The sequence below is a fragment of the Glycine soja genome, chromosome 5, assembly GCF_004193775.1.
Source record: "Glycine soja cultivar W05 chromosome 5, ASM419377v2, whole genome shotgun sequence".
NCBI lineage: Eukaryota > Viridiplantae > Streptophyta > Magnoliopsida > Fabales > Fabaceae > Glycine > Glycine soja.
The window spans coordinates 8,835,232-8,907,320 of NC_041006.1; the positions used below are offsets into that span (position 1 = coordinate 8,835,232).

At 35.0% G+C, this 72,089-nt stretch overlaps 4 protein-coding genes, 1 non-coding gene and 1 pseudogene across 8 annotated transcripts; 3 read left to right on the forward strand and 3 right to left on the reverse strand.

Annotated features, from left to right (window-relative positions):
* Window positions 1-4,783: 4,783 nt before the first annotated feature.
* LOC114411110 lies at window positions 4,784-5,263 on the forward strand. The gene has a single exon (XM_028374870.1). It carries the CDS (start codon window positions 4,784-4,786, stop codon window positions 5,261-5,263), a length of 480 nt encoding a protein of 159 aa, XP_028230671.1.
* Window positions 5,264-11,232: 5,969 nt separating this feature from the next.
* Window positions 11,233-12,075, reverse strand: LOC114411111 (annotated as a pseudogene).
* A 1,476-nt stretch (window positions 12,076-13,551) lies between these two features.
* On the reverse strand, window positions 13,552-14,277 carry LOC114412284. The gene has a single exon (XM_028376113.1). The coding sequence runs from the start codon at window positions 14,233-14,235 to the stop codon at window positions 13,669-13,671; it is 567 nt and encodes a 188-aa protein (XP_028231914.1). The 5' UTR covers window positions 14,236-14,277; the 3' UTR covers window positions 13,552-13,668.
* A 3,350-nt stretch (window positions 14,278-17,627) lies between these two features.
* Window positions 17,628-26,606, forward strand: LOC114411112. Its single transcript, XM_028374872.1, has 4 exons — window positions 17,628-17,836; window positions 24,105-25,598; window positions 25,700-26,099; window positions 26,277-26,606. The coding sequence occupies exons 1-4, from the start codon at window positions 17,628-17,630 to the stop codon at window positions 26,604-26,606; spliced, it is 2,433 nt and encodes an 810-aa protein (XP_028230673.1).
* Window positions 26,607-31,633: 5,027 nt separating this feature from the next.
* On the forward strand, window positions 31,634-31,740 carry LOC114413861. The gene has a single exon (XR_003667006.1). It is a non-coding gene; the product is annotated as a small nucleolar RNA R71 (small nucleolar RNA).
* Window positions 31,741-47,172: 15,432 nt separating this feature from the next.
* On the reverse strand, window positions 47,173-53,093 carry LOC114412286 (ribulose-1,5 bisphosphate carboxylase/oxygenase large subunit N-methyltransferase, chloroplastic-like). 4 transcript variants are annotated; one of them, XR_003666636.1, is made up of 13 exons: window positions 52,521-53,093; window positions 52,160-52,235; window positions 51,415-51,620; window positions 51,196-51,282; window positions 51,017-51,109; window positions 49,576-49,730; window positions 49,376-49,460; window positions 49,206-49,292; window positions 48,978-49,097; window positions 48,606-48,707; window positions 48,349-48,522; window positions 48,166-48,218; window positions 47,173-47,603 (listed from the first exon to the last, which is right to left on the reverse strand). XR_003666636.1 is itself a non-coding variant. In XM_028376114.1 (12 exons), the coding sequence occupies exons 1-11, from the start codon at window positions 52,848-52,850 to the stop codon at window positions 48,352-48,354; spliced, it is 1,512 nt and encodes a 503-aa protein (XP_028231915.1). In that variant the 5' UTR covers window positions 52,851-53,093; the 3' UTR covers window positions 47,173-47,603; window positions 48,349-48,351. The 4 variants fall into 4 exon arrangements, 1 of the variants encoding a protein (XP_028231915.1); XR_003666638.1 differs by having other exon boundaries at window positions 47,173-47,640; XR_003666637.1 differs by having other exon boundaries at window positions 48,110-48,218.
* Between the last annotated feature and the right edge of the window lie 18,996 nt (window positions 53,094-72,089).

The window sequence follows — 72,089 nt, forward strand, 5'->3', positions numbered from 1 at the left end:
TAAATGAAAAAGGTGTATTTTGTTTTTGGGGTGGGGGAAATTTTTATTGAACTTGACCCGTATGCAAGAAAACCATGTTTTATTGTAACAGAGATAAAAAAAGATAGCTCTTGGAAAAGAGAGAAAAATTATACATTAAAAGTGTAAAAAATTTCACATCACCGATTAATTATAACTTATCATTAAATAATAATATAAAAGTGTTTTATACTGTCAAAGAATAATCATTATATATATATATATATATTCAATTAAGTATTTATTATTTTATTAACTGTATTGACATATAATCAAGCGTGAAGATAATACAATCTATGTTATATAAAATTGTTAATTTATTGCGTACTTGTCATTAGTCTGTAAGAAAAAAATATTTTTATATTAATTGCAAATTATTAATTATATATTTTATATTTTATCATTTGTAATTAAAATTTAAATTTCTTTAAATGATAGTAGTAGTACTGTACATTAGACTAATTATAATTTTGATTCCTTATAATTTTTAATCTGTAATTTTAATTTTTTTATTTTTCATGTCTCGGTAAAAATTGAACCCATGACTTATACTACCATAGCAACACAATAAACCACTATACCAATTGCTTTGTTTAGTTAAGTGATGCACGAAATAGAACTACAAAAGGACAAGTGTATCTTACATAATAGTATCGAGGACTAAAAATTCAGATATCAAACACACAGGACCAATTGTGTTCCCAAATAAATATTTTAAGCTAGCAAAGTAATTGAAGAAAGAATTAAAATTAAGATGTGATTGATTTGTCAATTATCTATTACGAGAAAGAAATCAAACAAGTAAGATAACTCTAAAGATAAGCTAAAGTGAATATCGAGGGATTATGATTTCACGAGTATCGATCCCCCAATTCTAATTCTAACAAGATTCTTACGATTGTTAACTTTTGGTTTCCCAATGTCAATTATTAGTCATTGACGATGGTCTAATAATGTTTTTTGCCTTAAAGAATACTTAGTTGACGATTGAGGTATTAATTTAAACCAAAGGATGAAGATTGATGACAAGGGTGATTAATTAGTTTCCTAATCAACCTACCATAGATTATCCAACTAGTTTAGTCATGAAGTTTGGTATAAAAACACTCTCTTTCTATATCTACCAATTACATGCATATGATCATGCAATCGATTAAGTATTAGAACGATCGTTTCCAAATAGAAATTAAAAGTAAAGAAGAGAATCAATTATCTGGAATACATATAGAATCTTATTAAAATCAAAAAAAGGAGAATCCCCATAATAGGGAGAATATAGCCATGAATAAACTAGAAATCCTATAAAGAAACATAAACATACCAAGAGGATTGGAATTTGGGCGAGAAACCTTTCCAATGGTGATCTTCACGCTTCATTGGGGTTAAGGACTCTTGGTTTTTGGAACTCTCAAAACACAAAAAAAGTAAGAGCCAAAGAAAGAAAGACCCTCAATCCCTAATTATAATATTCTAAAACAGGTTTAATTCTGGAAATCTTTCCTTAATTAGTCTTTACCAGTTGTGATTTTAACCAGTGACAAATCTATGTAGGAGCAGGGGGCAACCCCCGAATTTTCGTAAAAAAATTTTATACCCTAATAAATATTAATATAAGATTCCCCCCCCCCCCCCCTAATTATTTTAATATAAGAATATACATGTTGAGGTTGTGTATCTCTTGCATTAAGCACAAAGTGAAACGCTCATTCGGTCACTAGTCACCACAATTTCATTGCATTACAGTAAAAACGGAGTAATCCAAACAAATTACCATTAGAAAAGTAAAAAAAAAAGTGAATAAGCCTTTGTGTAGGTTACGTAATTGTGGAGCTAGACAGGAGCAAATTACAAAGTGTAGAGGAGAAGCAACTTGTTCCACGCACACACCATTCTTTATTTTCCCTCTATGTTCCTGAGAAGAAAAAAAATTGAACTTCACAACACACGTCAACACTCATCTTTTGTTGTTACACAATGCTTTTGGCTCCTATCAATTTCTCTTGCGAAGTTGCAATTGTTGTTTGTTCCCTTCTTTATCTATAATTTATTTTTTAATTTTTTCTTATCAATATTTTTGCTAATATTTTTTTTGTTTTCAAGGTTTTTTACTGCATTATTGAAACCTCTTCTTTGTTGTTAGCCAGTCACCTAGAGACATGAATTTCATATTTGAATGATTGAGAACATGAGGTGTGTGAAAAATGTTATCTTTTATTAGGTTTTTAGACTTCTATAATTAGAAAAAAAATATATATATTTATTAAATTTCGTATGTCTTGTTAGATGCCCGTAGCTTTGGTTTTCATAGTTTGGTTCTTGTTATTTTTTTTCCTTTATTTTATAATAGAATTAATTAGATTATATAGTAGTTTTTTTATTGCATTGAACTCTAATTTTTGTAGCTTTTTATGGCTTGTTATATTATTTGGATTTATACTTGTATCATTTTTTTTATACTTTGAGTTATATTATATCATAAATGTCACATTAATTCAGGAGTAATATTTTTAATAGATATAACAATGAAGCATAAAAGAATAGATACAATTTTGAAGAGGATAACAACCGATGGAGATGAGAACATGGATTCAACATCTTCACCTCTTCAAAGGCATGATTCTAATAACCCTCTTCCAAGATTCAAAGAGTTACAACTGATGAATTTGATGATAATTCTTTAGAACATGACTCGGGAAAACACCTTTAAATATATGAATATCTGGTGAATCAAAGATGAAATTCAAAGAGCTTGTATAAAATGGGGTCCATATCAAATAGAACTTCAAAATTATCCTTTTTCTAAAGAGAAACATCCAAGGTGTTCCCAATCTACTTGGTTTAAAATCTTTCCTTCTTGGCTAGAATATTCCTCAACTAGTGATGGAGCTTATTGTTTGTCATGCTATCTATTCAGTATAAAGTCAAGTGATCGTCCTAGGTCAGATGCCTTTACTAGACAAGGATTTAGATCATGGAGAAAGGTTAATGCCACAAAGAATTGTGCATTTCTTAATCACATTGGAGATAGTTGTTGCTCACCGCATAACAATGCAATTAAAGCTTATGAAGACTTGTTGAATTAGTCTAAGCACATCAAGAACATCATGAATGTGCAAAGTTCAAAACAAGTTGCCAAGAATCGCTTATGTCTCAAGACCTCTATTGATACAATTCGTTGGCTAACATTTCAAGCTCGTGCTTTTAAAGGTCATTATGAAACACCAAATTCAAATAATAGAGGTAAATTTCTTGAGATAATTAAAATTCTAGCATCATACAATGATAAAGTGGCATAAGTTGTGTTAGAGAATGCTCCATATAATTCAAAATATATTTCTCATTAAATTCAAAAATAAATCTTGCATATTTTTTCTAGAAAAGTGAGAAGTGTTAAGTCTGGCTGTGCCGAAGTCACATCGAACTGTACTAAACAATTAAGTCCCTAAGGTTATGATGTTAACAAAGTATAAATTTCATGTGTTAACCTTTCTTGCTTAAGCTATAGGTTCATTTATCTCTATCAGATACAAGCAGAAACCATGAGTAGAAAGGCTCTGGACGATAGCTGAAGTATCAATCATTGGATGATACTGTTTCAGCATTCAATCCCAAAAACACAAGTGCTTTATCACTTGGATCATAGTCCAAAGGCAATGGAACAGTTACTCGATCCTGAAGAACTGAGAAGATGTCACCAGAAAGTAATGTCTATGGTTCAATAAGCAATACCTGCCTTAGCACGCAAAAGAGAAGTTTTAAATTGTCTTGTCTTGACATTCTTTATTCCTTTTGTCCTCTATTGTTAATGTTGTATTTGAATAGTACACTGAAAGTCAACTCTAAGCACAAGGTGACATTGGCAAGTCGTACTTCTCTGAAGATACGCTACAGAAGATGTTTGTGGTCCCCACACTCTTTCTTTGCATAGTAACATGTCACATGTAAAGCGCCCAAGCAATTAGACAACAGCTAATTGGGATCTCTCAAAGAATCAAAGCTCTGAAGTCTATATAAAGCTTGAAGATGTTCATGATGAAGTTGTTGAATCTCTAGAGAATCATCTAAGTCAAAACGAACAAAGTGTTATAACGCTATCAGTTTAGTTGGACAAAAGAAACTTGAGTGAATTGAGTGAACCTTAGCTTTGCTAAGTTAGCAAGTTTCCACTGTATTTGAACTTACTATGAAAACACTCTTTGAGTGATTAGAATACATATTCTATCAAACATCTATTATTTGTGAAAGCCAGGAGTGGCTTTGTGACAAAAAATACTTTGGTCTTAATCTCAGAGGGAGATTAAGGATAGCACCAGAAGTGGCCTAGAGAGTACTTATTATAGTCAGAAGTGGCATATAGAATACTTGGTTGTAATCAAAGTTTTCATTAGTGGAATCCTTCAAGTTTTAAAGGAGAACTAGACAAAGCCCAAGAGTCAGGGTGAACCAGTATAAAACCTCTGTGTTTTCTTTACTGCTTCTATATAACTAGTTCTTTTCTATAATTTACTTCTACATTATTGCATCCAAATTTTGTGAATTAGTTTTTTAAGCACAAAGTGATTTCGAACCCCTTGGATGAAACCCATCGTCCATTAATATCTGCTTGAGAAAAGCTTCCAAAGTTTTGAAAGACAAAATTTTTGTCCATCACCCTAGTCAACTCCCCCCACCCCTCCTAGTGTGTTTCAAGTACTTCAATTGGTATTAGAGCTTGGCCTCTAGGTTAAGCTCTAGATAGAGCAGAGGAAAGAAATTTCTTAAAACGATGAAAGAAGAATTTGTTGCGAACAAGCCTCCCATGTTCAAGGGAGCCAATTATGACTATTGGAAGAAAATGATGATTGCCTTCTTTGAGTCCACTCACATTGATATGTGGGATGTTGTAGAAAAGGGCAATGACATTCCTTTAGATGCTCACAAGAACGAGATCCATAGGGATAAATGGAAAAATGATAATAAATCTAGATTTCTTCTCAACTCATCCATGAGAAATGCCCTATTGTGCGCTCTATCACAAGAAGAATATTCCAAGGTTCACGACTTCAGAAGTGCCAAACAAATATGGGACACCTTAGCCATTACCTACGAAGGGTCCTCTAAGGTTAAACATAACAAGTTGAGCCTTCTAACATGTAAGTATGAACTCTTTAGTATGGAAGAGGGAGAAGATATCCAAACCATGTTTGGATGCTTCCAAACCATTCTGAGCGAGCTTTGTTCTTTAGGTAGACATTATGATAATTAGGATCATATTGATAAAATCTTACGAAGTTTATCTAGAAAGTGGAGACCATAGGTTACAACCTTAAGAGCCATCAAGAATCTTGATTCAATGACTCTTGAAGAACTCGTTGGGATTCTTAAAGTTCATGAACAAGAGCTTGCTCAAGATGAAGGAATAAAGAAAGGGAAGTTGCTAGCCCTTATAGCTCAAAGACCAAAATGCAACTTTGTGTCCAAAGAGTCATCATCCGTAGCTCTTGTTGTTGATGATACTTCAAAGGAAGAATCAAATGATGATGACTCTGATGAAGAAGATGAGGAGCTAAGTCTGATCACTAGAAAGATAAAAAAGATGTGGAAAAACAAGAACTCCTCTAGGTTCAAAAGTTCATCCAAGAGATCCGTCCATAAAAAGGAGAAAAGTCCAGACATATGCTATGAGTGCAAAAAGCTAGGATACTTCAAATCAGAATGTTCTGACCTTGAAAAGTTGGAGGATAAGAAGAAGAAATTCTTCAAGTCCAAAAAGAAGAGCCTCATGAGCACTTGGGAGGACCTGGACGATTCATCGTGTAATGAGGACAATGAGGAAGAAGCCAACCTGTGTCTGATGGCTGATGTGTTCACTAGTAAAATAGAACCAGCTCTGGACGCAAGCTTAGATGATGAAGATCCTCAAATTAATTACTCTGTCAACTTTGATAGTGATGAGGTAATATTCGAATCTAGAGAAGATTTAATTAAAGGGTACAATCAACTTCTTTTTGCCTTTGCTTATGTCTCTAAAGCTTATAGAAAACTAAATAAATGCTTTCAAAATCTTGAAAGACAACATGGGGACCTCAAGAAAATTCATCAAGCTCATTTAGTTGATTTTGTCCTGGAAACCACTTCACCTGGTGATGTTCTGTTTGTGAGGAGGTTAAGGCATTATTGGATGAAAAGGTATCTAGTGGATGAAAGATTCTTCTTAAGGATTTTCAAGACTTGGAAGAAAGGGTGAAATCCTTAACCACAACTCTTAAAGATTCAAAAGAAGAAAGCAAGGAAACACTTAAACAAAAGTTTTTACTACAAAAAGAATGCACCCTTGCCAACAATGAGTTCGATAAGTTGAAAAAGAAGAACTTAGATCTCTAGATGGAATGTCAACAAACAGTTAAGTCCCTAAGGTTTTGATGTTAACAAAATTTATATTATTTATCTTCATCAAAAAGGGAGAGATTGTTAAGTATGGTTGCATCCAAGTCAAATTGGATTGTACCAAGCAGTTAAGTTCCTAAGGTTTTGATGTTAATAGAGTAAATCATATGTGTTAACCTTTCATGCTTAAGCATAGGTTCATTTATCTCTATGAGATACAAGCAGAAAGCATGAGTAGAAAGGCTCTGGATGATAGTTGAAGTATCAATCATTGGATGATACTGTCTCAATGTCCAACCCCAAGAAGACAAGTGCTTTAGCACTTGGCTTATAGTCCAAAGGCAATGGAGCAATTACTCAATCCTCAAGAACTAAGAAGTTATCACAGAAAGTAACGTCCATGATTTAGTAACCAATTCGTGCCTTGGTGCACAAAAATGAAGTTTTAAATTGTCTTGTCTTGACATTCTTTATTTCTTTTGTCTCGTGATATTAACATTGTATTTCAATCATACACTGAAAGTCAGCTCTGAGCACAAGGCAACACTGACAAGTTGTACTTCTCTGAAGATACGTTGCAGAAGATGTTTGTGGTCCCCACACTCTCTCTCTGCACTGTAACGTGCCACACGTAAAGTGCCCAAGCTATTAGACAACAACTAGTTAGGATCTCTCAACGGATCGAAGCTTTTAAGTTGATATAAAGCTTGAAGATGTTCGTGATGAAGTTGCCAAATCAATAGAGAATCATTTGAGTCAAAACAAAAAAAGTGTTGTAACACAGTCAGTTTAGTTGGACGACAAAAAACTTGAGTGGATTAAGTGAATCTTAGCTCTGCTAAGTTAGCAAGTTTCCATTGTATTTTAACTTCCCATGTAAACACTCTTTGAGTGATTAGAATGCATATTCTATCAAACATTTATTGTTTATGAAAGCCAGGAGTGACTTCGTTACAAAAAATACTTGGGTATTAATCTCAGGGGGAGATTAAGGGTAGTGCCAGAAGTGGCTTAGAAAGTACTTGTTGTAGCTAGAACTGATATAGAGAATACTTGGTTGTAATCAAAGTTTTGATTAGTGGAATCCTTCAAGTTTTAAAGGAGAACTGGACATAACCCAAGAGTTGGGGTGAACCAGTATAAAACCTCTGTTTTCTTTACTGCTTCTATATAACTATTCCCTTTCTATAGTTTACTTATACACTATTGCATCCAAGTTTTGTGAACTAGTTTTTTAAACACAAAGTGATTTCGAACCCCTTGGACGAAACTGATCATCCATTGATATCTGTTTAAGAAAAGCTTTCAAAGTTTTTGAAAGACAAAATTTGTATCCATCACACTATTCGACCTCCCCCCCCCCCCCCTCCCCCTCTTCTAGTGTTTTTCAGGTACTTCAAGAAGTCATATCTATGAAGAAATTGGAGATTCTAAATTTTGCATAATTGTTGATAAAGCACACGATGAATCAAGAAGAGTGCAAATGGCTATTGTTTTGAGGTTTGTATATAAAACTGGTCATGTAAAAAAAATATTTTTTGATCTTATGCATGTAAAGGACACTATGGGTGTCACTCTTAAAAGGGAAATATGTGATGTTCTTTCTAGACATGATCTTGACGTTTCCAATATTCGCGGTCAAGGAATTCTTTCTAATCAAGCCTCTCGATTTGTCATTATAGCTCTAGAAGTTGAAAGAATTACAATCACGATGCCCCCTAAAATTTGAGGGATTTGTTGATAATTAGAATATATTCATAGACCGGGTGCACTGATTCGTTTTAAATTTAAAATTTTTATATTATCCTTTTCTATTTCTTCTATATTGTAGAGTTAAAACTAAAAAATATTTGTTGTTTTCTCTATGTTTTCTGATGTTTTCTAGTAATATGAAAAGGGAATGGAATGGATTACTAGCACTATTTTTTAATGAGAATCCTTATGCTTATTATTTGCATTGTTTTGCTCATAGATTACAACTTGCTTGGGTTGCTACTTCAGGAAAAGTTATTCTCATTCATCAATTTTTTTTCAAATTTGGCTTTCATTCTGATCACTACTAAAAATTGTGTTTTAACATCATTGTATCTAGGACGATTTTCAAAAAAGTGATGTAAAAAAAGCAATGGCATTTTTTAAATTAAGTCCAACTTTTATACAGCAGTTTTCAAAAAAACGTCTTTGATAGAAGGTGTTAACAGTTTTTAAAAAATCGTGTTTGATTTGAACCTTAGCATGACAGTTTTTACAAAACCGTCTTTGATTGAAGCTAACAACGACAATTTCATCAAAACCGTCATTAAGTTTACAACAACGCACTAAAATTTTCACTCTTTACACGAACCCTCACTCTCGTGCCCTTCACTCTGTCGCGACCTTAGAACTCTGCCGCAACCACTATTCCGCTTCACTCTACCTCACTCTCCTCCCACCGTGACAACACTTCCCTATATTGCTTCCAACCTCTGGCGTGCAGTAAGTCTAAACCCACATCATCTCTTTCTTGTTCCTGCTTCCTCATTTCTTATAGGTTTCATTTATATCTGCTTCCTCATTTCTTATAGGTTTCATTTATATGTGCCTGGTGTTGGCAACATGCTTATTAATTTGTTGACATTGCCCGTTTGTGTTTGTTTAAATCCTAGATATAATGAGTTTTAAGTAGAAATTCCTTTTGCATTATAGTCTTGGCTGGTTGAAGCGAGAAGTATATATGTCTGCTGGTTTTATAATTCTTGTGAATTTATTTCTCGATTTGGAAAAACAGAGTGAACTGGGCCAACTTGTCGAAACGTATATGAAATGAAAACATATTCATTTAATGCCATAATTAGTTTTTGGTAAGTTATAATTTATTTTGTTCCTTGTGATTTGGCCTTGTTTAGTTTACCCTGCATGATTTAAGTTGTGAGGAACAACTATATACCTCCTAGTAGCTTTAATAAGTTATCCTCAAATCTCAGTTTCTTAGGGCCCTCATTCTCCCAAAAACTCTAGCTATTGTGTGCTTTAACTTCCTCTGTTACTCCTTTTATAATCGTGGTATGAAATCCTGTGAGATTATTGACCCTACAAGAAGCCGATGGATTCCATGGATTCCTTATTGGAACAAAATATTTAAAAAACTTATGTCGGTTCATTCCGAAATTATTTTTAAACTATTATTTAATAATATATTATCATAAAGTATTTTGAGATTTTAAATTCTTCAATCATTGTTATCATAGTTCAACTCTTCTAATAATTGGATATAAATTATTTAATGAAATTATATTAAAAAAAACAATTAACACATTGTTTATAATGGTACAAGTTTCACTTTGCTTAATGAATTTTATTCATAATTTTGCCAGTCGTAATATATTAGAAATAAGATTGCTTCTTCCCCAAAAGAAAAGAAAAGAAAGAAGCTAATATTGTCAATATTTCTTTGTATTAAGTCATCGAAATCCAAAACGAAAAGTAAAGCAACTTACATTCCCTTGCCTTCTCCACTTTTGGAATTTGATTCATCGTTCTCCACTTCCAGCCTCCTCATCCTGTTTTCTTTAATCTTATTTGTTAACGGAATTGAGGCTGCTAAAAGTAATGTTCAAAAACGAAAGAATATCAAGTGTAATACGACTATGTTCGATAAGGCATATTCAATGTTTGAATTGTTTATTTTGTGTTTTGCAGTTGTCTTAAGTGAATCTGTCTAGGAATATATTATTAGCGTATCGAAGCTTTAATTTATCATTTTATTGAATTGAATTTCTTTCTTCTTTGTTTGGTTCTGAAATGCAATATTTAATCTATCATTATATTATGCTGATGTAACTTTATTTTCTAGTTTAAATACTTTTTTCTTGTAGAAAGGTTATAAGAACTGTGTGACTGTGATTTGGGTATGATGCTTGTGTCATCAGGTGGAACATTCGCTCTTTATTCGCTGCTCTGTAGGCATGCCAAGTTTAATTCTTGTGTAGTTTTGAGGCTATCATTAAACCAGTGAGTTAGTTCTTGCATATTGTCTATCTCAGTGATTTTCCCTTCTGAAGCCACAAATTGCTACCCACACCCCTCACTGCTTCTCCTTTCCCCCACACCTATCGTTGTTGGTAACTACTATTTCTCTGTCTCTCTGTGGATTCTACATGTATAGCTAGCTAGTTACAATTTATATGATTTTTGTTGATAGAATGTTTTTTTTTTTTTAATTATCCATGGTAATATCAAATTCTTCACAGTTCTAAAAGTATTGATTAAAAAAAACTAAAAGTATTCTGTACCAAGAAAAAATCTTTAATTTCAAAGAATTAAGTCAAATCATTGATGATTAGAAAAAAAAAAAACAAGATCTATAATAAAGAAAGAAACATACCTAGGACTTGAGGGGTAAACACATGTAGATGCTGCAGCTGTGGATTAAAAGCAAAAGGGGATTTTAACAAAGATGTCCAAAAAAATTGAAGGTGGCTAGAAAATGCAGGACACTACTAGGTGGCTAGAAAGTTCAGTTTTGATATAATTCAATTGACATTTGATGGTACTACTGTTGGTAATGTGTTTGGATACCTATTGGTAGGCCATATTCAAGTTAATCTATTGCGTCACATATTTTCTCATTTAACTGACTTGGAATGTATGTAAAAATAATTAATAAATCAAACACAAATTAATAGTTCTGACTAAAAGCTATATTCTTTGAGTATCTCTAATGGTAAACACAGTCAGAAGTTATGGATTTTAATATCTATCATGTCACGATAGTAATTATTACATTAACAATACAACTCTTATAGATATAAAGTAACTTTCATAAGTTGTCACTTTATTTTTTTTAAAACTGAATCTAATGAGTTACTTTCATAACAAAGCTACCTTAACCATTCTTTCAGCCATTTCCTGATGTCTCTTCTCTATTCCACAAGCTATTACTAACTCTGCAAATTCTCCAGCTTCAAATCTTTTCCAAACCCATAATGGAAACCACTCCTGGCTTTCTGGAAGGTTAATGCCAAGGTTTCTTCTCCTACCTATGATTTCGAATAACAGCATTCCAAAGCTGTAAACATCACACTTGTGAGTTACAGGAAATGGCATCCAAAGCTCAGGTGCAGCATAACCAGGAGTGCCCCTACCTCCTGTAATGGTAGTATGAGTATTGTCCCTGTTGCAAAGCTTGGCTAATCCAAAATCAGCAACTTTAGGATTGAAATTGCTGTCCAATAGAATATTTCCTGGTTTGATGTCATAATGGATTATTCTTTGTTTGCAATCTTCATGCAAGTATGCTATGCCTCTGGCTGTCCCAACTGCAATCTCATAAAGCTTTTCATATCCTAAGGTCTTCTTTTCATGGAACAAATACCTGTCAAGAGAGCCATTCTCCATGTACTCATAAACCAGTGCCCTGAGGTCTCTTTCAAAGCAAAATCCATACAATTGAACTAGATTGAAATGATGAACTTTTCCAATTGTACCCACTTCTGCCTTAAACTGTTCCTCAATTCTCTTATCAGAGTTTCCACGTAGAACCTTTACAGCCACAGTGATTCCATTAGTCAAATTTCCTTTATAAACTTCGCCATAACCTCCTGATCCCAATAATGATGAGTAGTTATCAGTTGCAATCCTGAGCTGCTCACTAGTAAACCTGATTGGCTTTTCTTTTTACATATTACTTAGAAATTTGTCCATAGCAAGTGTCAGAAAATGCATGTCTGAACTGCTATCAGTCTCTGTCTTGGATCTTGTACAAAAACCAAAAAGGCAAAGAATCATCAACCACAGTAACACAGCTGCAACACCTTAATATTTTGAAATTGCATATAATATAAAAGTTTGTATCTGAACCTTCTAAAAAAAAGTATATATTTGAACCAACCTCCATTTTTAATTTGGGGCATGTTCAAATAATAATGTTTTTTTGGGGCGTGGACTATTCAAATCATAATAAGCATTGCTTAATGCTTAATTTCTTGTGCATTGGAGTTAGGGGTGGAAATGAGTCGAGCAGCTTGTCGAGGACCTTCGACTTGGCCTGGCTTGTTTACTATAAAGGTCAAGCTCAAGTTTTTTAAAAAGATAAAAAAAGTCAAGCTGAAACCATAAAAAAAGCTTGTTAAGCTTGACAGGCCGGCTTGTTTAACTAATAATAATAATAATAATAATAATAATAATAATAATAATAATAATAATAATAACTTTATTTTATCAAATCTTATCTTATCCAGATTTTATTCTATTTAGATTTTATTTTATTCTATCTAGATTTTATTTTGTCCAGATTTTATTTCATCTCATCTTATCTTATCTTGTCCAGATTTTATTTTATTTTGTTTATGGACTTGGACTTAAAATAGATTTGTAAGCTTTGGGGCTGAGGACCTATATAACAGCACCAATGTTTTAGTATAGGGAGTTTTTTTTCGGAGAGGAGAATAATTCTAGGATTTTAGAATTCCAGTTTTTATTACGGTTCACGTAGAATAAAATTCATTTTCTGCAAATCATCTCTAATCCATACATTTTTTAATATTATGCTCTTTTTATTTTCTTTTGATATACTTTGTGCTTTAACGACTTGAATTCAATATGATTTTGTTTATCAATTATTTTTGGATTTGTACATTACTTATACGAAATTTTATAAGTTTTTTTTAGTTAGTATTTCACTAGGTTTTAAAATAATTAATTAATCAAAGACGTCTTTAAGCAGACTTTTAAATAGGCTCGTGGGTCAAGCCAAACTTTTATATAAGCCGAGCTGAGTCTTGAAAAAAAAAAACCTATGACAGGTAATGAGCCAAGTTCAAGCCTTACGTATTCAACTCAGGCCGAGCTCAAGCCTAGTAAAGCTTGGCTTGGATTGACTCATTTCCACCCCTAATTGGAGTATTTAGGGGGGTGTATTGGATTGAGATTTTGAGAGAATATTTTGACAAAAACAATCTTGAAGATTTTAAAAGATTATGTGGGATTGTATTGATTTTGTGGGATTTTAAAAGATTTTTTTTAAAAGACTTTTTACAATCAGGATTCTTAACCCAAGATTTTAATGGATTTCTAACACAGATTTTTAACATTTCAAAGTACTTTATGGATTTTTAAGATTTTGAAAGATTAATACATTTTAAACAAAAAAATAACGGAAGTTACAAAAGTGAATGAAAAAGATGATAAATAAATTATAATGTTTGAATAAAGAAAATAAAAACGATAGAAATTTTAAACCTTTTAATAACAAAGTCATTATTGCCTAAAAAAATAATAACAAAGTGATTCTCACTTCATGTTCGCCTAATTATTAGCATTTCTCCACATATCTGAACCTATATTAGTCCTCCATATATTAGCATCTTCTCGTTCCTGCTCTTGTGTTTGAACAATGGGTTCATGATCATTGTCTTCGTAATTTGGTAACACTGAAGATGAAGATGAAGACTCGTCAGTAGGTTCCACTGGAAATTCATCAGAACGACATTCTTTGCGAAGAAAATTATGAAGTGCTGCACATGCCAACACAAGCTCTACTTGTGTTTTAAATAGAAATGGAGGTGCTGACTTAAAAATTGTGAACCGCGATTTAAAAATACCAAATATCCTCTCAATCACATTCCTTAAGGATGCATGCCGAAGATTAAATAATTCCTTTTCATTTTCAGGGTCATTACCGTGACCTGCAAAATCTTGTAGATGATATCGTACACCTCGATATGGGGCTAAAAATTTACGTCGATTAGGAAATCCACAATCCACCAGATAATACTTACCTTGGGGCACTTTAAGTCCATTCTTCCTTGCCAAAGCATCACTTAACACCTTGGAATCATGTGCTGAACCCTCCCACCCGCTAAGAACGTACATGAATTCCAAATCAAAGTTACAAGCAGCTAATACATTTTGTGATATATTTTCATGACGATCACGATAACTGCTTACATCTCGTCCTTTTACTGATGCGGGAATATGTGTACCATCAATAGCTCCAATGCAATCCTAAAGTGTGTGTATCAATAATCATAAATATTATTATAATAATCACAATTATAATTATAATTTTGTTATAATTAGATAATGATCACATACTAAATTTATAACTATTAATATATTTAAAAGATTATGAACTTAGCTCACCTTTAAGTAATCTTTCCATACATCCTCATGAGCAGTGAAAGTTTTTCCAATTGGGTCCCATCCAAAGCCAGAGTTGTTGCGCATAAGGGTTGACATCATGTTATACTGGTTTCGAAACCACTTCATCCGACTCAAATAATGACTATAAGTTTTAGGGAATTTAGTTTTTGCATTGAGTTGAGGAAGTATTATTCGTTCTACATTTTGTTTGCTAAGTGACCCATTGGCATCACGCAATCCCCTATTCATAGCATCCACCAAGAGGTGCAACAACTCATTGGTATCCTCCATAGTCCAAGATACATAATTATCTTTGTCTCTACTCTTTCCTTTGTTATTTTCTTGTGAATCCCCCATTTGATCGCTAATATATATATAAGAAACTAGTTATTTGACAAAAATAGTTATTGTTTCCTAATTGTCAAAAGTATAGTGACTATATCCCGAATAATATACAATTCAATAGAAAAACCAATAAAAAAACTACCTAATAATAAAATAAGGGTCATGCTAACATGCGCACTTAGGGCACATGTTAAGGATACTTCCAATAGTAACTATGTCTTAAAAACAACAATTTTTGACTTTTAAAAAAGTAAATTGCACAACTTTCAATACAAAATTTCTATACATAATACACTAACAAGTGTCTTAAGGGCACATGTTAGCATTTTCCATAAAAATAATACTCATATATCATAAAATCATTTTAAAAAAAACTATTAACAAAATAACAATAATAATAACACAATAACAATTAAAAAATTATTAACACAATAATAATAATAATAACACGCTGTCAAAAAAATAATAATAACACATTAATAATTAACATTTTAATAATAACACAAGAAAATAATAATAATAATAATGGACGTTGTAAAAAAACAAGTTGAAGAAACAGAAAAAAGAAAAAGAGTTTTTTATTTTGATTTGCATATACAGTACTAAAAAAAAAGCAATATGAAATCTTGATGCATATCAATTGTCATTCTTTTGATGCATATTCATTGCCTGGACGTTGAAAACAATATGAATACGAATGAAGCATATACAACACCCTTTTCTTTTGATTTGCGTAATATACATATAGTATGAACAATATTGACTATCAATTGCCATTAAAAAAATAGGTAAAATTGATTGAAAAGTTGTAAGAGAATGAACCTGGTAGTGGTTTGTGTCTTGTTCGGCAGGAGAAGAAAAAGTCTCTGGAAGATTATGAAAAGTCTCAAGGGTTTGGGTGAGATTGTTGGAGGAGTATTTTATGTGTATTTCTAACTAAAAAGTCTCTCAAAATCCATTCCACAAAAGAATCCATCAAAATCTATTTACTTTTGAATACCAAAAGACATTTTAAAAGTGGTAAGAAATCTCAATTGAATACCAACAGATTTTGTTGCCCTGAAAAAAAAATCTTTATTGTCTTAATTGAATACCACAAGATTTGTTTATATTTTATAAAAGTCTTGATTGAATACCACAAGACTTTTTAATCATAAAAAAGTCTTTTAAAATCCTTTGAAATCTTAATCCAATACACCCCCTAAATAGATTTTTTTTTTGGTATTGTGTAGATAAACAAAAAGTATAAATAGATATAGACACTTTTTTTTTATCATGATATATATATACACTGTTAAATTATGAGTTAGGTTAATTAATGAAATTATAAATATAATCTGCAGATGAAAGAATCCTATTTTTAGCATATGTTATTTGCTTTGTGCGCCGGTTTCTTCTCATTATCAATCGCATAACAAAAAAGTTATCCCGCAGAATTGGATTTAGCATATTCCTAATTTCTATTAGCAACAAAATAAACACAGAAGACTAAAGTGAATAAACAAAATAGAAGGAAGGAGAAGAAAATGGGAGCTATATATGCAAATGTAACGGACAAGATCATTCGTTAAGATTTCTTTGTCTTCTATTTGTGTTACTCTCACCAAGGTGTCTAGCAGACATTATTCTTCCCTCAATAACCTAACACGTAACGCAGGGCTGGTGGTTTTGTCATTTTCAACACTGTTCACATTCATAGTTATCATTTTATGTGTACTCTGATTTGTACCATAATCATGGTTATCACGCAGCATTGGCTTCGGAGTCACATGATCTCATACAAGTGTCCCCTAATTAAATAACTGCTTGACAGTCTCAAGGAAAATGAAAATGATCATAATGTGTGCATGTACTTAGTTACATTTTATCTTTTTTTTTTTATAAAAAATAATTCTATGCTATAAAAAATATAGAGAATAGGAGAAGGATTTACTCACCTCAGCAATAAACACAAGCGTACAGAATAGTTTATTCTTAAAGCAATTCCTTTCTTTAATTTCTTTGTCTTCTCTATCTTCTGATGTTCTTGTGCAAGACACTAAATTGTTTCTGCTTCTATATTCTCTTTGGTTGTTGCTTTGCAGGTCTTATTCACTAGCTTTCCAAAGGAAGAAAGTGAGTTGATTCCTGGGGTCGAATCATTTTTCCAAGTTTCTTTTCCTGAAATCTTTATTTTTGTGTTCTTTTATGTGTGTCGGTGTTGGAGTTTCTTGGTTTGGTACATGGCGATGAATGGTACAGTAAATGTTGTTCAAAAAATAAAAGCATGTTTCTTTATTTAACTGAAAGCTATGCTACTTCTCCATTTTCATGGGTGGCTAACCTATAGATTGGTATTTATCTTCTCTATGTAATGACACGCGGTCCAAGCTTAGAGTCTACACTATTAAAAAATTAGTTTTTACGACGCACCTTCTAAGAAAATTCCCAAAAATCGTCTTAGAATGTTAGGTGGTGACAATGTTGTAAATAACAAAAAATGTATGACGACGATTTTATAAAAACTGTCTTAGAAAGTGAGTGTTCAAAGACCGTTTTGTTAAAACCATCTTTGAAATGAATGACGCTCAGTCTCCTCATACACCCTTTATTTCAAAACCCCTCACTCATAATATCTCATTTCGTCTTCTCCTTCCACGAGCAACAGCAACAACATCTCTCCGTGTCTCTCTTGATTAATTCATTCTCTCTCAGCGTGCGTGACGAACGCTACCCGCGCGGTGGCACACCTAAAATTGATCTCGATCTTCGTCATCTTGGTGACGAGCGTGGTCGGGATGTCGTCGTCGGCGGTCCTCGCTGGAATCTTTTGTAGGAAGCCTCTCTATGACAAGGCCATCGTTGTAATCATGTGTTTTGCGGTGGGGGTGATACTTTTGACCTCACTGGTCCACGTGCTCCTCGACTCGTACGCTGCACTCGCCAATGCCATGTGGCGTCGCACCACCCCTGGAGGGACTTCCCCCTCGCGGGCCTCGTCATGCTCGTTGGCACACTCCTTGCCCTAGTCGTGGACCTTGCTGCAGCTCGCACGTGGAGCAGCATGCACATGCGTAGTACGTGCAAGTGGAGAATAAGGCCACGGTGGAGCTCGGCGGAGTCGCCAGCATGGCAACAGAGAAAAGGGTGAAGAATTGGTGAAATTGAAACAGAGGCTGGTTTTGCAAGTGCTGGAGATTGGGATAATATTTCACTTTGTGATAATTGGGGTTACTATGGTCATGCGAGTTCAAGTATTTGGCTCTTTGACACAGATGTCCTTTTGCACCTAAGTTTGCGTATTGGGTCCTTATTTTATATGATTTTGATATTTCATATTTGCATATGATTATATTTATAGTTTCTAGCAATTTTGTTCTTTTCAGCTTCATTCATATATTGCTAGTTTGTAGGGTGTAAAATGTGGTATTTATGGTGCCAATTTTGCATAATGGATTATGAGCATGCAGGTACATTGCATTTTGAATTTTCTTCCCCTGTTTTCTTCCGAGTTTTTTCCATCTTAGTTTTTCTGCTCACTCTATATGTTGGAGGCTTCTATTTTGTGTTGAGTATTTATTGTTATTTCTATGTCTACTGTATTGTTTCTTTGGTAGTTGGATTTTTGTAGTCCTTATTGAGCTTAAAGGAGAATAAGGTATTTCTTAATTGAAGCTTTATTTCTTATATTGAATATCTACTCTCTACAGAGAGTTCCACTTCTTTTAATTTTTGCTCTATTCTTAGGTTGTGCCGAATATGGGTATCCTTGCTCACCTAACAATAATGTTGCCAAACTAACTTCTTCCACTTGATGGTTTTTAACATATTGGCAAATAAGTGCAGATTTGCAATGCTCATGGACTTTATTGTGTTCCTTTATATGATACCTTGGGTATGTTCAGCTATTGAAGACGTTTTCAAATGCAACAAAGCATCTCAAGAGTTAGTTTTGTCCATTCTCTCCTTTCTTTCCTAAAATGCTTATGCTTCAGAAAGAAGCATTCATTTTTATGTCTTTGTTTCAGCAATTGTAAGCTTCGGAGAGGTTACCTCTGAACAAAAGCAAGAAGTTGAAAATTTTGGGTTGGCAATATATTCATGGGATGAATTCTTACAAGTGGTGGGTTATTCATTTCAAGTGCTATTATGCTTTATCCAGAAGTTGTATATACTTGGCATTATCTGTAATTTCTAGACAGAAAAGATGTATCACAAGCTTGATCCAACTACAGTTGGCAAAATAGTGGCATATGTGGAATTTATTTTTCTGAGGTTAATTTCAGTCATGACCTCTAGGAAATAATTATGTCTTTTGCTTCTTTTGATATTTTGTGGTTCCCATTCCTAATTCAATTTTTAATATCTGCCACAGGATCAAAATTAGATATTTGATCTTCCTATTAAGAAAATGAGTGACATCTGTAGGATGGTGCTTCATATATTTGATAGGGTCATTGAGGAGACATTCAAATGGCATGGTGCTTAAATAGGTTTCTGGCGTGGGGTGAGTATATGTAGTATATTTGTCATTATGAAATGAACATTGAATGTAATAATTGAACTTTGGATTTGGAATATGATCATCATTTACTCAATGGTTGTAGGATGTCAAATTGTTAATTGAAGATGTTGGGGAACTAAAATCAACTATTTTCTGTGTTGTTCCCCGTGTGCTTGATAGAGTGTACTCATGTAAACTCATGAAAAATCTCATGATTGTTAATATGAATTTTTATTAGGTTGTACTTGTATGTAAATCACTAGTGGCCTCTCATTAGGAACTTGAATATTCTTTTTTTTTATTGCAGTAAGCTTAATAACAAGAAGAAAGAGCTTAGACATATGTACTACTTTTGGTTATATGCATAATGCATAATTTAACTATAATGGTTGTGACGAATGATCCACTCATTTGTGTCTGCATATATATAATTGTTTCATTTACCTTCATGCATTTCTACAACTTCTTCTAAGTTCTAATATGAGAGTTGACTTCAAGCACGCATTCCTAGATGTCAATTACCACTACAAGAAAACATATATTGGTTAAAGCTTCAAGTTTTTTTTTTCTGTCAGCAAAAATTAAAGCTTCAAGTTGATTAATTCTCCATCGTGGCTTGTCTTTTAAATTGTTTATAGCTAGCGTGCTGATTATATATCTTCTTTAATCAAGAAAAACTCTGGTTACTTGAGATGTACTCTATAGGGAAATATAACGCGATTCTGGGGAAAAATAATATTAACAATGAATATATTATGGATCTATTTCTTAGTGACCGACATGTCTACAAATTCTATAAACTCTTCTCAGTAATAATTAATATGCCCCTGATCGAGGTCGTACCTGAATCAAATAAACATTAAAATGCAGTAACTAGGAAGTGATCCTAGGTCGTTTCCCAACGAGCAATGATACACCAAATGTTCATAATAGATAGTAGGAAAATAGTAACGAATGGGGAGGGGGGGTTGTTTGCTTTTGTAAGCTTTAGAAAATATCAGAATTAAAACACGTTGCTTCCCCTTGATTCACAAGCAAGTCTCTTATCCTAGGTTACGAGAGTTTATCCTTATTCAGTTCAACCACTTAATCCAACCCTAAATTAAATTACTAAGCGAAATTTAACATAAGGCATTCATTATGTGATTAAGCAACACATACACCAATTACTCATAAACGATCATTAAGCATGAACGTAAATTAAGCGCAGAGACAATTAATCAAGCACTAAGCATGCATGAATTCATAGCAACAAATTCAGAGTAATTAGTGAAGAGGAAAAACTGAACAGAATTTAACAGTAATAATAGAACCTCAAAGAGAACTGTGCTTGATCCTCAAGAGAAAACAACGCTGGAGACTTAGCCTTCCTTCCATTAATCAATAGAGAATGAAATTATGAATTGAAGAACGAAATTTTATTGCTGAAATGAAAAGTCAGAACTGGAATTGCAAAAACGAAAAATAAAGGAGAAAGAGCAAAGAGAGAGTGCCTAAACTAAAACCTTAGTGCTGTTATATAGTTTTCCAGCCCCAAAGCTTACAAATCTGTTTTAAATTCAAACCCATAAATAAAATAAAATCAAATCTAGATAAGATAAGATAAGATCTAGATGAAATAATATCCAGATGAGATCAAATCTAAATAATATCTAGATAAGATCAAATCAAAATAATATCTAGATAAAATAAAGTCTAGATAAGATAAAATTTTGTAGAATAAAATAGTCTGCCCTCTTCAAGTCCAAGCCTAATTCTGGATTCAAGCCCAATGTTTCATTAATTCCTGAAATTAGATTAAAAACATCAAATTAGCTGAATGGGCCCAAATAATAAAACTGTCTAATTAATTTGACAATTAAGATTAATCAGTACTTAAAATGGTGCAAAAAGGGTTAAGAAATAGGAGAAAATAATGGCACATCAAAACCCCCCATACTTAGCCTTTTGCACTCCTGGGCAAAATAAAATAAAGAACAAAATCTAAGGATATCAAAGAGAGACAAACAAAAACATTTACATATTTCTCAATGAACATCAAGGAATGAAAGGAATGGGTAACATCCAACATGAAGAGATCCAAAGAGTCAAGACACTCGTGAAAATCATCCAAGCAACCCAATCATGGCAAAATAGTTAATCAACTCAAGAATGAAAAGTGATAAAGCCTCACTAGATATACACTCTATCTCTCAAATGTCTAGGCTACTGTTTACTCTTGAAGCACCCATGAAAACAAACACCACATAGACTTGGCAAAATTCTAAAATTGACAACAACTTGACAAACACATGCACATGAGGATCAAAAGGTCTTTAAAGGTTGTAATGGGGCCAAGGACAAGGTAGGGAAGAAAAATATGGAATAAGTAGCTAAATCCCAAAGGAATAGAGGAGCAATGGGGAATAAGTGGGAATTAAGCACAAGTAGTAAACTCAAACCCTCTAATATCAACAAAATCAACCAAGACTCCCAAATCAAGTCCTCATAACAAGACCTCATTTATTCAACTTCACTTCTTTTTCTTTTTTTTGAACAGTACGAATTTGCAGCAATTGATTTTTTTTTTTAATAAACAATACGAATTTGAAGATTAAAGCAAGAACTAGGAAATATATATATATATATATATATATATATATATATATATATATATATATATATATATATATATATATACACACACACATCAAGCATGGCCAAAATAAAACATTAAGCATGGCCAAAAATCATATCTTCTAATGAAACATACCCCCCCCCCCCCCTTGCCACACATATTCCCAAAACAATTCCAAAGCTCCAAAATTCCTTAAGGGTAAGGTGATATCATGGTTTTTCACTTAAGGCTTGTAATGAGCTTCAAAACAAAGAAAGGGGAACATAGGCTCAAAGGGGCTATCAAAGGAATTAATTCAAGGTAAGTCCATTTGGCTAGAAGCTTATAAGAACAAAATTACCTAAATCATTTCCAAATATGCATGTGAATTAGGAAGCATCAACAAGAATCAAGCCAAGGCTATTGTGCAAGCAATCAATGGGGCAAAACACACCAAAAGATTATGATGATGGATGGCTCAAATTCTCACAAAGGTAAACTTATCACTTTCAAATTGAGCTTTCAAAACAATCATGACATGTAGAGGAAAAACAAGGATTTCAAATCACAAAATGTCAAGAGACTTTTATTTTCAGAACAATTACCCATTTCTTGAACATATCCTATAATTCAAAGAAAAATATGCAAAGTTGTACATGCAAACAGAATTGACCTAAAATATTAAACTAGAAACCCAACAAAACTAACAAATTTAACACTAACAAAACTAGCAAAACCAAAACCAAAGAACACTCCCCCCATACTTAAACAACACATTGTCCTCAACGTAGCACAATTAAAAGATTAAAAGCAATTAAACCATCAAATAGAATCAGACAAATGTAATAAAAGTAAAGAAGGAGATAGGAAAAGAAAAACTCCCTAAGTCATGGTGGAGGAAGAGTAGGGTGGAGTAAGGAAGTCTCTTCCACCACTACGTCCACTAAAGAAGGGTTTGTGAGGAATGGCTTAAGTCGGTGTCCATTGACCTTGAAGCTCTTGTTTGTGGAGTCACTTTTGATCTCAACTATACCATAAGGAAAAACATTAGTAACAACAAAAGGACCATGGTTGTCAAACTCTAGAGTCAACTCGTAGACTCTTAAGAGTTTACGAGTTTACTTCAGTCCCACGAGTCAACTCGGTAGTAAACTCGTTTTTGACCAGACTCGGTGGACTCGGAGTGAACTCGTGCAAACTCGCGAGTCTGGTCCAAGTTGCGCAAGTTTAGTTGAAAAAAAAATCCCACGAAATGGCGTCGTTTTTGCTGTGACTGGTTTAGGGATTTGCTTCCCTTCGTGCTTGCTCATGCATTTTTTCTTTCTCCCTCAAAACCTCGCACTGTCACACAGTCACCCTCACCCCATAGGAGAGTTGGAGGAGTTGCTCAGAGCCTTAGAGTTAGAGGACAACCTTGTTCTGTTGGAAGCCGCAACATGTGACAGCAGACGACGTGCAACGCGGCGGCTTGCGGTAGTCCACGACGGTAGCAGACAACCAGACAACCTTGTTCATTTAGAAGCCGCGAGTCCCAACTCCCACGAGCACAAGGTCCATGACGAGCACAACCCACGTAAGAATTTCTGAAATTTCATGGTGTTAGGCATAGGCTGAGGTTGGTATCGAATGAATCACTTGAATTTCTGAAATTTCATAGAATTTCTGAATTAAATCACTTGAATTTGAATGAATCCAAATTAGTATTTCTGTATTTGCTTCTGTTAGGAAAGAGGATCGAGGTTAGCCACAAGCTAAACCAAGACCTCTATAAGCTGCTGAATCCAAATTTGGATCTCCTGCTTCATATATTTTGAGCTTATTTGCATATATTACTGCAAGTCTGCGACAAATTTATATCTAAGCTGTTGTAAAAAATTAATTAATTAGGTTTTTTCATAAATCTTTTCTTGAATAGTTTATTGTTTCCCTTCCCACATTTGATATATAGCAACTTAAATAAGGAAACAATTATAAAAATAACCTAAGCAAGCAGGCAATGAGTACTCATATTATGTTTGGATTATGTGGCTGATTCTGTTCCTTTGAGCAGTAATTGCTAATTGGTTGTTACTTACTTGCTACTTGCTGTTAATTCTGCTGCTAATTCTATTGCTACTTGCTGCTGCTACTTGCTAATTGTTGTTGCTACTTGCTGCTAATTTTGTTCCATTTTAGTATGTCTAGGACTGGGAGTGGGAATGGATCAGATTCATCAAATGCCAATACAGGCACATCCACAGGTGCAGCAAGTAGAAGCAAAAATGCTCCAGGAAATAAGACTGATATTGGGTGGAAGCATGGGACAGATGTTTTAGGGAATGGTAAAAAAGTTAAGTGCAACTACTGCTCAAAGATCAACAATGGGGGAATTTTTAGATTTGAGCATCATCTTGCTGGGACTAGATGGAATTTTGAACATTGTGCTTCAGTTCCTGAAGAAGTTAAGATGCTTATGATGAACGTTGTTGCAGAGGTTGCTAATGCATCAGAGAAGAGAAGAAAGTTGAACAGTATTCATGAAGAAGGTACTGAGGGAGTGGAAGTGGAGTCAAATAGTAGTCAAAGTGGAATACAACGAAAAGGGATGCTTACTTTCAAAGGAAGAGGAAAAGCAAAATTTGTTCAGGCTAGTGGTGGTGAGGGAGCTCAAGCAACTTTAAATCAGTTATATAAAAAAGGTGACAAAGATAAAGTTGATGATCAATGTGCTGAATTTTGGTACACAAGTGCCATTCCATTCAATGTTATTAAAAATCCAACTTTTGCAAAATTTTGTGACATGGTTGGGAGATATGGGGTTGGCTATAAACCTCCATCATATCATGATATCAAAGAGAAGCTTTTGAAAAGAGCAGTGACCAAAACTGATGTAATGCTTCAAGAATTTAGGGATGAGTGGAAGAAAACTGGTTGCTCAATTATGTCTGATGGGTGGACCGATAAAAAAAGACGTTCAATTTGTAATTTTTTGGTGAACAGTCCAAAAGGGACTGTATTTCTTTATTCATTGGATACCTCAGACATCTCAAAAACAGCTGACAAAGTGTTGAAGATGTTGGATGATGTAGTGGATTTTGTTGGAGAGGAGAATGTAGTGCAGGTGATAACTGATAATGCTGCAAATTACAAAGCAGCTGGAGAATTATTGATGCATAAACGAGAGAATTTGTATTGGACCCCATGTGCTGCTCATTGCATTGATTTAATATTTGAAGATTTTGAGAAACATTTGAAGGTTCATCAGACTACTATAACAAAGGGAAGAAGGATCACCACCTACATTTATGGTAGAACAATGTTGATTAGCATCATGAAGAAGTTCACAAATGGAAGAGACTTGATTAGGCCTGGTATGACTAGATTTGCCACAGCTTATTTAACTTTAGCTTGCCTTCATGAATTGAAAGCATCATTAATGAGCATGTTTAGCTCTGAAGAGTGGAAAACAAGCAAGTTTGGAACTTCACAAGAGGGAAGAAAAGTACAGAATATGGCTTTGGATAGTCGATTTTGGAAGAACGTAACCATGTGCCTCAAAGTTGCTGCCCCTCTTATGGTGGTCCTTCGATTGGTGGATTCAGATGTAAAACCCGCCATGGGTTTCATATATGAGGAGATGGAAAATGCAAAAGAGAAGATAAAATGCAACTTTAATAACACTAAGAAAAGGTATAATTTCTAAACTTTCTTAGATTTAAAATTTGCTTGTGTATTATTTTAAGTTTTAACTATTTCTAATATAGCATATTTGATATCTATTTACTATGTAGCTATGAGCCTGTTTGGAAAATTATTGATGAGAGGTGGGATCATCAGCTTCACAGGCCTTTTCATGCAGCTGCATATTATCTTAATTCTCACCTGCACTATGAACCTACTTTCAGACATGATGACCTTCAGGTGAAAGAAGGGTTGCACACATGTATGAGAAGATTGGTCAAGGATGTTGCAGAAAGGAAAAAAATTAATTTGCAACTTGTTGAGTTTCATTTTGCTAGAGGGCTTTTCTCTATGGAAGAGGCAAAGGACAGTAGAAAAATCATGCAACCTGGAGAATGGTGGGAGATGTTTGGTGATGGAACTCCAGAGTTGAGGAGATTTGCTATTCGTGTTTTGAGCTTGACTTGTAGCTCTTCTGGGTGTGAGTGTAATTGGAGCTCATTTGAAATGGTAATTCAATTAAACCTTATTACTTTATTTTATTTGTTTGATAATTTTACTTATTTGGTTTACTGGTTTAGATAGTAATTAAAATTTGATTTTTAATTATAGGTTCATACATAGAGAAGAAATCGATTACAACAAAAGAAAATGAATGACTTGGTTTATGTCAAGTATAACTTGAAGTTAAAAAGTAAACAAAATAGAAAAAGTATTGCTCTTCCATTTGATGAGATTGAATCTGACAATGAATGGATAACTGAAGAGGGATATAATGATGAGGATGAGCAACCTCAAGCTGAAGGTCATGGTGACAATGTTGAATTAGTGGGAGATGTTGGAGGAAGTTCAAATGATCCAGTTGTAGATGCTTTTGATCTAGATAATTTAATTTTCTTGGAACCTAATGATGATGATAAACAGTCTGAGGAAGACCTTGATGATGATGGAGATGGTGATGAAAGTGATGATATTCATGGAGATGATCCAATTAGAGGATTGGACATGCTTCTTTGAAGACATTTGTGCTTTTTTTAATTATTTAAATGTTTTAATTTTGAACACTTATGTTTCGTAATAGACTAATATGAAGTATGAACTATGAACTATGAGTTTATTGTCATTTGTTTGCAAATTGGTGCATTTTGAATATATTTACTTATCCATTTTTTTTTTACAAAGTAGACTCTTACGAGTTGAGTTTACGAGTCAACTCGTAGAGCTCTCACGAGTCTACGTAGACTCTCGATATTGATAACCTTGAAAAGGACCAATCCACTTAGACCTCAACTTACCACTCATGAGTCCGAGCTTAGAATTATACAATAACACTTTTTGCCCAACCATGAAGTCCTTCTTAATTATCATGCTATCATGGAACTTCTTGGTCTTTTCTTTGTAGAACTTGCCATTCTCATACGCTTCTAGGCGGATCTCATCTAACTCACTCAGTTGCAACTTTCTTTCCTCACCAGCTTGATCCATAGAGAAGTTGCAGGTCTTCATTGCCCAGTATGCTTTGTGCTCAATTTCAACTGGAAAATGACATGCCTTTCCAAAGACAACCCGATAAGGAGACATTCCTACGGGTGCTTTGTAGGCAGTCCTATGTGCCCAAAGAGCATCATCTAGTCTAGTACTCCAATCTTTCCTGCTTGGCTGCACAATCTTCTCTAAAATTCTCTAGATCTCCCTGTTAGAAATTTCTGTCTGTCCATTGGTTTGGGGGTGGTATGGTGTGGATACCCTATGGACAACCCCGTACTTTTTAAGCAAGGCATGCATTGATTTGTTGCAAAAATGGGTTCCTTGATCACTAACGATTGCTTTAGGTACTCAAAACCTGCAAAACAGATTAGATCTGACAAAATCTACAACAACCTTAGCATCATTAGTTCTAGTGGGCTTGGCTTCCACCCATTTTGAAACATAATCAACTGCAAGGAGAATGTAAACATAACCAAAAGATACACGAAAAGAGCCCATGAAATCTATACCTCAGACATCAAACACCTCACAAAATAGCATAGGTTGCTGAGGCATTTGTTGTCGCCATGTAAGTGCACTTCCTGCTCTCTAACACTGCTTACAAGTGCTACAAATCTTCCACGCATCTTTAAAGATAGTGGGCCAATAAAAGCCACAGTCAAGCACTTTTTGGCCTGTCCTTTGAACACCCAGATGACCTCCCGGATTAGAAGAATGACAGAATTGCAGGACTGAGTCAGTCTCATGATCTGGAATGCATCGTCTAATGACCTGATCACTGCACAATTTTCACAAGTAGGGGTCATCCCAAATAAAATGCTTAGCATCACTTTTAATTTTATCTTTTTGAGCCTTAGATGCTAAGGGAGGAAAAATATAAGCAACTAAATAATTGACAATGTTAGCAAACCAGGGAGTAGAAAGAGAATCAGAAATACTATACAATATATATAAATGATCATCCGGGAAATCATCCCGAATGGGTGAGTCCTCATCAGACACACGTTTGATCCGACTCAAATGATCAGCAACTAAATTTTGTGTTTCTCTCCTATCACGGATCTCCAAGTCAAATTCTTGGAGCCAGAGCATCCATCGGATCAACCTAGGCTTTGAATCAGCCTTCTTCAACAAGTACTTTAAAGCTGCATGGTCAGTATAAACAATAATGCGAGTACCAAGCAAATAAGAACGAAATTTTTCAAGAGAAAAAACTATGGCTAGTAGCTCTTTCTCGGTAGTAGTATAATTCGCTTAGGCAGCATCTAAAGTCCTAGAAGCATAATATATCACCCTAGGCAATTTATCAATTTTCTGAGCAAGGACAGCCCCCAATGCATAATTTGATGCATCACACATAAGCTCAAAATGGGTTGTCCAGTCGGGTGCCTGGATGATGGGGGAGGTAGTCAGTGTTCTTTTGAGGCAATCAAAAGCCTCCTTGCATTTATCATTTAAGTCAAACTTCACCTCCTTTTGCAACAAGTTGGATAGTGGAAGGGCTACTTTGCTAAAATCTCTTATAAAGCGCCTGTAGAATCCTGCATGACCAAGAAAAGATCGCACATCTCGCACGTAAGAGGGGTAAGGAAATTGTGAAATAACAGAAATTTTTGCAGGATCTACTTCAATGCCCTTATTGGAAATAATGTGGCCTAAAACTATACCTTGCTCAACCATAAAATGACATTTTTCACAATTTAGAACAAGGTTAGTTTCATTGCATCTATTCAAAACCCTTTCCAGACTATCCAAACAAACATCAAAAGAGGATCCATATATAGTGAAATCATCCATAAACACCTCTATGCAATTTTCTAAAAATCACTAAAAATACTAATCATGCACCGCTGGAAGGTACCAGGGGGATTGCACAGGCCGAAAGGCATCCTCCTATAGGCAAAAGTGCCGAAGGGGCAGGTGAATGTGGTCTTTTCCTAATCCTCAGGAGAAATAGTGATTTGCATATAACCAAAAAAATCATCAAGGAAATAGTAGTGAGATTTACCTGCCAAGCGTTCAAGCATCTGGTCAATGAATGGCAGGGGAAAATGGTCCTTTTTGGTAACCTGGTTCAGCCTCCTATAGTCGATGCAGACTCTCCAACTGTTCTGCACCCGAGTAGGAATCAACTCCTCCTTCTCATTTTTTATCACGGTGAGGCCGGTTTTCTTCGGGACTACCTGGACGGGACTCGCCCATTGGCTGTCGGAGATAGGATAAATGATTCCAGCTTGCAAAAGCTTGGTTACCTCCTTCTTCACTACATCAAGAATCACCGAGTTGAGTCTTCTTTGTGGTTGTCTTACTAGTTTAACCTCATCCTCTAAATTTATTCGATGCATACATGTGGATGGGCTAATACCAGGAATGTCGGCCAGGGTCCAGCCTATAGCCTTCTTATGCTTCTTGAGAACTGATAACAATTTCTCCTCTTGCTCATCAGCAAGGGAGGCAGATATGATTACTGGAAAACTTTTGCTCTCATCTAAGTAAGCATATTTTAAATTTGATGGAAGAGGCTTCAATTCTGGTGTGGGCGGCTGTATAATGGTAGAAAGAGATGGTTTCTCAACCTGTACCTCATAAAGAAAGTCAGAGGTATGTGTACTTCCTGAAACATGGTTAGTTCTATCTGACTCTAGAAAATCAATCTCAAGAGGTAAAACATCACCAGACATGTAATTAATATCAATTTCAGATTCACTCTCAACATCAAATTTAGACATATTATCAAGTACAAATTCAGATTCAATGCATTAAGAGTGACAGGCATATAGATTAGAATGAAGATCAGTCAAGTATTCATCAACAATATGGTCAATTATTTCAACACGAAATACAGAAAGATCTTCAGATGGATGTTTCATAGCATCAAGAATATTAAAATGAACGGTTATATCACCAAACTTCATAGATAGTGTGCATGAATATACATCTATCTTAGTTCTAGCAGTTTTCATAAAAGGTCTGCCTAGAATGATGGGAACTGATCCTTTAGAAAATCCATCCTCCATATTCAAAATATAAAAATCAACAGGGAAAATCAGTTCACCAACTCTAACTAAGACATCCTCTATGAAACCAGCAGGATAGACAACACTTCTATTAGCTAAATGAATTACCACATCAGTTGACTGTAAGGGACCAAGAGATAGAGAATTAAAAATAGACAGAGGCATCACACTAACAGAAGCTCCTAAATCTAGCATGGCATTGTCAAACTTACTGTTCCCTATAATACAAGGTATGCTGAATGTACCTGGATCTTTACATTTTTCAAGGATTTGGGGAACAGATTTACCAATCAATGCGGAGACATTTCTACCCATACTAATTCTTTCACTTCCTTTAAGCTTCCGCTTATTAGTGCACAACTCCTTCAAGAATTTAGCATATCTTGGAATTTGCTTTATTGCATCTAGCAGAGGTATGCTTACTTCTACTTTTCTAAATGTATCCAAGATCTCATTCTCTATCTCTTCCATTTTTTTGTTGGAAATTGCTCTTGGAGGGAATGGAAGAGGGATATGCTGCTTCTCTTTAGATTCACCTGTATAGAAATTGTTAGGTAACTTACTCTTTAAATTTTTGTCATCATCTTTTTCTGGAGTAGAGTGAAGTTGGGCAGGTTCATTTGCGGATGAGGAAGATGTTACTGGTTGAGGTTCTTGACACTGTTTTCCTGACCTCAATGCAATGACACTCATATTTTTGGGATTCTGGACAGATTGAGAAGGTAATCTGTCAGAATTCTGGGACTGTTGTTGATTTAACTATGTAGCCAATTGTCCCATCTGATTGGTTAAGCTCTGAATGGAGGCTCTGGTCTCTTGTTGAAACTGCATGTTTTGCATAGTCATTTGCCTCACAAGTTCTTCAAGGGAAAGTTGCGGAGGGGCCTCAACTGTTTGTTGTTTCTGGGGCTGTTGCTATTGTTGCTACTGGATTGGTGGAGGAATGTATGGTCTGCATGGGCCAACAACATTTTGAAAATAAGGTTGTTGTTGCTGCTGTTGTGAAGGATTCGACCATCTAAGGTTGGGATGATTCCTCCACCCAGGATTGTACCTGTTGCTGGAGAGGTCATAATTGTTCTGTTGCGGCTGATTTTGCTGTTGAGGTTGAGGAGGTATGTTGTAGATGTTTGCAGCATAAGCTTCAGGCTGTTCAATTGCTTCAGATTGTTGCACAGAAGGGCAAAGGTCTGTGTGGCGGTCGACAGATGAGCATAAACCACAGAGTCTGGCGACATGTGCATATTTTGATTCACGGTCAGTTGGGTTACCAGGTTAACCAAGGCATCTAGTTTACCTTCAAGCTTCTTAGTCTCGGCTGATGAAGATGAATTCGTGGCTACTTCATGCACTCCTCTAATGACAATAGCATCACTTCTGGCACTAAATTGCTGGGAGTTTGAAGCCATCTTCTTAATTAAATTTCTGGCTTCAGTAGGGATCATGTCTCCAAGGGCTCCACCACTGGCAGCATCTATCATACTTCTCTCCATGTTACTGAGTCCTTCATAAAAATATTGGAGAAGAAGCTGCTCAGAAATCTGGTGGTGAGGACAACTGGCACATAGTTTCTTAAATCTCTCACATCATTCATATAAGCTCTCTCCACTGAGTTGCCTAATTCCTAAAATATCTTTTCTGATGGTCGTGGTCCTGAAAGCAAGGAAAATTTTTTCTGAGAATACTCTCTTGAGGTCATCCCAGCTCGTGATGGATCGTGGAGCAAGGTAATAAAGTCAGTCATTTGCCACTCCCTCTAAAGAATGAGGAAAGACCTTCAGAAATATGTGATCCTCCTAGACATTTGGGGGTTTCATGGTGGAGCAGACAATATGGAATTCTTTCAAATGTTTGTGCGGGTCTTCACCTGCAAGGCCATGAAACTTTGGGAGCAAAGGGATTAGTCCAGTTTTAAGAACATATGGAACATCCTCATTAGGATATTGGATGCACAAGCTTTCATAGGTGAAATCAGGTGCAGCCAGTTCCCTTAGAGTCCTCTCACGGGGTGGAGGTTGTGCCATGTTATCAGAATGTTCAAAATCAAAATGTTCAAAATAATAATGCTCAAAATCACCAATAACAGAATGCTCAGGATGCTCAAAAGGCACTAAATGATGTCTAAATAATCTATGAAATGTCCTATCTATCTCAGAATCAAAGGGTTGTAAGTCAGATGGATTGTCTCTAGTCATACACTATATTCAGCATGCACAGCTAGTTGCCTTCTTATGCAAGTAACAGTGTAGGTTTGAACTACAACTACCATTAAATGATATCCAAATGACTTGAAATTTTGTGAGCAACCTTATAAAATGATGAGAAGATAACACAAAAAATTTCATACAAAAATTCAAAGTCTAACTATAGAAGCTAAAAATGATAAGTTGAGAAAAATAAGAGAATAATACTTGGAAAATAAAAAACTTTTGACAAAATCGCAATTTTTGGAAGAAGGAGACCTCAGCCGGCCTATGGCCGGCTACCACAGCATCGGAAAGTTTTTTCTACCCCAAATACATATATAATAATTGAGATTCTGATAACCGGAGCAAAAGTTATGGCCGTTTGAAGTTTTGACAAAAATCAAATTTGCTACTTTTTTGGAACTTTCAAATCTGACCAAACTAAGGGCTCCAGCTATTTTTCCCACAAAATATGGACCAAAAGAAGTGACCACAAAAAAATTAAGCCAAAAATAACAACTATAGCTACCAAAACAAAAAAATCCCAATTAATTCAGCAAGTGTGGTCTCTAAAATCTGTCGCTAAGGGATTTCTACTACTACCTTGTTTTCCCGCAAGTGTTCTCTTCAGCAAAAGTGGTCGCTAAATCCGTCGTAAAATACTATTCACAGCAAAACATCAAAACTGAAACAGAAAAACTAAAACAGAACACACAATAAACAAAATAACAAGGTACTAAACAATACTAACACAACACGAAAGAATTAAACACTAACAGAATTAATAGCAACAAATTCAGAGTAATTAGTGAAGAGGAAAAACTGAACAGAATTTAACAGTAATAATAGAACCTCAAAGAGAACTGTGCTTGATCCTCAAGAGAAAACAACGCTGGAGACTTAGCCTTCCATTAATCAATAGAGAACGAAATTATGAATTGAAGAACGAAATTTTATTGCTGAAATGAAAAGTCAGAACTGGAATTGCAAAAACGAAAATAAAGGAGAAAGAGCAAAGAGAGAGGGCCTAAACTAAAACCTTGGTGTTGTTATATAGTTTTCCAGCCCCAAAGCTTACAAATCTGTTTTAAATCCAAGTCCATAAATAAAATAAAATCAAATCTAGATAAAATAAGATAAGATAAGATCTAGATGAAATAATATCTAGATGAGATCAAATCTAAATAATATCTAGATAAAATAAAGTCTAGATAAGATACAATTTTGTAGAATAAAATAGTGTCATCTTCAAGTCCAAGCCCAATGCTTCATTAATTCCTGAAATTAGATTAAAAACATCAAATTAGCTGAATGGGCCCAAATAATAAAATTGCCTAATTAATTTGACAATTAAGATTAATCAGTACTTAAAATGGTGCAAAAAGGGTTAAGAAATAGGAGAAAATAATGGCACATCAACCCCTTATGAATGTTAGTGATTAGAATGAGGTTTTGATGCCATTTAAATTTACTTTTCTTACAAAAGCTAATTGGTTTTCCGTTAAAACAAAATAGTGAGCAAGTTCTACTATATAATTAATAGATATTTAGTCCAAGTTTCAAAAGATTGATTTTGTTTTCATGTCTTGAAAGGAACATTAAAAATCTAAACCAACCATTTACAAATAATTAGAACCATCATGTGTCTAGTTGTTCTCTTCCACTAGTCTTTACATAACATTATCACAATTATACTGGTAATTTAAATAAATAATATATCCAAAATTAAATAAACCTTTTCTTAATTATATTGGTAGTTGAAATAATTTTTTACCTGTAGATGACTCTTTAAGTAGTAGAGAGTAAGTTTAGGAATCCCCATTAGTTTCAATATTGTTTTTGGTGTAGCTTATGCATAGCAAGATATGTTGCAGATACATTCAAGAAAAAGAATAATAATGGAAAGATGTTCTTCTTCAAGTCCTTTGTTTTTTATTTTTTTAAAGAAAGGAATAGAATAAGAACACATTCTGTTTTGTCTTGTCTAGTAAGTTTTGGTGCTTATGTGACCGATAGAGAAAAAAAAATTATAAAAAAAAAGATGTAGAAGTATTCATATTATTGGCTTTGTCTTGACGAATCCTAAGTTGTTGGAACCATATGACAAGACAAAAAACTAGTGACTAGTGAGTGTGCTTTGGTTCCTTTATACTTACATTTGATTTTAGACATTTGTAGACAGTGGAGTGGAACACTTGTCTTTGAGTGGTTGGAGTTGCATATTCTCTTATGAATCCATGCACACACCTTAGTATACAAAAATTGATATGGCATTGATAGTATAAAGAAGGGCCATTATGTAAAAATAAAAATAGAATAAAAGTACCAATATCTCATTCTACGGAAATTGATATGGCATTGACAGTATAAAGAAGGGCCATGATGGAATGAATTAGGTTGCTATTAGTTTAACAATGCATAACAGTAGGCTTTTCTATTTACAGACCTTGTGTCTCGAGTCCTACCATACTAACATTGTCTTATCAAGTATTTGTCCACAAGCATATACCATAATACTACAATCGGTGAGTGGATACATGGATGAGTTGTTGTGGGCTGTCACGTGGTCTCTAAGGTAAACTTTTCTTCAAATTTTTTTCATGAATAAATGTTAATTTATTAATTTTATTAGAAATGTCAATTTAAAGAAATTCAAATCCATTATCTTTTTTTTCCTTTTTCCCTCATCCTTTTTCAATTATTACACCCTCTTGTGCTAATAACTTTTTCTTCCTTCATCCTTTTACATAAATAAGGTTTGTGTTATTTCTATAAGTGGTGTTGTTTACAATTCTTTAAATTTGAATGTTGAAGATCAATTGAGCTGTCAGGATTTGGATCTGAACAAAACCTCCTTCCTACTTAGAATATGTGAAAACCAGAGATATCTTTCTTACCTTGAGTATATTATTATTATTATTATTTCAAAAAATCTGAGATTGATTGCAAAAAATGTATATGAAATTTTTAATTTTTTTAAAAGAAACACATTCTAAGACGGTTCTCTGAAAAATCGTCTTAGAATGTCTACACGATTTTTTGAGAAAACCGTCTTAGAATCCTTAAAATATTTTTAATTTTTTTTAAAAAAATAAATTCTAAGACAAGTTCTCTGAAAAATCGTCTTATAATGTAAAACCGTTTTAGAATCCTCAAAATATTTTAATTTTTTTTAAAAAAAAAATACATTGTAAGACGGTTTTCTCAAAAAATCGTCTTAGAATCCTCAATATATTTATTTTTTTTTAAAAAAAATACATTCTAGTAAACTGTCTTAAAAGGGTGGACTTTTTTAAGATGATACCTTTTTCTAAGACAACTTTTTGTGGAACCGTCGTAGAATGCCCAAATTAATCGACGTAGACGCTGTTTTTCGTAGTAGTGAGTGGTGAACTTGAAACAAGTAAAGGAAAAAACTAAATTGGCACTTTAAAACGAGTTAGAGATACTCGTTGGAGTTCATATTTTCATTTTATTTGTATTATGATGAAAATGTACAATGCATCTTGTGTGGTTCTCCAAAGAATTATAGTTGATGGATCAACTTATTCTCAAAAGGGAGTTATTGATGTTGCTTATAATTTTTTGTCTTCATTTGAGTTCATATTGATTTTACACATGATGAAAGAGATTGTAGGGATTACTGATTGTCTTTGTCAAGCTTTGCAACAACAATCTCAAGATACACTTAATGTTATGCAGCATGTCCATTCTACTAAAGTGTTAATTCAAAAGTTAAAAGATGATGGTTGGCAAGCTTTGCTGAAAGATGTGGTATTGTTTTGTGAGCAACATGACATTTATATTCCTGATTTCAATGGTACCTATGTAGCACATCATGGGCGCTCTCGATATCAAAAAGATCATATCACAATAGAACATCATTTCAGAGTGAACACAATTTTTATTGCAGTTGATAAGCAATTGCAGGAGTTAAATGCTAGGTTTAGTGAGCAAACAATGGAAGTTTTAACTTTAATCTGTGTTTTAGTTCCTAAGATATTTTTATACAACTTTCAATGTTGATGATATATGCACTATTGTGAACAAATTTTATCCTTTAATTTTAGTAAACAAGAGAAGATTAGTTAGAAATTTCAACTTCACTTTTTATTGTGGTTGCTCCTACTCATCTAGAATTAAAGAAGTTATCCACCATGCTTTGTGTCAATCATTGGGAAGAATAGGGCACTCAAATACATTTTATTCGATTGATCAATTAGTTCATCTTATCTTAACTCTTCCAATTTCTATAGCTACAACAAAAAGATCTTTTTCAACAATGAAAATCATCAAAAGTAGATTGTGTGAAAGGATGAAAGATGAATTTCTTGTACATAATATGGTTATTTATATTGAAAAAGAAATAGCTGAAAACTTTAGTTATGATTAAATTATTGATGAGTTCAAGCATTTAAAGGAACAGAAGGCAATGTTTTAAGTAGATGTGATTGTTTTTGTATACTAATTGTTGTATTACATTGTGTGTTCACTTTTGTATTAATGACCATGATAGCATATTTATGAGTACAAATTACATTTAGTTATATGTAAGTTGAATTTTAAGTATTTGAATGTCACTTTTATTTTGGCCCCCTCAAAAAAAAAATCTGTAAGCTCCGCCACTGATCATATCCATGCACTTTTTTCCTAAAGATAACTCTTCAGCTTAAATGCGTACAAAATCATCATGCGCATACAAAATTATTGTCTGTGTACAAAATTCATCATGGTTATGATTAATTCATCACAACCATAATGAAAGTTCATAGCCAAATTGACGCTCAGCAGTGATGAAAACATCACCATCATAATGAAATCCATGGTCATACATGACGTTGTGTACAAAATCATTTGTTGCATACAAAATTCATCACAACCATAATTGCTTTAGCCTGTTTGGAGTCTTTTTTCTTTTCTTAAAACACTCTAGGATCATCTATCTAATACAAACTAACTAAAATCTGTGAATTCTGGCAACAAAATATAATAAATGCATAAAACTAGACTAGAACTACACACAAAAAGGTAATCAAAATTCGGTTTATCATTAAGTTTGTAAACAATGTTTTCTATGTATCACTACATCAAGAATTATTATTATTTTGTTATAAAAATTTACAAGTTAAACAAATTTATTTAATATAAAAATATTTTTACTTTTATTTTGTATAATTTAACATATTTTTATTTTAATTATTCCAACTTATTTTAATATAAAATTCATAGAATTATAATATGAAAAAATGTTCTTTTTTATTCTAATTATAAAATATAATTTGATTTCATAACTATGTAAATTATTTTATGTAAGTTGTACAAATTATGTAAATTGGTTTTAATATGTAAATCATTTTTATTCTAATTATTAAAATTAATAAAATTTAAATATTTAATTTTTTTTAGAAAATTTACATTTTAATATTTTCATTTTAAATATAAAAAATTATTTAATAAATATTTTTTTATTCCAATTATATAAATCAAGAAAATCACATAAATAATCTGTAAATTATTTAGATAAATATTTTAAGTAATTTATACAAATTACATAAATTTATTTTGTTATTTAAATTATATTAAATTGCTTAAAAAGATTAATATATTAAATAAATTTGTTTAATTTATAAATTTTATAATTAAAAAAATTAATAACTCTCCACATAAAGATACATAAAAAAACATTGTTTGCAAAATTAGCCAAACAAAACAAAAACAAATGACATAATGAGTTATGGCGTTGTCATATTATATAAAAGATAATAAGTCAATTCCTACCAAAAACATTTTATTTTTCACTTTATTTAACCCTTGTCATATAAACATGATGCTAATAACATACACAACGGTCACACTACATACACAACGGTCACACTAGTATCAATATAACACATTAAAGTCAATTTTGGATGGTCAACTAATGAAATGAACAAAATTTCTTATTCTAAAAAATATTTAAGCTAAATTTTTTGATTTAGAAATAGGTGGATCAAAATAACGGATTAGAAATTATAAGAGACCAAATTGTAATTTAGCCTAATATTATTGGAAAATAATCATTAAAATAAAATTTTATTAGCAAAAGTATTTTTAACATTTTTGAATATTTGTATTTCAATACTTTTATTTATTTTTATCATCATTAAAATAATTTATATACATTAAATTCATTGTACACAATTTTTTATTTTATGAATATTTTTGTTCCTTGGAAGAAATGAACAATTTTATATTAAATTGAAGTTTAAAAAAAAGGCTTAAATATATTTTTGATCCATAATAAATATCTGATTTTGTATTTGTTCCCTAATAAATTTATGTTTTGCGATGAGTATCTAATAAAATAATAATTTTGTTTTTTATTCTTGACACTTATTTTTAGCTCTTAATAAATTAACAAATTTTGTGTTTGCTCCATGATAAACATTTCCCATTTGTTATTAGTATAGACTAAAACAAAATTTGTTAATTTATTAGGAAGCAAATACAAAATTTTCTAATTTATTGGGGACTAATACAAAATATCAAGGATAAAAAAATAAAGTATTATTTTATTAGGGGCTCAATGCAAAGCAAAAATTTATTAGGGAGCAAACAAAAAAATTGAATATTTATTAGGGATAAAAAATATATTTAAGCCTAAATTTTTTTTCAAATAACTTGTAGCTTAAAAGAAGTTTTTAAACTTAAAAAATGTGAAATTTGACAAAGAACTTATGCTTACTTTTTTTAAATTATTAATTTTATTTTTATCTTAAAAGTTACTTTTTTAAGTTAAAAAAAATCAGACCAAACATACTTAAGTATAGATAAATAAAATGGATAAATACTCATTTGGTCCCTAAAAGTGTGACATGGTAATAGATTAATCCTTGAAAGATGAAAAAAAAAATTAATCCCCGAATTTGTAAAAAGTGTAACTAATTCGTCCTACCATTAAGTGTCCTCTGTTCACTCAAATGTCCACGCCTATGAGGCACCTCTAGAACCAATTGTCATCGAAAAGAATGCCAAGTATGCTGCTTATTCAGTGAGACTAATTTTCCAGCAAGTTGTTGATGGGCTAATTTGTCGATTTTAAAAATTGTTAATTTTTTTTATTTAGTCTTTGAACTTAACAACTTGGTCCCTGAACTTAATCACTTATTGACATTTTGGTCACTAAACTTAACCACATAAGGTCATTTTGGTCCCTGAAAATACTTTCGAATTTTCAATTAAGTCTCATGTTACATGTATTATTAGCATAAACATTACCATATTCTTTCATTTCTATTCTTTGTCCTTCATATTTTTCACCTTCTTGTTACCAATTCTATAACATCCCTAATAGTCGACTTCTCGGTGACTCCCATACTATGACACTTCACAAGGTGACACTTCACTCAACTCCTTGTTATCAGAATCCTTCATAGGTAGCCATTTCCAATACCCCGACAATTTACTTTGACTGCTTCCAGGACAATGACTATTCCCACAAACCAACACAACACTTTTCAACATGTTTTGTCCTCACTCACATGCTTCCCGAAAAACTTCTTAGAAGGTCACCTATTCCATAATTGCTCCAAGCCAAGATACTTAACTATGAAGTTCTTAAATGATGGACTATCGAAAAGTAAATGCATACTGATGATATAGGTAGTACCAATTAATTCTTTTAAATCATCATCAACTGTACAGTCTTATACTTGTATAACATTTGGATCAAATATATCAAAAAATGTAACCAATTTTTTTTCATGAACTATTATCACAAGTTATATATAGGTGTAACACCCCAACGATTTTTTTTTCATGAACTATTTTTTTTTTTCATGACTTAATTAAAAAATTAAAAGTATATTTAAGGACCAAGATTAAAAAAATTAAAAATATGAGTTCATATACTAAATTTTTAAAAAAAATAACTAGCCTATTTGGAAAACATGATGCAATGACAAATTGGTTCTTGAAAGATGAAAAACACAAATTTAATCCCTGAATATGCAAAAAATACAACAAATTAGTCATATTGTTAAATTTGTGAGACTATTTTGTCATTAAATTGTAATGTTCAAAGATCAATTTGATAATATGTTATATTTTTTTGGACCAATTTGATATTAAATTGTGTAGTTTAGGAACTAATTTGTCATTAAATTGTCTGTTGGATTAATTTGTTACACTTTTTTATATTCAAGGACTAAATTTGAATTTTTTTTCTTTTCGAAACCAATTTGTGAATGCCTCATACTTCCGAGGATGAATTTGACTATTTACTAAATTTATTAAATTTTTTTAAACTAACAAATGAGTCAATCAATAATATGCTGAAATTAGTCCCACCGTTTAAGCAGTACAAAGTACAATGAGGTTCTTTTTAATGACAATTGGATCTAAAGGTGTCATGTAGATATAAACACTTGAGTTAACATAGAAGACTTAATAATAAGATAAATTTGTCATACTTTTTATACATTAAAAAATTAATTTGTTACACTTTTACACATTCAAAATAAAATTTAAATTTTTTATTTTTCAAGAATTATTTTATCACCACATCATACTTTTATAAAATAAATTTGACTATTTAGCTAATACATTTACCTAGATAAAATGGTCCCCGTCCTTCTTGCCTAAAATCTCATGTAATGATCTTACCTTCATGGCATTTCCCCCCGCAAAACACGCAGTTATCGAAGACTCTTTCCCCGTAGGTTGGATTCAAGACAAACCAAATGAACAAGGAGTCTTGGTCTTTGTCGTGGTCCACTTGACTCGGAAAGAGGAAATAACTAGTCAAATTATTTTCCTATATTATGTAACAAGTTAGAAAAATAATTTATCTCTTAATTTCTATACTTAATAATTTGACTACATGTTATAGTTAATAAATACAATATTTAAAAATTGATATATTTATGTGAAACTTTTATATAAATTTTAATTTTATTTTACAAAAATATATTTTGGAGTATTTATAATTTAAGTTTTTAATTAATTTTTAAAACTTGTAATTTTTTATTTATAAATAAATTATTTGAATTATATTTTTTTACTTTCAATTATTGTAACTTTTACATATTATGTTTTTTTATTCATCTTATATCATATCCTAAAATATTTAAATCAAATTTAAATAGAATTTAATGATCATACAAAAAATATTTTGTTGTTCAATCACAAATTATTGTTAATATAACTTTTAAAGTAATTATAATAAAAATCAACAAACTTATCATACATGATAAATTATAATTAGATGACGATATAAAATTTCTTATATTGTTACTATAAAATTTTTTTTCTCATTTAAATAAGTAAAAATAACATTCTTTTTAAATAGATATTAAATTTTCATTAAGTTAATTCATATATTAGTTAAAATATCTTGAAGTATAATATTAAAAATAATAGAAAAATAATGTGAATAGAATAATGATTAAAATAAATAATTTAATATTAAAATATTAAATAAATAAACCTATTATCTAACAATATCAATATCTTGAATTATAAGCTGAAAATGAAATAATAAAATAAATATTGTAAAATACTATAACGGTTTGAATAAACGAGTGCTAGTACGAATTATTTATGCACGAAATTGACGAAATCAAGCGGTGATGCTTTGATTGGATTTTTAATAAAACAAAGAAAAGGTAGTAATTTTGGGATAAAGCAGAAATCAGCCACGTCTATTCGTGAGATATTTCGCTCCACATATTTCGTACGATTCGTTTTCGATAATAAAAAGATAAAAAAGAGAGAACCCTACCTTATGTAAAAAAAGATTAAAAAAAAAAATATTTCCTTACGGGTGAAGAAGATAAAAAAATATAATAATATCTTATATCATATAAAAAATTAAAAGAAAATCTAATAAATATATAAGGTTTAAGAATAAAAGGAAAATAAATATACAAAATTAGAAGATACAAGTTAATATTTGAAAAAATATTCCATAAAATGCTAAAATATATTAAAAAATAATTATTTATTAAATAATCAAACAAAATTTTTAATTAATAAAAAATTAAAAATGTACTGAAATTTCTTTTCAAATATAACCTACGTGGATACGTGTAGTTGCTCCCTACACACATTCTTCGTCAAGAACTTATATTTCATCTCTATCTAACATTCAGTACATAAGTGATAGAACCACGCATTCATTTGTCCGTTGCCTTGGTTTAATTTCTTAGTCAGTGCGCATGTGAGGAAGCTTCTCTGTTTAATCGGGACTCGAGTCTTGACTAGTCAAGATAAAAGGTATCTCCAACTAAAAAATTTAATTTGGTTCATAATTCCTTTTTTTTATTGTTTACTGTCAATAATATTAAAAATATGTATGTACTCACTAATATTTACTTTTATAATAAAATTCAACTTAAGTTCTTAACTTATTTTTTAGTATGACTATATCTATTTCCTCTACTCACAAAATAACTTTCATAATAATATGTATTGCTTATATACGTTCTGTTTATAATTTTTTTATAAGAACTCATTTATTCTAATTTTTTTTGTTTAAATTTAAAAACTAACAACCCTATCAAACATCTTACAATATATGTCATAAATAATGTTATATATATATATATATATATATATATATATATATATATCTTTATTTTTTAGTATGAGTGTGTTAATAAATTATATCTATTGGTATATTTTAAAATATTATCTAATTATAATTTAAGAATGCACTTATACTAAAAAAATTAAAAAAATGTTATAAAACTACACCATTATATATTTTAAAATATTTTTTAATTATAATTTGTCAACATTCTCATATTTAAAAATAAGTATGTATCAACTCAGATCTTACAACTTTAAATACTAACTTAAAAATCCTATTAACATTTTTAATTTCTTTTTATATTTTTTTCGTATTATATCACTAATTAATGATATCAATTACTTATCGTTTTTCTCTAGTATCTCTCAATTAGGTGCAGACACGCATGACTATTTAATGCGATAAGAGCCTTGTGGTTTACTGGGGCCAGAATGTAGGTGAAGACCATTTGACAGACACATGCTCCACAGGACTCTTCCAAATAGTGAACATAGCATTCCTCTCATCTTTTGGCAGTGGTCGCCAACGTCAAATCAATCTAGCAGGCCATTGTTCCCCAGCATCAAACGGTTGCCAAAGGGTAGGAGTAGACATGTTTGAAAGTTCACTTAAACTCGGTCAAAATTTTATAAACTCAACTCGTGAATTCAATTTGTAAACTCGTAAGAATTCACTTCATATAAAAATAATAATAAAATATATAAATAATATATCAATTAAATATTTCAACAATATAATAAAACAATATAGTAAATAATAAATTTTACAATACTTAAATAATCAAGTCTAATAATATATTATTACTAGATAATAATTTGGAGATGTTATAGTAGTGGTATATCATTCTCATTGAAGGTTTGATGTTATCAGAGAACAAGGATTTGATGTTATTAAACGTGAAAATTTTTGTATTTAAGAATAACACACTAAATGAATGTATATTGAACTCTAAACAGACAGAAAATAATCCAAAATGACTTATATTTTGGTCTGATTTTTTTAATTTGATGACTCGTTGACTCGGTAGTAAACTCGAGAAAGTCTAGCGAGTTTGCTTAAAGTTTATAGAGTCTACCCATAGTTTACTAAAAAAAGAATTTACTCGAGAGTCAACTCAGAGAGGGTAAATGGACTCGTAAACTTGTAAGAATTTATAAGTTAATTCGAGAGTTTGATAACCATGAGCGCAGACATCAAGAACTGCCAAAGCAGAGAGGTAAGTGGTTGATCTACATGTAGTCGAGGGTGTGCACATGCACCTTTAATTTTGATAAAATTACAAGTTAATATTTTGAATTTTTGTATTTTCCCCCTCTATTATTATATATTTGAATCTCTGTGTAAATATAAATTGAGTTTTTTTTTCTTAATTTGCAATTTTGATCATCTATTTTAAAATAGATATATTTGATATTCTATTTTAGAAAATTCACAATTTTTGTTCATTCTTCAATTTTTCTTATGTTTTATTTTTTATTTTTATCCAATTGAATCTTAAACTTAATATATTCATTTAAGATATCATCAATTAATTAATTAATTAAAATATAAGAAATAAAAATATAGGAAAAATTAAAGATTTGATTAGAATAGTAAATTTTCTAACATAGGATAACGAAGGAGGACCAAAATTACAAATTTGACAAAATAGAAAATCAAATTTGTATTTAATCCTTGAATCTATTACCCCAAGTATTTTGATTTAAAAATCAAATTTTGTATCATAATAATTATTGCTAATTTGCCTTAAAAAAATTGTTGCTAATTATTACTTTTTTACACTTGCTAAGGTTATGCTTTCAATTCGGTGTGGCACCAACACCTACTCCTTGTCATCCCCAAGGATTGGATTGGAGACTACATGACTTGATTCCTCTTCTTACACTGATGAGGAATAGAAAGAGGGTTGTTGGCATTTTCATTCTTTGCATGTTAGCACTTTTACCTGACCCTTCGTCACTACTTTATGAACATGTGGATGTTGCTCTAAGAGAATCTGCGAAAGGAGATTGTGAGGGAGATGGGTCTTAGTTACTTCTTTCATACTAAGAAAGAGAAGAAGGGATACTTGCTATCATTCCAGTGCCACTGTCCAATTAGTGAGTTATTTAATCAAATTCTAAAGCAAAGGATGGGAAGGAAAGTAAGGGACTGATGATACTAGTCAGACATGGTCGTGCAATCGTAGAGGACTAGTTCCCTATCCCGTTGATAAAAAGGCACCTAATGCAATGAAGAAGACTTTGCGAAAAGGATTGCTTTCGATTCTTTCTTATCTATAGGATTTTGTTGAGAAGAGGGGACGAGCATATGACCTAGTTCCTCATTTTTTTTCTCTTTCCTATTGTGACAACTCCGGTTCCCCCACCTTTTTTTTCGTTCTGGGACCCTACTTAAAAAAAGAAGAAGAAGAAAGAATCCATTATTGTAAGTAAGCCCCCCTTTTGCCTTGAAAGAATTTGGTTTCATTGAACCTTGAATCAATCAAAAACATTTTTTTTAATTCATCCCATTTTATTTGGGCACATGTGTAGCCTGGCCCATAAGGGCCATGCGGACTTGACGTCATCCCCACCTTCCTCCAATCCAGTATATCACTGGCAGTCCTTCGTGAGTGAAACATGCACCTTTTCATTTGTTTAGGAGCCGTTTTGGCGGGGAGTACTAAACCCACTACGTACCACACCACCATGCAACTCACCTAAATGTCGAGTCTTTTTCCGCCGCTTACTGAAGCCTTGTTTGCTAAGAAAGTGGATAGTCTTCCTATCGTAATTGGACAACTTATTGAAGGGGGACCCTTTGGTGTGGACATTGCACATATAGTGTGTGTGTGTCGTGAATGAGAGGTCCTTTCACTCTCCTATCTTCATTCGAAATTATCCAAAATGATGAAGGGCTCTTAACTTTTCTAATTTCATAACGAAGTGGCTATCTCCTTGCTATTCAATGACATGTCTCACTCCACTCCAAGCCGACACAATTATCAAGGACACACTTTACTACTGAGCTAATAACCCTTCGTGTGGGCCTCCCACTTTGGCCCGTTATGCCAAAAGCAAGAGAAATCCCATCCCTCTCTTTCCTCTTTTCACCCACATGTGACAACATGGATGGGGTGAAAAAAAGAGCTCCTATGGTAGAAAACTTAGAAAATTTTTAAAATTAAGCACCATTAAACATTTTAATAAGATCATAATATTATTTATTTGACAAATTTTATCTCAAACTCTTATATTTTTGTCGAATTTTATTTCTTTTTTGACAAATTTTACCCTCAACTATTGAGCTTATGTCAACATGCCATGATGAAAGGTAAAGCTTGTAAGTTTTTAAAAATTAGGAATAAAATGCACCAAATTAATTTATTGGATGTAAAATTTACTAAAAAAATATATAAAAAAATAGGTAACAAAGGCAATTAAGCCTTTATTTAATAATAACAATAGATTTTTTAATAACATATATAGCTTTTATTATTTAACGTGCGTAGCTTTTATCTAAAAAACTTGTATAACTTTTATTTAATATAATCTAATACATGGAAATTAGTTATGTTTTTATTTTTTTCAAAATTTATTTCGTATTAGAAAAAATATTTTGCAAAAAAAGTAATACAAATGTTTTTTTTTGTAATCTTATATCAATGCAAGATAAAAAAAAATATTTGTTTTATACAAAATATTTAATTTTTTACAATTATCACTTTACATGTATTATTAATTCTTTAAGATAAAATATAATAAAAAATTTACATAGTAAATAAGACATTTAGTAATACTATATAAGATCAAAAAATCGAAATAAATGAAAAAATAGATATATCTATATCCATCTATCTATACTACCTACAAAAGAAGGTAGCACAAATAACAGGTTTTTACATGTGAATTATTCCTCAATTCAACAATTAAACAACTTACAAAAACTCACTATTTAATTTAAGGATTTAAAAAGAATTAGCAATTGGTCGGCTCTGTATACAAGCAACCCCAACTAAAGTAACCTAAAAGAAGAAAAAATGACAACAGGGTTTGGGTAATTGAGATAAAGCCCAAAGAAGTGCTCGAGGCAGCGCTACGGACAAGACAAAAATAGCGAAGAAAGAGAATTGAAAGTGTCAAAATGAGAAAGCAAAGGGAGCAGTGAGAGCCACATACCTAGGTTCCAAATAAGAGTGTAAAGGAGTCAGTTGTTAACTAGTTGGTGCAAAACAAAATAAATTGTCCTATCATTAGTATGAGGTGAATTTAAATTTTTTTCAGGGAGTCTTGTACCTTTTCCATCTTCTCTTTTTTGTGTCCCCTTTTAGGCATAATACATACAATAAAATAACTTGTGACATTCAACATTTTTCCATCAATCTTTTAAGTCAACTACAATCAGATGGGTTGACGAACAAAATTACAAAAAAATAAAGGGATCTATATAATCCATGGAACTATATATACACAATTGAATTAGAATTTGTGATTCAGGTTTCCATTTACAAAGATGAGTATCATTCCAACACTCAAACTTAGAATCATCGGTACAACTACAGTAAGACATACAAAAATTTGCTCAAATGATGGTTCCTTTCCTCCTACCTAGGGAATGAACCAACACGCCTACTTGAAGGGGGCATCGCAGAAAACACTCGGATTGAAATTTTATCTTCAGGGGGGAAAGCAGACCCATAACCTTTTAAATCCGGAACTCTTGCATCATTGTTTAGTGAGTCATGATTCAACTATATGCATTTGTAATTGACCTACGAAATCCGTCATAGTATTCAGAAATTACTTGACCTACGAAATCCGTCATAGTATTCAGAAATTACTTTATTCTACGCATCATGGTTTTTCAAAATCAAACTTCATGCACTGTTCTTTCCTTCAGATACTGAGAAGGTGGGAATTATCAGTCTACTATTACAAATAGACCCTAAGCCATAATGCATAAGCATCTACTAAAGCATTTAGAAATGTGAGAAAAGAAAAATCCTGATTAGATAACTACCAATCAACACAGCACAATCATTTTATTTTAAAAAAAAAAAGATTATACAAGGTTATCTCTTTCCTAACTTTTATTTTTTTTATTTCAAAAAAAATATTGTCTTACAAGTCAGAAGACATTTAATGGTTTGCTTAACAAAGGGTGTTTTTCACACAGCAAGAAGTTTAAAGAATCATGAGTATCTTTATCAAATCCTAAAGTCTATCTAATCCACATCCACATATAGACCAAAGCTGAAGAGGGTAAAGCACAAATTACCTTAATTCAGGGGATTTCTAATAGGATGCATATCAAGAATATATAATTTGACTGACCTGGTTCATCAAATCCATATTTGTACAGTTCAGACTGCATACACATCCAGTTCCTACAAATTAGAGGGACAAAAATTACGGAACTTCGCAGCAGAAATTTCCAATTCATTAAGAACGTGGTGATGCTGTTTAAAAGAAGATAGATAGAGAGAGAGAGAGAGAGAAAGAGAGAGAGAGTTGAACCTTTCATTTCAATAAAGGTGCATAGGGAGCAGGGCATGGAGATATGGTGTGGTCTGGAAGCTGGTTAATGAAATCAATGGTTGCCTGCAAACAGGCATGAAGCATTTTCTTTTCCAGCCTAACATATTGGGTAGCAACTCGCTTCTTAGGATTCAGATTACCACCATCTGTCAGCTAAAGAAATAAATAAACTATCAATGAAAAGTTGACAAGTCATACATTACATTTAATCAACTTCTAATTCATGCAAACAATACCATAGATTCATCTTCAGCCAATATTGTAGGGTAGCCAGCCAGCCGTGCCTTGAAATAATCAGCCAACTGATCCAATGCAGCCCGTTCCATACAAGGGCTTACCTATAATGTATGAAAGGAGTCAACTTTTCACATCACAAGATTTACTTTCTATTTAATTATATGAGAATTTTTTTTTTATAGAAAAAGTGAATAAAATCTTGTTTTAACTTGTCATAGTACTTCCAAAGATCATTTCATGAAATCAATATATGAAAGAGTGGATAGGACATCAAGGGAACTTATTTTACTTGTATCTGGTATAGATATTGGACTGTGACCACAGCATTCTTAAAATTCAAATAATGAAGGCACTGTATGAAACAAACTTACAGGACAAACTGGACCTTGAGAGGAGATGACAGACTGCATCTCAGAAGGATCTGAAACATAGCCCAAACGCATATAACGAAGCATATCTAAGACAGCTTCCCTCTCCTTCCCAGCATATACCTGCACAAAGGTTGAATTAAGGAATTAATGAGATAATTCACTAAATAACCTTCAACAACAGTAGGTTCAGTGCTTATCTAAAAAAAACAGTAGGTTCAGTATTGATACATGAAAAACTTGAACTGATAACTTTCCATTTCTTTGAGCCACCATTCTTTTATCTTGATATTGTGGATCTTCAGTATTTAAAGCTGCCTGGGACAGTTGCATCATCAAGGTTAAATTTGAATTTAAACAACAAAATGCTTAACAAAACAAAGTAAATGTCCAACTCGTACCTCAACTATAAGACGATCATTGGAATTATTTTCATCAACAAAACCATAGTTTATAAGCAACTTTGAGTTAGGTTGAGGGCCACACCTGAAAATGACCAACTGTAAATCTTATAATGAAGCTCGTAATACAGAAACAAAGTCCTTGCCAAACCATGTCTTTTTTCTAAATTACATACAATCAAATGAAGTACGTATCATACCACACAACAATTGGGTCCCCAGCTTTATACGGGCGATCAACCGCGAGCTCAACAGCGCCATCAACAGCAGTTAACATTGCCTTGCAGTTGCTTTGGTAGGACAGTAAAGGAGGTCCCAGGGGAACTAAAGCAAATCTCCGAGCTAAACTAACTTTCTGATTTCAAAAAGGGCAAGCAATCAATTTGCACCCCTTGCACAAAGAGAGGGGAAGCAATACATGCATATTATATAAGGCAAACAGCTGATGTCCAGACAGAAGAAAAGTGATGCACTCCCATACTAAACGGCAGAAGCAGAACACTAAATCAATGCGAAGTCTAGAATGTAATACTCCCTCCGTCCCTAAATGTAAGACTTTTTTAACTAATTCACACATTAAGTTAGTTGATTTAGTTAGTGGCATTAAATTTCTAACAATTTGTATTATTTTTCCAAAACTACCCTTAAAATTACTAGGACTCATCATCCCAATATTTCCACTTAATAGCTTTCCTCCTAATTAATTAATGTGTTAATCATTCTCTTCGATCCTCATAAGAGAGAATGAATTTATCTTATTAATTTATAGACTTTATTGTAAAGTAATTAAGGATATTTTGGTCAAAACATAATCAATAGATTCAATAATAAAGACAAAAAATGTCTTACATATAGGGATAAAGGTTGAATTAAAGATAAATCATGAAATGTAATGGCAACTATTGAACGAGTGCAAGGAAATTACTACATAATGCAAAAGTAAAAAATAAGATCAATAATAGTATACATGCATGCTGAAACTCATATACACTCAGTAGCAATCTGGAAGCTTAGAAATGATATCATTTTCCATAGTCAATCCTTCGATATCTCTAAACTGGCAGATAGTATTCTTTTTCTTATGTGGACCTGGCTGAAGGGGTGGGAAAGGGACTTTAATGTCCCTTTTTTCCAGTGGGCTTCAGCAATGTCTTTAGCATTTATTTAATGTTTCTAGGAAGGGCAGGGCTGTGTTTTATGTAATTCTGTTCGTATGTTTAATTCCCTGCAACAGCCAATCCTAATCTGTATCTTCTAGTACCACTGGTACTTATACCATTAATATAAATTATATTTGCAGTTCAAAAAAAAAAAAGAAAAGTTTTCTATCTAATTTATAAATTATCACCACTTCATCTGACAAATCCAACAATCAGTTAAAAACTTAAAATTAAAATATATCTACAACTTAGATCAATAAATTAAAATATATCTACAAATTAAATCAATAAATAAAGCTCAGTGGCATGATATGGAAGATTACAACATTTCAAATTAAGGTAATTGAATTTCATGAACAAATTTAACAACCTCACTAAATAGACTTACAAGATTGGTCAGCCACTATTTAGTTCAGAGTTTTTTTTTATTGCATACTTAACTAACTGTATAGTTCTGTATCAGATAACAAAGAAACTTTACCTGTAAATGCACCACACAAGACTGAATAGCAGCAAAGGCTTGTTTGAAAATCTCAAATGAAAAGGCTTCAGTAGGAATGTCATATGGATATTGCTGCATTATATTTATGCATATAATGTAAGCACTAAATGTCAAAATGTAAATAACTACTGAACTTGTTATAGGGTATTTTTTATTACCTGAAATAGAGAACCTGCCATAAACCAGACTGTGTCAAGTTCTTTATACTCTTTTCTTATTGCTTCTTCCCTTTGAATAACTTCATCCTAAGTCACAGACATCAGAATTTAGTCTGGTTATATTTTAAAAATATCAAGCATTAGACCAACACCAACCTAATACTGCTGCTCATCAGTACAATGGATATAGTACAATTAATTGGGAGAAAAGGGGAATACCTTAATTGGACTTCCGGACAGGTAATCCAGCTCAGATTTTGACCATAGAAGAGGTGATTCCACTGACAGCTGGCCCCTACCTCGTTGACGATCAAGCTCCCTGATGTACGGATACCAGAAAGACTTCTTCCCCTGTTTTTTCTCATACATCAGATACAATGCCAAGCACGCCAATTCGGACAATTTATTAGTAGTCAATAACTCAGCTGCAATAAGGATAACGAACAAAGTGTAAATTAAAATTTCAAAAACGCTTCAATACACCTCCAATCCATAATACCTAGCTTTAATTACACCAGAACAGCACAGTGTCACATAAATCAATAGCTACAAACAAGTGAGAAAAAGGACACAAACCACCCTTGCCATTGTCCTATAAATGAATTCTAGATTAGGTGTTTGCCAATATTCACTTCCATGACTAATAAATATGCATGTTTTGTTGCACTTTCAAGCTATTTAATCAAAAGAAAAAATATTAAATGTATTTGCACTTTCAAGCTATTTCAATTTCCATCACTCATTAGCAAATTAAAAGGGATGAGCAAATGCTTTAGGCTCCCACCAAGTAGTCACAAGACAACAACCTTACTAGCACATCAAGGCTCACCCTCACATGTTTGCAAATTAGTAAAAAAAAAAAAAAACAAGGCAAAATATATGCAATAATTTGCATTCTGTTGTAATGGAAAGAGGCACAAGAAGACAATTCAAGACCAAAGAACAAAAATCATTTCACAATTACCAACAGTCTCGTTTCCCAAGACCCTCTCCAGCGTAACCACCAAGGAATTAGGAACGGAGAATGCAACATCACCAACCTGCAAGGAAAGAAAGATAACCTCACCAAGTAAGACATCACAAAACCCCATTAAAGATACAAGTGCAAAATAGACCAACATTCATTTAGTTTCTTCGAAATTCACACAATACTCCTAGCTTTTCTATTCCTACAATAACCCCCTGAATCCCCTTAATTGTTTGAAAATTGAAATGCATTACACTAACACCTGTTCTTGGTGATGTGAATTTACAAAAGAACTGCATGCTGTCATTGTAATTTGCTCAAGAAACAATCACAGACAATAACAATAACAAGAATGAACCTGAAGATCTTGACTTGCTGCGACGTAATGTATAGGCTTATGAGAATCATTGGGGCAAGGTTTATCCTTCAGAACAACCTTGCACGGAGGGAGGCCGTGTTTGTGCATCCAAGATTTCAAATCCTCCTCGTGCTTCTCGCCGGCGCCGACGACGACGGCGCCACCACCGGCGGTTAAGGTGTCGGGGTTGGAGGCGGAACAGAAGCTGCTCCTCCTCCTGCACCGGCGGTTCTTGACGGCGAAGAACGTGGACAGCGCCGGCGAAGGGGAGTAGCGAATCGGAGGGGAGAAGAGTAACGTGTCGGAAACCAAGAGGCGCGAGAGTTCCATAGGGTTAGGATTTCGAGAAATTGGGAAATTTTGCGAAAGGCGGTTTCAGTTTCGGTGCAAAAAAGTTAGAAGAAGAAAGAAGTGTCTGTTGTTGTGGTTTGGTTAAAGAGATATTTTTGGTCTGGGGGTTTTGGAGTGTTGTAGTGAAACGAAAGACTATGGTTTTGAGTTCTGTGAGTACTGTGTGGGAAGGATACGAGAGTGAAAAGGAATTGAGAATTTGGGTTGGAGGGAAACAAAAATCTACGGGTTGTTTACTTGTTTTCGCCAATTATGCACCATTTAGCATGTTAAGTGTTAACTATTAACCTCTGTTTAGCTAATTAATGGTTAATGATAATGTTTTTTTTTTTTATAAAATTGTCAAAAATCTTTGGTTTATTTATCCTTAGAAATATTTACTTATTTATCTCGATTTTTAAAAGAGATTAAAAATAAAGCTTAATTCATTTAATTTTATTTTTGTTTCGTTTTGATATATTAAATTTAATTTTTTTTATTTTCTAAAATTTTTATTTTGATATTTTATTTTTATTTTAATTACTGTTTAGTTAACTTTTAAATTTTAAAATAATTAATTTAGAAAATTTACTAAAAACCTCCGCTATGTGTGTTCTTTTTCTTTAATCTCATGCTTACACTTTTTGATGTTTCCTTTTGCTTGTGTTCTCACAATCTCCACACCCAAAGTAATCCATGAATTCACCACCATCAAACCAGGTAGATCAAAATTAAGAAACTCTTGTCCCAGGCCATCACTTTCTAAAAGAGTTGATAAATGGTACTCCATGAAAGAGGAATTCACTAGGACCACATTTTACCCATTTGTGTTCTTAAGAATTGGACATTTAGGGATTTTGGTTTGTGTGAAATGTTCTTCCTCTGTCCCTCATGCCTCAATCTAGGTGAATGTTTTTCCCCTTGTCTTTCTCAATCCCTCTTGGTTATTGAGTTTATCTTTTTTGCTATTTTCCTTTCTTTTTTTTCATTTGAAGAGTTTTACCCATTTGTGTTCTTAAGAATTGGGGATTTAGGGATTTTGGTTTGTGTGAAGGATTGATAGTTATGTGTTTGAATATAAAATTATGTGTTAAAAATCAATTAGGAACATGTATGAATGATTCTTATATCTGTCAGACCCTAATTTCGTCTAGGGACTATCATTCACTGATGTTTTGATTCTTGCTAGCCGAATTGTGTTGTTCAACACCAGTTACCACGCAAGACGAAATATTGTTCGATGTTTTGATCAAGGATGCGAAAAATACCAAAAAGGAGGGGCAAAATGGTATTTTTAAGGAGTTTTCTTAACCCTAGCTCGCCCAGGCTAGCCTCTGGCTCGCTCGGGCCCCCAAATTGTTTAAGGCTGAAGGAACCAACTCGCTTGGGCAAGCTGTAGCTCGCCTAGGCGAGCCAGTTACTTCAGGATGAATTCCTCATCGTACTTGAGGATACATAGGAGCAAGGGCAACACCCTTGTTGACCCCAAAAAATAAAAAATATAAAAAGGGAAAATAAATAATATTGAAGTCCCGTTTTTTGCACACTCGATTAAAGGTTGTCGTCTCTTGCGACTGGCGCGTGGGATGCTAATACCTTCCCTATGCATAAACAACTCTCCAACCCTTCTTTTCAAAATTCGCAAACCTCTCTTTTGGTTTTTCTAACGTTTTTTTTCGAATAAATGTTGATGGCGACTCCCACGCGTGTTCCTTTTTTTGGAAGACACACATTTTATTTCGCCTCGCCCTCCCGTCAAAGGGTAGGTTGCGACAATACCCTTAGCTTATGAATTTTGAAGTTAGGTCACATTAGGAGTAGTAGAAAACCTTGTTTATGCATAAAAATCACATAATTGTAATTGTTGTCAATCTCGTTGTGCTAAGCACAATGAAATTGTGCTAAGAGTGGAATTATCTAAGGAAAAGAGTGTCTTTGGACACTCCATGATAAGCATGAAAGATGTTGTGCTAAGTGTGGGCACATTGCGGGCTAAGAGTGGTAAGTTCCAAGCTAAGTACAAAATAGATAGACTTTGGTTTCTTTGCGCTAAACACACACTAGGTTGCACTAAGTGTGGTCTATCTGAAAAATATCCATATTTTAATGTGCTTTAACCTTATGTTTTTGTTATGTTTATATGCTTTAAGCTTTACCAAATTAAGTGTATTGTAAGTTGCAGATGATGAACTATGTATGGGATCACGCCATGAGTTGTTAGCCTAATCTTAATGTTTGGTAAATGTGGTGATTGACATTTATGTGTAAAAGTGTTTACTTCAATTATGGTATCATTGTGTTTGTAAGCTTATATGTGTAACATCCTGATATATATATCTATATATTATTAGTAATTATGTTTGATGTTTGATTATTTGTTGCGTTATTTTCATCCGTAATTATTTTTAAGAAGGTTAATTTAGTTAAAAGAGGGGTGTGGATAGATAAGGATCTAGCTTCTCAAAGAAGTCTCTTGAGAAAGCTTCTCAAAGAAGCCACAAGGAAGCTTCTGGAGGAAGCCTCTTAATGAAGCTTCTAGAGAAAGCTACATGAAGCTGCCTCGGTAGAAACGCTTCCCAGCCTTCGTTAACTGTTGGATCTTCTCGAAATTTAGTCTAAAACTTCACAAGACACTTGTACATGATCTGACCGTTGGGATCTTTGAAAAGATGTTTGGAGTGTGCTAGAAGCTTCCGTTCTCGAGAACATTTCTTATTTAAGCATTTCAGTCTTTGCTTTCGTGTAGCTTAGGCAAAACGCCATTTCTTCTCCTTTTTTTCTTCCAAAGCCATTTCTAATGTCCCAATAACTTTCTCCATCACCCACAGCCACCATTAGCCACCGCAAACCGTTGTTGTTCTTCGTTGAAACTCCACAACGAGAGGAACCCGTCGATTGGAGCGGAATCTTCCAACTTGGCTCGCGGTTGTGGTAGTGAATGAAACCCTAATCTGACCTTTCATTTTCTTTCGAGGTAACCATGGTTATACGCTTGTTTCTTGTTAGTTTCATCTTGTCTTTGCATCTTTTCTGACTTTGGAACCGCCATTGTATGTCTTATGCTTCCTTTGAAAAACCTTAGAGAAAGAGACTTTGTAAACGTTATCCTTTCATGAAATGCATGTTATTTTCATAACCTACACTGAACCTCGGTCACATTGGCGTGGCCGGAATTTCAAAATGATGTTCCTTTGTAAAACCCGAAATGCTCTCAGCTCTTTCATGTAGTGATGTGGGTGTTTGACCCAGAGCACTGTTACTAGCTTTGTTTTCTGAAATTCATACTAAGTCTCCTTCGTTTTGGCATAGTAGAGGCTTGTGTGGAATTGACGAGCAAGGACAAAAAGGAATCTTCAAGTGATGCGACGAGGAATCCGCGGGGTAGCTCACGATAGGTAAGGGGAGTTTATTATAAAATTTACCGTTTTAACACCATAGTTAGGGTCAGGGAACCTAGCTATGAGGATATCTGCCTACCCCTGTTGCATGCTGATTTTTCTTCAAAGAAAATTACGTTTTAACTAATGGGATATATATATATATATATGTATTGTGATGAATGATATTGTTTTGGTTGTTTGAAATGTGTTGTTTGAAGACCGTGCGTGTGGAAATGATATTGTTGTGTTTGTTTGAATTGTTGTTGATGTTGCTATTGAGGATTTTAATTGATATGTGATGATAATGATAATTATGATGATATTGATTTGAGATGATGTTGTTAATAAAGACCATGTCAACATGAATTGTTATTATTGATGAATATGTGAATATGAAATGAGGTTGTTGTTGTTGTTGATAACGTCATTGAGATGAGATGATATTTATGTTGTGAATGACATGGAAATGGAATGTTGATTGATGTTGGAAATGCATTGGCATGTGCATGTTGTGTATGTTCGTGGGGGGCACTGTGCACTGACCTTCCAGGGTCTTTGGCACTAGCTTTTGACCACGATCATACGTCGTATGGAGTGTATGTCATGGGGGGTAGAGTGCACTGACCTTGTCGGATGGCCTAGATGTGGGTAACTAGCGTGGTTAGAGAATCTAAGCATTTCTGAGGGATGCTTAGGCGCTTTAATTGGTCCATGGTCTTTGGCACTTACTTTTGGCCGTCATCATAGCTCATACTGTCGCAACCTACCCTTCGGCGGGAGGGCGACGCGAGACTCGCGGGATGCGTGTTCCACCAAAGGAATACGCGCGGAGTCGCCACCAACGTTTATTTGAGGAAAACTTCGGAAAAACCGGAAAAGACGCGATCTACGAACTTTTAAGTGAAAGGTTCGGGAATTGTATTTACGCACGGGGAAGGTATTAGCACCCCACACGTCCGTCCCAAGGGACGACAGCCTTTAATCGAATGTGCAAACGTGACTTTGATTTTTATGTTCCCTTTTATGTCCTTATATCCTTTATAACCTTTTTATATTTTTCCTTTTTTGTGGTCGACAAGGGTGTTTCCCTTTGCTCCTACGTATTCCTCAATTTGCGATGAGGAAATCAGACCTACGTAGTTCTTTCTTATCAAGTGATTCTTTTTTACTTAAGTGGTGATCATTTTAAGGCGTTGGACCTTAAAAATGATCCATTTTACTTAGTGAGAAATTGAAATGACAAACTTCAAAAGCCTATTTTTGTGGACGAGCTTGACTAGGCGAGTTGATTTTAGCCTTAGTTTCACTTTAGTTATTAATCAATTCGATTAAGAATGAGAAATCCCAAAGAGAAAACGTCCGATTGATTTTCCGCTTTATTTTGCTAAAAGATGTTTTTTTTTATTATTATATTATTTTTTACCTCTTTTTTTATTTCCAACGTGGTTACGGCACGATCGAACGGTTGGAATTTATTTTAACCGAAGTTAACGGATAATACAATTCAAACGTTCGGTGGAAATTGATTTTATTTTTAAGTTAAGCGAGAAATGACTTAAGTAAAATGGCTTAAGCACGTCAACAGGGGGTATAAAAAGTAAACAAAACGAGAATAAAAATGCACGAAACACAATGTGGACCACTACGGGTACATAGAATGAATCGAAAAGCTTGGTTCGAGGTACTTACCCGTTGAAGATCGAAGAACGATGAAGAACGAATGAAGAACGTCGAAGAACGGTTGAAACCTTTGCGAAATTCTTCACGGAAAACGTTACGGAAACGTTTCGGAAGCGCCTCGGCTTAGATTTTCTTCACGGAAACAATTTTTCCAAGCAAATTCGAAAGAGAGAGAAGTGCCTAAGGGGCTGAACCCTTTTCTTCTTCATTTCCTCCCCTATTTATAGCAAAATAGGGGAGGTGCTTGCCGCCCAGCTCGCCCAGGCGAGCCAGGTTGCTTCCTCCAGAAGCAACAGCCTTCTGGAGGAATATTCTGGAGGGCCCAAGTGGGCCTGGGTGCTATTTGCACCCCCATTTTTACTAAGTACACCCCCTCTGCTTTTTTTTGGTGATTCTTTTTTCGTAAAGTTACGGAAACTTACGAATTTCGTAACGATACTTATTTTCTTTCTGTAATGTTACGGAACCTTGTGGATTACATAATCATCCCCTTTTTGACTTACAGAATGTTACAGAACCTCACTTAATTAAGCAACGATGCTTCCATTTGATTTCCGGTGTGTCACGGAAACTTACAGATTGCGCATCAATATTTTTTTTGTTTTCCGGCATGTCCTGGAATTTCACAAATTTCCTAATGATGGGTGCCAAGCACCTCACAAGGACCAAAGAAAGGTCGCATGTCATCAAGCAAAGGTCCCCGGACGAAATTAGGGTATGACAGTTGCCCCTCTTTACTTGTCTTTTATTGGAAATAAAAGGAAAGTAAAGATAAGACACTAATTTCGTTCCTCTCGATTTGACGAGAGTCGCGGGTGACCATAAAATTTCCGCATGCAAATGACTTGTTGTTCCCGAAATTTCACAAATTGCCTAATGATGGGTGCCAAGCACCTCACAAGGACCAAAGAAAGGTCGCATGTCATCAAGCAAAGGTCCCCGGACGAAATTAGGGTATGACACTAATTTCGTTCCTCTCGGTTGACGAGAGTCGCGGGTGACCATAAAATTTCCGCATGCAAATGACTTGTTGTTCCCGGAGGAACAAAAGGTGCAGAAGACTATGTCAATCTCTGCATGCTATCAAGCGTTCTGTCTTACAGATAGCAAAAGAATGTTTATACGGATAACCACTCGGGTATTTCCGCCGGTCAGCATGACTCAAAAGTCAGTATGACAGATCTTGTAAGTGCGGAAGATGATGTAAATCTCCGCGTGTCAACGGGCTTGTCGGCCGCGATTGACGAAGGGTGCAGAATGACCACATTGGCCGCTGCTTGTCATCGGGCCCGCCGCCTCTGGATGACAAAAGGGTGCGGATAACCGTAAGGTATCTCCGCGTGTCATCGGGCCCGCCGCCTCTGGATGACACAAGGGTGCAGAATGACCAAATTTTGTCTCTGCGTGTCATCGGGCTCGCCGCCTCTGGATGACAAAAGGGTGCGAATAACCGTAAGGTATCTCCGCGTGTCATTGGGCCCGCCGCCTCTGGATGACAAAAGGGTGCGGATAACCGTAAGGTATCTCCGCGTGTCATCGGGCCCGCCGCCTCTGGATGACACAAGGGTGCAGAATGACCAAATTTTGTCTCTGCGTGTCATCGAGCCCGCCGCCTCTGGATGACAAAAGGGTGCGGATAACCGTAAGGTATCTTCGCGGGTTACCAGCTCTTGGGTCATGGTAACAGAAAGCGGTGCGGTCGACAAAAGCGAGGCTCTTGCTCCTACGTATCCTCCAATGAGGAACTCAGACCTACGTAGTTCTGGATAACTTGTGAGACTTGAGAAAGTCTCGGTGTTTTCTCCACTAAAATGCAAACATGCTTTAGCAAAGAGACAAATATTCCAACTGATTAGAGTAGCATATGCTTTTTTGAGTGAAAAACAATGCGTCCACCGGGGAAGGAGAGTATGTTGATGAAACCCCCCCATAACCATAAATGAGATTTTGGATGTCTAGCATTTCATTTCTAAATGACCATTTAGAGGAAACACTGGGTTCGACAAAAATAGAAGAAAATCACTCAAAGTGTATCAATCTCGCACAGGTAAGTGTTTCATCCTAATTCCGAACCATAGATATGTCATGACTTGATTTTGCAATTTATTTCCTATCAAATCAAAAATTACATGCGTGATTATGGATCAATAGGACTTCCCTTGGGAATGGGTTCTTTTGATGGGCTTTTCGGCTTTTGTGTGTTTTTGGCTTTTGATTTTTGGTTGGCTTTTTCCTTTTCTGTTTTTGTTTAGTGCGGGGCGAAAAGGTCGCTAGCGCACAAGATTTTGGTTGGCAATTAAAGGGGGAAGACCATTTTAGGTCGTGGTTTCCTTTCCTTCTTTTGTTCATTTGGTGCCAATTCTGTATTGTTCAGATATTGTCTGGTCCAAAGACCTTTCTGCATATTTCTTCTGTTTTCTTTGATCGGGGACTTTCTTCCCTTTCTTCTTCTTTTTTTCTTTCTCCCATTCTTTGATTGGGAATTTTCTTTCTTTTCTTTTTGCTTTTCTCCCACTCTTTGATTGGGAATTTTCTTTCTTTTCCTTTTGCTCTCTCCCACTCTTTGATTGGAAATTTTCCTTCTTTCCCTTTTCTTGCTTCCGAGGGTAAGGATTATGGTGAGTCAGGATTTCGGCTCAAGACTTGTAGAATGGCTAGACATGATACATGTCAAGGTTTGATTTGGTTCAAGGATAAAAGGGATGCCCCACATTATTCCCATGACACAAATGCAAAAATGATGATTTGGAAACTTCATGCAAAACTGGTCATGCATGCACCTATGCGGACACTCAAGTGTCAAATTTTTATGGTCATGTGATGCTAGGGCTCAGGATTCATTTCCTCTATTTTAAATCAACCCAATGTTTCCAAAATATGTTCTTTTATCAATTTGTGCATTCATCCGAGTCCATTTCGGGCGTCCGGGGAAATTTCACAGCATTCACCCTTCAGGTGTAGACACATTTTCCAAAAATTGGTTATGATCAATGAATTTTTTCAAAGAAAAGTTGGAAATCATCTCTTTTCAAAAGCATGTCGGTTTTTCAGCTAAGCAACTTATTTTTCTTTTCCTTTTTCCTCTCTTTTTTCTTACTTGCTTTCTTTTTTTCTTATTTGCTCTCTTTTTCCTTTTTTTTTTTTGATTTTTTATTTTCATGAGGTATTTTGCTACCTAAACATGTGTATATTTTTTTGAGGTATTTTTGCTATATACATGCATATCCAAGGTATCTTGCTACCTAAACATACATATATATATTTTGTGAGGTATCTTTTTGCTACATACATGCATATCTAAGGTATCTTGCTACCTAAACATACATACATATATATATATATATATATATATATATATATATATATATATATATATATATATATATATATATATATATTTTGTGAGGTAGTTGTTTGCTACCTAAATTACATACATGCATATCTAAGGTATTTTTCACTACCTAAACACGCATACATATATTTTGTGAGGTATGACTACCTTTCGAGCTTGTGCTTGTTTTATTTAAATTCTTAGGATCATGAGCAACTAGGTGTGTCCCAATAAGACTTGAGAAACAAAAGGTGATCAAATAGCAAGCAGAAATTTAAAAGTTACTAGGTTGCCTCCTAGTAGCGCTTCTTTAACGTCTTGAGCTGGACGCCTTATGACTTGTCGGTCATGGACCTAGTACTTTGCTTACCTTTGGCTTTGGACTTGGTTGCCTATGGGTCGGCCATGTGTCGTAGGCATAGCTCTAACCTTTTTATGGATGAGCTGAGGTGAACTCTAGAGGTGGTGGCGGTGTGTCTATTGCCCGCTACCGGCCATCCCAATGCTGATGTGGCGTTTCGCCTTGCGCCTGCCTGGGGGCGCAGTACTTCTTGATGAAAGCTCGATTGGTAGGGGGGGCCTGATGACCTTGCTGGGGGCGACAGGCACTCCCTAGAACTGACAGAGACCCGTATTTAGAGCTGGCAACTCCAAGACCCTGTTGGCCTTCTTCGGGTCCGCTAGGTGTCTTGCGGGCACAATCCCTGCAAACAATAGATGACATCAGAAATCAGTTGGGGGAGGTGCATACTTACCTATGCCACGACGACATGAACTTGCTGGGGGGAACGGGCGCCCTGTAGAGCCGACAGAGGCCCTTAACCAGAGCTGGAAACCCCAGGGCCCTGTTGGACTTCTTCAGGTCCACTGGGTGTCTTTGTGGGTGCGATCCCTGCAAACAATAGATGGTATCAGAAATCAGTTGAACCATATGCATACTTACCCATGTCGGGACGACACAGACCAACTGATACTTTTGCAGGGGGAGATTGGCAATGCGGTCGCTGGGCAGAATGTTGCTAAGTAGCAATGTCATCTATATCTGTGTAAGAGTGGTCATGTTGGTGCGCATGATCCGCACTCGTCTCTTTGCAGTGGCACGGGTGAAATCTTGCCCCGGTATGCATAGTAGCTGTGTGATAGCCTCCCTTTCTGGTTGTGCTTGCACAGTTGGCCCTCCTCCAATATCAGGGGGTGGCCCAGGAACCGTTAAAAGGAAACTAATGGTCCCTTAACCGGGAGTGCAAGTCTCGGTTAAGCATTTAAGGACAGAGGACCTTAAATTCTCTTAAGGTGCGGATGTGGAGCACACTGAAAATGAGGACACGTAGCCCTCTAAAGGTAAGGGCGTGCAGCCCTCTCAAGGCGAGGATGTGTAGTCCTCTAGAGGTGAGGGCGTGCAGCCCTCTGATGGCGAGGAGGTGTAGTCCTCTCAAGGTGAGGGCGTGCAGCCCTCTGTTGACGAGGACGTGTAGCCCTTAGAAGGCGAGGGCGTGCAGCCCTCTGACGGTGAGGGTAACTAGTACCCAAGGTGAGGACGTGTAGCCCTCTCAAGGCGAGGACATGTAGTCCTCTGGAGGTGAGGGCGTGCAGCCCTCTGATGGTGAGGACGTGTAGTCCTCTCAAGGCGAGGACGTGTAGTCCTCTGACGGTGAGGGTAACTAGTACCCAAGGTGAGGGCGTGTAGCCCTCTCAAGGCGAGGACATGTAGTCCTCTGGAGGTGAGGGCGTGCAGCCCTCCGATGGTGAGGACGTGTAGTCCTCTCAAGGCGAGGACGTGTAGTCCTTTCAACAGTGAGGGTAACTAGTACCCAAGGGTCCATCCTTATGAGAAAGCAAGAGATCGACTCATCGAGAGAGCCGGTCATCCCAAATTCAAAAGATTTGGACATTTAGATGTAGGGAATCTATGCAATTAACATGATTTTTAGGGATGCAGATGCATGCAACCTTTGTCTTGAAATGCGGAAAATGCAGACTTCATATGAAACAATGCAATGTAATGGAAAGTTGTACAACGTTCATGACATTCTTTCCCTATTTTGTGATTTTGATTTTGATTTAATTTTTTTGGAAAACACAGATTGACTGTCCTTTTGAAAAAGGTGATAATTCATGCAACCTTATCCTATCTTTTGCAAATCTTTCCGGGAACTCCCTCAGAGTGTATGTTCTGTTTGATTTAGTCACTTGACCGTTTTGGAGTGACGGGAATGGAGCCATTTGATGTTTAATCAAACTATTGAAATTCCAGGGCTTGTCTCCCCCTTTTTTTCTTGTTTAAAAACATCGACGGGTGTGAACTTTTGATCTGCCCCTATGTTCACTTAAGGCTCATGCACGATGCCCCTCATTGCCCCAGTGTAAGGCTTTGAGGTAACCATCGTTGTCTTGTTTTCATAGCCTCGTAGTGAGGAAGAATGAAAGAAGCAGTTGATTCTTGCAAAAAGAATTTTTCCAAGGACGAGAAATAGTTGAAGGATTTTTTTGATGGATTAAGTCAAATGACTCCTATGTAGAAGCAAGATGTTTTGATGTCTTGATGATGCTAAAGGATCAAGTGCTTCTAAGTTTTATTCAAGACAAGAATCCAAGAAAGTCAAGATATATGATCAAGTTTGATCTCTTAGAATCTTTAGGAAGAAGTTTCCAAATTGAAAACAAACAAAAGGTTTGACCAAAGAATTCTATCATTTCAAATTGAGATTTGCTCTCTGGTAATCGATTACCAGCAGTTGAAAATGTTTTAATTCAAATTTTTAAAACCTGTAATCGATTACATAAATCTTGTAATTGATTACCAGAGGGGATTTTCAGAAAATAATTTCCAAGAGACATATCTATTCAAATGTTTTATGAACGACCATTCAAGTGTTTTAAAGAGAGTTTTCATTGCCCAAACAATTTTATCCTCTCGAAAGATCAAGAGTTTTTTCTGAACTGAAATGTCTTATCCTCTCAAAAAGATTCCTTGGTCAACCACTTGCATATTCAATAAGGAATTTTTGATTGAGCTTCATTTTACAATCTACCTCTTTTACGAGAGGCCTCTTCTTCTCTTCTTCTTATTTCTGAAAAGGGATTAAGAGACCGTGGGTCTCTTGTTGTAGAGGATTCCTGAACACAAGGGAAGGGTTATCCCTATGTGCATTGTTAATCCGAAAAGAGAGAGTGAAAGTTTAATTGGGGAATAATCTTCGTATCTTAATTCAACCCCCCTTTTCTTAAGGTAACTAAGGCCATTTATCCAACATCCTATTCTTGATAACTCACTTCTCTCTAAGAGGACAAACTTTCCAGAATGATGTAATGAGGTCACATGAATGTCTTGAAAACACAGTCAATCAAATACTTTTTTCTTTTTCTTTTGAACCTTTTTTATTATTATTATTTTTTATTTTTATTTTTATTTTTATTTTTATTTCTGAAATTATTTGTTTTGAACTTTTTTTTTTGTTGTTCTACGGCAGCCCCGCCAACGTGCAAGACGAGTAACCTCTGATTGAACAGTCTTAGAAGTCAACACTCAGGAGCGCAGGTCGCTTGAGCAAACAGACCAATGGCTTGCACCCACATTCCAGTGAAAGTTGAATAAGCAAACATGCGTTTGGGAGAGGATGAGGGACAAAGATATCAACTTTATCCATTTCATTTAACATTGTAACTGTGGTTTACAATGATGGCATAAACTTGAAAATCCTGATGAGTCATAACAACAGCTTCCAGAATTGCCCCATGTATGGTGTTGCTTGTCAATGTTAAGATTCAACAAGCGATTCTCCTTAAATTTCAGCCAGCCCGTATCAATTAGACTTCACACTTTATGCTTCGGGGTCATACAATGCTCAATGGAATGCCCCGGGGCTCCTCCATGATAAGCACACGTTGCGTTCGAGTCGTATCCTTAGAAAAATGGAGGTTGAGGAACCTTGGTTGGGGTTATGGCTACCTTTGAATTATCGAGTGGATATGGGATCAAGTTTAGCATATGACAACGGAATTTGGGGTGAACCCTACGGGCTTTTTGCTGCAAAATTCCTTTTTGTTGGTGTTTTTTTTGGTTTGTGCTAAAGGTGGTCTTTGTCATTGGAAGTGCGGTAGAAAGACTTTGTGGTTGATTTAGGGATGGCCTTTGTGGATAACTGGGTGGTGGGTAAGGAGAAGGTTGGTTATTGGCTGAGTAATGACATTGTTGGGTTGGTGGGAAACTTGGCTGTATAGGAATGGCAGTCACAGCATGGGTTTCTCCCTCTTTCTCACCCTCTTCATTTGCCCCAGTTTTCTCAGTCGTCCTAGTAGGATGATCAAATTTGCCTCTTTTCGGACCCACATTGATCCTTTCACTGGCGAAGACCAAATCTGCAAAGCTTTGAGGGTGCATAGCCCACCATCTTTTCATAGTAGAGTATCGATAATGTGTCTACCATCACGATCATCGTCTCCCTTTCCATCATTGGGGGTACCACCTGGGCCGCCAGATCCCTCCACTTTTTGGGCGTGTTCTTTGAAAGATCCGTCCCCCTTTTTGCAAATGTTCTGTAGTTGCATCCTATCCGGAACCATATCAAAATTGTACTGATACTGCCTAACGAAGGCAACCATTAGGTCCTTCCAAGTATGGACTCAGGAAGGTTCCTAAGTTAGTATACCAGGCGACAGTTGTCCTAGTAAGACTTTCTCAGGAAAAATGTATTAGCAGTTTCTCATCTTTTGCGTATGCCCCCATCTTCCGACAATACATCTTTAGATGGTTCTTGGAGCAAGTAGTCCCCTTGTACTTGTCAAAGTCCAGCACCTTGAACGTGGGAGGGGTGATGATATTGGGTACTAGGAACAACTCTTCTAGATTAGCAAAAGCATAATCTTCACCTCCTTCAATGGCCCTAAGCCTTTCCTTTAGATGATCCACCTTTCCCTTTTCAGCCATAGCAGGAGGGGCTCTTCCCACCGCAAAATGCAAGGGTTATGGTTGTGGGCGAAACTGAGGGCTCTCCAAAGTGTTTGGCATGGGTATACCACCAACTGCTTGCCCTTCAGTGGCGTATCTGAGGCAAGGCTCGAAGTCGGCTAGATTGTGGTGGGGAATTTCATGTGCCTCCCCCATGGGTTGAGAGACATTTCAATGAGTATGGGAGCGGAGTTATTGAAATCCTCATTGGGAATGTATGCCACATTGGGTGGTGTATAGTTGGGAGGCAAGCCATATGATGGGAAGGCGTGCTCGTTTTGAATTTGCACATCATGGGATCGTCCGTACTTCCCAAATCTTTGCCTACCATATTTGAGGTTGGATGATTCATTTGCTTGAGGCCAGATGAGAGCATCGGGTTCACCTTAGCGACAGCGCTAGTAGCGGCAACTATAACCGCATTGGCTTCCATTATCTTCTTCATGCTCATCATGGCCTCCATCATTGTGGCCATTTGCTCTTTCATGGCCTCCATGTCAGCCTTCATCTTCTCTTGCACCTCCTCTGCTTCACCCATTACTCTAGCTCTAGCACGAGTTCGGTAAGGGCGCCGTAAAGCGTGTCCTTTTCTTTTTGATAACAATGATTAAGTTCATTTTATCTTATTTTATTTTATTTTTCAAGGAAAGAATGTAATGAGCAATGCAACCAATGAAAAGCATGGATGTATGTGAATGATGTACAGTTGAAGTATTGCGAATTTTTACGCAGGATATGGGGTTGAATCAATTTAGATTTTCAACATGGTCCATGACATCTTGGTCAAGGTGAAACTGGAAGTAACAAGGACATCAACAGTCCTAAATGTGTTTGGCAGTAAATGAAGCAGTGATGTAACTCGATTCATTTTTTGCCCCAATTTTTGCAAGATGGTTACTTCCATACTTCAACTTGACTTGATGAACCTTTTGTAAAAGCATGAGCTTGGTTCAACCCTATAATCCAAGGAATGGCAATTCTGATCGCCAATACTTCAACAACATCTCATAGGGATGAATGACTCGGGCATACTTTAAGCTGTGCACAGAAAATGTAATTATGAAATTGAGATGCCCGAAGAAACACCATTTCCTAGTTAACCATGCATTAGGTACCATGTTCAATTATTTTGTTTTGTTGTTGTGTGTTTTTTTTTTTTTAGAAATGGGTTTATGATCCCAACATGGTTGGCTCATGGTGCCTAACACATGCAACTAAGAATGTAGTGTGAAGTTTCACGCTTCCCCTTTTTTGTTTTTGTTTTGTAGAGGAAAACGCAAGGATGAGCAAACATGAAAACAAATGGTATGCAATTTTGTAGATCAAAAAGTTTGTTGAACGCATATGCATGATGATGCCATGACTTATGCAAAATGTGAGGCTGGAATATGATAACGGACAAATGCAAGAACGATATGTTCATTATGATGTTATGAAGAGATGCTTATGCGATGCATGATATGAATGCATTTTACGGACACGAGAACCCGGAAAATTATCTCTTCTTACTTGCGCATTTGGGGGCGCAGTGCCCCATGTGTACAATTAAGAAGGTGATATGGACCTTCCGGCTTCCCGTGACAAAGGGCGAGACCAACATACAATGCATGCTAGAGATAAAATGCAGGAGTGACTTGATTCGCACTGATTTTTGGAGTAAAAACGTGGGATAAACTCATCTTATTCAAAAAGTTATAACTAGTCAAGATCTGAGCGGCAATACAAACTTCCTAGCGGTTTCTAATCATATGGTCCATTAAGTCTATCATATGCTGACAATAGCTGAGAAGTCTGTGGATCTCCTCGGGGGCGGAGTAGGTGTCCGCCATTGCTTTGGCCTTGGCTAGCAATCGGGGAAGTTCTTGACTCCTGTTCAAAATAAGAGCAAATCGGTCCATCCACATTGTTGCCTCTTGGTGCAATGAATCAATTACCCTTTCCCTTGCTTCCCTTTCTGCTGATATCTTGGCGTACTCATCTTCTAGCCTTTGCTCGTGAGTCGCCGCTAGATTTAGCTTCTCTTTGCACTTATCGATGATGGCCCACATATTCCCTTCAGTCTCGCCTAACTGTTGGGACAAATTTATTTTCGACCTAAGGCAAACCTTTAGCTCGTCCTTCAAGATCATGCCTTTGACCCATGATGATTCCTTTCACCTCTTCGGAGCTTGAGCTCACTATTGCTGCCCTATAAAGCCCCTCAAAACTCTGCTTTGGTCGTGTTCTTCCTTTCGAGCCTTCTTGGTTTCTCGTTCCAAGGCTTCAGCTGTGGCCATATTGACGTCCCTTAGTTCATCATACTCTTTTCAGACTTTGATGGCTATGGACTTGAACTTCTCTTTGACTATCCGGGCTCTTTCAAGCTTTGCCTTTAGGGCTTGTACCTCATCACTTTCTTCCGAAGCTTTAACCTCATTGTCTCTCACAGTCTTTAGATTTGGGAGCCAATCCAATCCTTGTGTTCGGACTCTCAGCCACTTATGATAGCCGCCGATGATCCCATTACTGCTTCCCCTAAGCTCTCTGTCCTTTCTTCACGCCGTATCCCATGCCTTGCGAACTCCTTGGAGTACCCTCGCGTTGTGGTCACTGAAACCCCGTGCGATGAAAGGCGTGATGCTTTTGTCTGATGGCACTTCTCTCATGGGGTAGCCAAGCTGTCTTATGGCAAGGACGGGATTATAATTAATACAACCCCTTGTTCCCATCAAGAGAACATTTGGACATCCTTCGAATGAAGATAGAATCCTGATTCTTCCTTCCTTCTAGCGAGGGAACCAATTAACAGACACCCCTCCATGCTAGCCAAGAGTTGGTCCCAATTCGCCTTTCCTTTTCCGATGCACGAGCGGTGACCTTGTAGCGGATAGACGGGCCTACCTTCTTGGGGAAAAAGGTGTGAAACCAGCCACACATAGAGAGCCGGTGTACAACAAACAATTCTTGCGCCGCTCTTTTCATATCTCTGGTCGAACGTGTCATACATGGCCAAAATGGCGTCGACCGGGCTTTCCTTGCCATGATGAAAGGCGTGGAAAGCGCCAAGATGCCAATAAAAGAAAGCCCCTTCGCCTTGATTTGCCAAGGCCTTTGCCCTTTCCTCCAAACACTTCCTTGGTACTCCGACTACCCCATTCCTGTTTTGCTTTACACGGTCCAACTCTTGTGCTGAGATTTTCACTACCTTGGCAACTCTTGTCGTGGAGGGATAGAACCCAGAGAAAAGATATGGCTTCCTTCCTCCCAGTGGGCATCTCAGGATTTCTTCAAACTCTTTCACAGTCGGCACTAGCTGGAAGTCCTCAAATGTGAAGCACCTTAGGGGCTGGTCATAATACTGGGAAAGGGATGCAATCGGTTCCATGGAGACTTCTACCCTAGCTAAGTCCCAAATCTTACCATAGGCTTTGCGGAAGGCTTGCCGTTGAAGTTGACCCATTAATTGCCCCAACTTTCCTAAACTAGTGACCTCCAAGCTCTTGATTTTGACTTGATAGAACCTCTTTTTAAGCGAAGCCTTTTGACTTGATCCCATGTTTACTAAAGTGAAATAAAATCTAGTGCGAATCAAAACTCTGACATCTATCATGGGTGGAATGGATGAATGCATGAAGAAATGCATATGACACAGATGCAATTTATGAATACGGGAGCCCAAGAAATTGTCCCCTTCTTGGATACAACTTTTGGGCAGCATGGCACCCCACGTATGTTTTTAAGAAGGCGACACTGACCCTCTGTCGGTTTGCTAAAGTGAGGGGATCAAAGACGAAACCCACGCATGATGCATATGCGAAAGGCACAACACGGGGATGTACATAGTACGACAATATTCACAAACAAATATAAGCAAAATGGTATATGACACTTATGCATGGCAGTGTGAAAAATGGCACGCAGCGTGTTTGCTCCGTGCCCCTATTTTAAGGGACCTATAAGGGAGAGAGCTAACTAGGCTTTTAGTGATAACCCCCAAGGTGGTCATATCTCTCTTGATGGTCTCTAGAGGTATCATCCCCTTTGAAGAACATATTGCAGCAGTAGGGACTACTAGCACCAATAAGTTTTCAAAGAGAAAAGCTCTAGATGAGGGTTCACTGTAATCAAGCAAGTCGGAGACCTAGCATGATCACAGATTCACCTCCACTCCTTATGTTCCCATGAACCCGGGTATAGGGCCCTTTTTCACTCACAGTGTGTGCAAATAATGTTAGTGTTTGTGTGCATCAAATGAATAAATATTTACTTCATGCATACATTTTAAAACGCACTAAAAGCAACAAAGAGTTTATATACACAAGAACATAATGAAGGGAAACCAACAAAGGGATAAGTCATGGTAAAACGTTGCACAAGATTAAATGGCCTAACTCTCTAAAAACAGTCCCCAGTAGAGTCGCCAACTGTCGCAACCTACCCTTTGGCGGGAGGGCGACGCGAGACTCGCGGGATGCGTGTTCCACCAAAGCAATACGTGCGGAGTCGCCACCAACGTTTATTTGAGGAAAACGTCGGAAAAACCGGAAAAGACGCGATCTACGAACTTTTAAGTGAAAGGTTCGGAAGTTGTATTTACGCACGGGGAAGGTATTAGCACCCCACACGTCCGTCCCAAGGGACGGCAGCCTTTAATCGAATGTGCAAACGTGACTTTGATTTTTACGTTCCCTTTTATGTCCTTATATCCTTTATACCCTTTTTATATTTTTCCTTTTTTGTGGTCGACAAGGGTGTTTCCCTTTGCTCCTACGTATTCCTCAATTTGCGATGAGGAAATCAGACCTACGTAGTTCTTTCTTATCAAGTGATTCTTTTTTACTTAAGTGGTGATCATTTTAAGGTGTTGGACCTTAAAAATGATCCATTTTACTTAGTGAGAAATTGAAATGACAAACTTCAAAAGCTTATTTTTGTGGACGAGCTTGACTAGGCGAGTTGATTTTAGCCTTAGTTTCACTTTAGTTATTAATCAATTCGATTAAGAATGAGAAATCCCAAAGAGAAAACGTCCGATTGATTTTCCGCTTTATTTTGCTAAAAGATGTTTTTTTTTTATTATTATATTATTTTTTACCTCTTTTTTGATTTCCAACGTGGTTACGGCACGACCGAACGGTCGGAATTTATTTTAACCGAAGTTAACGGATAATACAATTCAAACGTTCGGTGGAAATTGATTTTATTTTTAAGTTAAGCGAGAAATGACTTAAGTAAAATGGCTTAAGCACGTCAACAGGGGGTATAAAAAGTAAACAAAACGAGAATAAAAATGCACGAAACACAATGTGGACCACTACGGGTACATAGAATGAATCGAAAAGCTTGGTTCGAGGTACTTACCCGTTGAAGATCGAAGAACGATGAAGAACAAATGAAGAACGTCGAAGAACGGTTGAAACCTTTGCGAAATTCTTCACGGAAAACGTTACGGAAACGTTTCGGAAGCGCCTCGGCTTAGATTTTCTTCACGGAAACAATTTTTCCAAGCAAATTCGAAAGAGAGAGAAGTGCCTAAGGGGCTGAACCCTTTTCTTCTTCACTTCCTCCCCTATTTATAGCAAAATAGGGGAGGTGCTTGCCGCCCAGCTCGCCCAGGCGAGCCAGGTTGCTTCCTCCAGAAGCAACAACCTTCTGGAGGAATATTCTGGAGGGCCCAAGTGGGCCTGGGTGCTATTTGCACCCCCATTTTTACTAAGTATACCCCCCTCTGCTTTTTTTTGGTGATTCTTTTTTCGTAAAGTTACGGAAACTTACGAATTTCGTAACGATACTTGTTTTCTTTCCGTAATGTTACGGAACCTTGCGGATTACATAATCATCCCCTTTTTGACTTACGGAATGTTACGGAACCTCACTTAATTAAGCAACGATGCTTCCATTTGATTTCCGGTGTGTCACGG

What these genes read in the sequence shown, in the direction of transcription:
- LOC114412286 (XM_028376114.1), bottom strand. Translation starts at nt 52,850, where the DNA reads ATGGAACTCTCGCGCCTCTTGGTTTCCGACACGTTACTCTTCTCCCCT. An exon ending in TGGCAGGTTCTCTATTTCAG is followed by an intron (nt 51,110 to 51,195) that starts GTAATAAAAAAT and finishes AATATAATGCAG; the next exon opens with CAATATCCATATGACATTCC. An exon ending in CTCAAGGTCCAGTTTGTCCT is followed by an intron (nt 48,708 to 48,977) that starts GTAAGTTTGTTT and finishes CATACATTATAG; the next exon opens with GTAAGCCCTTGTATGGAACG.
- LOC114411112 (XM_028374872.1), top strand. Translation starts at nt 17,628, where the DNA reads ATGTCGTCGTCGGCGGTCCTCGCTGGAATCTTTTGTAGGAAGCCTCTC. An exon ending in TCGCGGGCCTCGTCATGCTC is followed by an intron (nt 17,837 to 24,104) that starts GTTGGCACACTC and finishes GTTCCATTTTAG; the next exon opens with TATGTCTAGGACTGGGAGTG. An exon ending in ATTGGAGCTCATTTGAAATG is followed by an intron (nt 26,100 to 26,276) that starts GTAATTCAATTA and finishes TATAACTTGAAG; the next exon opens with TTAAAAAGTAAACAAAATAG.
- LOC114412284 (XM_028376113.1), bottom strand. Translation starts at nt 14,235, where the DNA reads ATGTACGTTCTTAGCGGGTGGGAGGGTTCAGCACATGATTCCAAGGTG.
- LOC114411110 (XM_028374870.1), top strand. Translation starts at nt 4,784, where the DNA reads ATGAAAGAAGAATTTGTTGCGAACAAGCCTCCCATGTTCAAGGGAGCC.